The following is a 72089-nucleotide window of genomic DNA, read 5'->3' as shown; positions in this document are numbered from 1 at the left end:
TCTTAAAACGTGATTAATTTCTCATTGCTGCAGTTGATCTGACACTGCCAGCCATTTTGGCATGTCTTGTCTTCTTCTTTGCGCTTGGCCCCGGTATTGCTGCTTGCAGCTATATTTATTATTCATCTTCTTCTTCTTCTTCTTCTTCCGCCACGAAGTCTATGGCAGCCCATAGAACCGTATGGTAAAAAGTTGTGAAATTTGGCACACTCATAGAAGACAGTCTGACAAGTCACCATAGCAAATTTGGAGTCTCTAACTCAATCCCTCTAGCGCCACCATCAGTCCAAAATTTGACTCATGTTTATGCTAATAACTTTTTAACCATAAGGGCTAGAAACAAAATTCTTTTTTCCTCTGATTCCTTGGCTCAAGACGATTCGAATGCACCCTATGACGTCATTTTCCGTCATAAAAATTTTCCCGCCATTTTTAATTTTCCGAAAAACCTACTTTTACGAACTCGTCCTAGACGGTTCATCCGATTTGCACGAAAATTGAACCAGATCATCTTCAGACCATGCTAACAAAAAATCTTGCAAATCAAGTTGATTCGTCAAATCATTTGCGATAAACGCGCAAACAAATTTTACGTAGCGGTTGCAAAAACACTCTTAAGGCAATATCTCCGCAACGCTTTATCGTATTCAAACCAAACTTGGTACATGTCATCACAAGCATGACTTGAGGCAACATACAGCGTTTCGGCGCAGCACCACCTACTGGTCCGGAGATACGAAAAATTGCTATTTTTGCTTATAACTTCTGAACTGTTTGTCCAAAAATCATAAAAGTGGTCTCGTTACATTCAGGACGGCATGCCGAGTCGTCTGATATTCAATTTTACCATATCGGCCATTTTGGCTGTCGGCCATTTTGAATTTTGTCAAAAAATGCTATATTTTACAAATGCATTAGTATATTGTTACTAAACTCGGTATGTGACTTCCTTGCTATGCCCTGAAGGTACTCAAAAAGTTTTAGGGCAGTGCCACCTTGTGGTCAAAAGATATAACAAACTTGACAAAAATGCTAAAAACTTTTGATTAAATTAGCCTAGTATATTGAAACTGGTCATAATAGAGTCATTGGCTCATGCCGATTCAATTGCAACCTATGATGTCATTTTCGGTCATGATAATTTCCCCGCCATTTTTAATTTTCCAAAAAACCTACTTTTACGAACTCGTCCTAGACGGTTTGTCCGATTTGCACGAAAATTTAACCAGATCATCTTCAGACTATGCTGACAAAAAATCTTGCAAATCAAGTTGATTTGTCAAATCGTTTTCGATAAACGCGCACACAAATTTTGCGTAGCGGTTGCAAAAACACTCATAAGCCTATATCTCCACAACGCTTTATCGTATTCAAACCAATCTTGGTATATGTCATCACAAGCATGACCTGAAGCAACATGCAGCGTTTCGGCGCAGCGCCACCTACTGGTCCGGAGATACAAAAAATGGCTATTTTTGCTTATAACTTTTGAACTGTTTGTCCAAAAATCATGTCTTCCGCACCATGCTTTGAAGGTACTCAAAACGTTTTGGGGCAGTGCCACCTTGTGGTCAGAGGTTATAACAAAATTTACAAACATGCTAATAACTTTTGATTAAATTAGCCTAGTTTAATGAAACTGGTCATAATACAGTCATTGGCTCATGCCGAGAACAGAGATACTAATTTTTCCATATTTGGTCAAACATCCTGTCCTCAATGTTCTTATTTGATCAAAACCTACTTTTTCAAACTCATCCTAGATCGATTGTCCAATTTCCACCAAAATCGAATCGTATCATCTTCAGACTGTGTCAACAAAAAGTTAGGGATTTTGCATCAATAGATGAAACCGTTTTTGTAAACCGCAGCGACGAAGTTGAGCCATTATGCCAAAATTACTCTTGAGGCTGTATCTCTGCAATGCTTTGACATATTGGCATCAAACTTTGCATGTGTCATTGTTCCCTTATTCTGACCACACCACATCAATTTCGTAACTGTGCCACCTATTGGTCAAAAGTGATAAACCATTAACTTACATTATCAGTGACTCAATATATGATATTGCAGCCATTTTGCCTAATCTTCTTAAACTGTATAATTGTTAATTGTTGCAGTTGGTCTGACACTCTCAGACTACAATGCGTTTTCAGCCTTTTGCTTAAAATCATCTTAAAACGTGATTAATTGCTAATTGCTCCAGTTGATCTGACACTGCCAGCCATTTTGGCATGTCTTGTCTTCTTCTTTGCGCTTGGCCCCGGTATTGCTGCTTGCAGCTATATTTATTATTAGGGGCCAAGCACCGAAGGTGCGAAGGCACCTATTGAAACCGTTCCCGTTCTTATTATTAGGGGCCAAGCACCGAAGGTGCGAAGGCACCTATTGAAACCGTTCCCGTTCTTATTATTATTATTCATCTTCTTCTTCTTCTTCTTCCGCCACGAAGTCAATGGCAGCCCATAGAACCGTATGGTAAAAAGTTGTGAAATTTGGCACACTAATAGAGGACAGTCTGAAATGTCACCGTAGCAATTTTGGAGTCTCAAACTCAATCCCTCTAGCGCCACCATCAGTCCAAAATTTTACTCATGTTTATGCTAATAACTTTTGAACCATAAGGGCTAGAAACAAAATTCTTTTTTCCTCTGATTCCTTGGCTCAAGACGATTCCATTGCACCCTATGACGTCATTTTCCGTCATTAAAATTTTTCCGCCATTTTGAATTTTCCGAAAAACCTACTTTTACGAACTCGTCCTAGACGGTTCATCCGATTTGCACGAAAATTGAACCAGATCATCTTCAGACCATGCTGACAAAAAATCTTGCAAATCAAGTTGATTCGTCAAATCATTTGCGATAAACGCGCAAACAAATTTTACGTAGTGGTTGCAAAAACACTCTTAAGGCAATATCTCCGCAACGCTTTATCGTATTCAAACCAAACTTGGTACATGTCATCACAAGCATGACTTGAGGCAACATACAGCGTTTCGGCGCAGCGCCACCTACTGGTCCGGAGATACGAAAAATTGCTATTTTTGCTTATAACTTCTGAACTGTTTGTCCAAAAATCATAAAAGTGGTCTCGATACATTCAGGACGGCATGCCGAGTCGTCTGATATTCAATTTTACCATATCGGCCATTTTGGCTGTCGGCCATTTTGAATTTTGTCAAAAAATGCTATATTTTACAAATGCATTAGTATATTGTTACTAAACTCGGTATGTGACTTCCTTGCTATGCCCTGAAGGTACTCAAAAAGTTTTAGGGCAGTGCCACCTTGTGGTCAAAAGATATAACAAACTTGACAAAAATGCTAATAACTTTTGATTAAATTAGCCTAGTATATTGAAACTGGTCATAATAGAGTCATTGGCTCATGCCGATTTAATTGCAACCTATGATGTCATTTTTGGTCATGATAATTTTCCCGCCATTTTTAATTTTCCAAAAAACCTACTTTTACGAACTCGTCCTAGACGGTTTGTCCGATTTGCACGAAAATTGAACCAGATCATCTTCAGACCATGCTGACAAAAAATCTTGCAAATCAAGTTGATTTGTCAAATCGTTTTCGATAAACGCGCACACAAAATTTGCGTAGCGGTTGCAAAAACACTCATAAGCCTATATCTCCACAACGCTTTATCGTATTCAAACCAATCTTGGTATATGTCATCACAAGCATGACCTGAAGCAACATGCAGCGTTTCGGCGCAGCGCCACCTACTGGTCCGGAGATACAAAAAATGGCTATTTTTGCTTATAACTTTTGAACTGTTTGTCCAAAAATCATGTCTTCCGCACCATGCTTTGAAGGTACTCAAAACGTTTTGGGGCAGTGCCACCTTGTGGTCAGAGGTTATAACAAAATTTACAAACATGCTAATAACTTTTGATTAAATTAGCCTAGTTTAATGAAACTGGTCATAATACAGTCATTGGCTCATGCCGAGAACAGAGATACTAATTTTTCCATATTTGGTCAAACATCCTGTCCTCAATGTTCTTATTTGATCAAAACCTACTTTTTCAAACTCATCCTAGACCGTTTGTCCAATTTCCACCAAAATCGAATCGTATCATCTTCAGACTGTGTCAACAAAAAGTTATGGATTTTGCATCAATAGATGAAACCGTTTTTGTAAACCGCAGTGACGAAGTTGAGCCATTATGCCAAAATGACTCTTGAGGCTGTATCTCTGCAATGCTTTGACATATTGGCATCAAACTTTGCATGTGTCATTGTTCCCTTATTCTGACCACACCACATACATTTCGTAACTGGTCAAAGTATTGGTCAAAAGTGATAAACCATTAACTTACATTATCAGTGACTCAATATATGATATTTCAGCCATTTTGCCTAATCTTGTTAAACTGTATAATTGTTAATTGTTGCAGTTGGTCTGACACTCTCAGACTACAATGCATTTTCAGCCTTTTGCTTAAAATCATCTTAAAACGTGATTAATTGCTCATTGCTCCAGTTGATCTGACACTGCCAGCCATTTTGGCATGTCTTGTCTTCTTCTTTGCGCTTGGCCCCGGTATTGCTGCTTGCAGCTATATTTATTATTCATCTTCTTCTTCTTCTTCTTCTTCTTCTTCTTCTTCTTCTTCTTCTTCCGCCACGAAGTCTATGGCAGCCCATAGAACCGTATGGTAAAAAGTTGTGAAATTTGGCACACTAATAGAGGACAGTCTGAAATGTCACCGTAGCAAATTTGGAGTCTCAAACTCAATCCCTCTAGCGCCACCATCAGTCCAAAATTTGACTCATGTTTATGCTAATAACTTTTGAACCATAAGGGCTAGAAACAAAATTCTTTTTTCCTCTGATTCCTTGGCTCAAGACGATTCCATTGCACCATATGACGTCATTTTCCGTCATAAAAATTTTCCCGCCATTTTGAATTTTCCGAAAAACCTACTTTTACGAACTCGTCCTAGACGGTTCATCCGATTTGCACGAAAATTGAACCAGATCATCTTCAGACCATGCTGACAAAAAATCTTGCAAATCAAGTTGATTCGTCAAATCATTTGCGATAAACGCGCAAACAAATTTTACGTAGCGGTTATAAAAACACTCTTAAGGCAATATCTCCGCAACGCTTTATCGTATTCAAACCAAACTTGGTACATGTCATCACAAGCATGACTTGAGGCAACATACAGCGTTTCGGCGCAGCGCCACCTACTGGTCCGGAGATACGAAAAATTGCAATTTTTGCTTATAACTTCTGAACTGTTTGTCCAAAAATCATAAAAGTGGTCTCGTTACATTCAGGACGGCATGCCGAGTCGTCTGATATTCAATTTTACCATATCGGCCATTTTGGCTGTCGGCCATTTTGAATTTTGTCAAAAAATGCTATATTTTACAAATGCATTAGTATATTGTTACTAAACTCGGTATGTGACTTCCTTGCTATGCCCTGAAGGTACTCAAAAAGTTTTAGGGCAGTGCCACCTTGTGGTCAAAAGATATAACAAACTTGACAAAAATGCTAATAACTTTTGATTAAATTAGCCTAGTATATTGAAACTGGTCATAATAGAGTCATTGGCTCATGCCGATTCAATTGCAACCTATGATGTCATTTTCGGTCATGATAATTTCCCCGCCATTTTTAATTTTCCAAAAAACCTACTTTTACGAACTCGTCCTAGACGGTTTGTCCGATTTGCACGAAAATTGAACCAGATCATCTTCAGACCATGCTGACAAAAAATCTTGCAAATCAAGTTGATTTGTCAAATCGTTTTCGATAAACGCGCACACAAATTTTGCGTAGCGGTTGCAAAAACACTCATAAGCCTATATCTCCACAACGCTTTATCGTATTCAAACCAATCTTGGTATATGTCATCACAAGCATGACCTGAAGCAACATGCAGCGTTTCGGCGCAGCGCCACCTACTGGTCCGGAGATACAAAAAATGGCTATTTTTGCTTATAACTTTTGAACTGTTTGTCCAAAAATCATGTCTTCCGCACCATGCTTTGAAGGTACTCAAAACGTTTTGGGGCAGTGCCACCTTGTGGTCAAAGGTTATAACAAAATTTACAAACATGCTAATAACTTTTGATTAAATTAGCCTAGTTTAATGAAACTGGTCATAATACAGTCATTGGCTCATGCCGAGAACAGAGATACTAATTTTTCCATATTTGGTCAAACATCCTGTCCTCAATGTTCTTATTTGATCAAAACCTACTTTTTCAAACTCATCCTAGACCGTTTGTCCAATTTCCACCAAAATCGAATCGTATCATCTTCAGACTGTGTCAACAAAAAGTTAGGGATTTTGCATCAATAGATGAAACCGTTTTTGTAAACCGCAGCGACGAAGTTGAGCCATTATGCCAAAATTACTCTTGAGGCTGTATCTCTGCAATGCTTTGACATATTGGCATCAAACTTTGCATGTGTCATTGTTCCCTTATTCTGACCACACCACATCAATTTCGTATCTGTGCCACCTATTGGTCAAAAGTGATAAACCATTAACTTACATTATCAGTGACTGAATATATGATATTTCAGCCATTTTGCCTAATCTTCTTAAACTGTATAATTGTTAATTGTTGCAGTTGGTCTGACACTCTCAGACTACAATGCATTTTCAGCCTTTTGCTTAAAATCATCTTAAAACGTGATTAATTGCTCATTGCTCCAGTTGATCTGACACTGCCAGCCATTTTGGCATGTCTTGTCTTCTTCTTTGCGCTTGGCCCCGGTATTGCTGCTTGCAGCTATATTTATTATTAGGGGCCAAGCACCGAAGGTGCGAAGGCACCTATTAAAACCGTTCCCGTTCCTATTATTATTAGGGGCCAAGCACCGAAGGTGCGAAGGCACCTATTGAAACCGTTCCCGTTCCTATTATTAGGGGCCAAGCACCGAAGGTGCGAAGGCACCTATTGAAACCGTTCCCGTTCTTATTATTATTATTCATCTTCTTCTTCTTCTTCTTCTTCTTCCGCCACGAAGTCTTTGGCAGCCCATAGAACCGTATGGTAAAAAGTTGTAAAATTTGGCACACTTATAGAGGACAGTCTGAAAAGTCACCCTAGCAAATTTGGAGTCTCTAACTCAATCCCTCTAGCGCCACCATCAGTCCAAAATTTGACTCATGTTTATGCTAATAACTTTTGAACCATAAGGGCTAGAAACAAAATTCTTTTTTCCTCTGATTCCTTGGCTCAAGACGAATCGATTGCACCATATGACGTCATTTTCCGTCATAAAAATTTTCCCGCCATTTTGAATTTTCCGAAAAACCTACTTTTGCGAACTCGTCCTAGACGGTTCATCCGATTTGCACGAAAATTGAACCAGATCATCTTCAGACCATGTTGACAAAAAAACTTGCAAATCAAGTTGATTCGTCAAATCATTTTTGATAAACGTGCAAACAAATTTTACGTAGCGGTTGCAAAAACACACTTAAGGCAATATCTCCGCAGCGCTTTATCGTGTTCAAACCAAACTTGGTACATGTCATGACAAGCATGACATGAGGCAACATGCAGTGTTTCGGCGCAGCGCCACCTACTGGTCCGGAGATATGAAAAATGCCTATTTTTGCTTATAACTTTTGAACCGTTTGTCCAAAAATCAAAAAAGTGGTCTCGTTAGATTCAGGAAGGCATGCCAAGTCGTCTGATATTCAATTTTACCAAATCGGCCATTTTGGCTGTCGGCCATTTTGAATTATGTGCTAAAATACTATATTTTACAAACTCATTAGTCTATCGTTACGAAACTTGGTATGTGTCTTCCGCACCATGCTTTGAAGGTACTCAAAAAGTTTTAGGGCAGTGCCACCTTGTGGTCAAAAGATATAACAAACTTGACAAAAATGCTAATAACTTTTGATTAAATTAGCCTAGTATATTGAAACTGGTCATAATAGAGTCATTGGCTCATGCCGATTCAATTGCAACCTATGATGTCATTTTCGGTCATGATAATTTTCCCGCCATTTTTAATTTTCCAAAAAACCTACTTTTGCGAACTCGTCCTAGACGGTTTGTCCGATTTGCACAGAAATTAAACCATATCATCTTCAGACCATGCTGACAAAAAATCTTGCAAATCAAGTTGATTTGTCAAATCGTTTTCGAAAAACTCGCACACAAATTATGCGTAGCGGTTGCAAAAACACTCATAAGCCTATATCTCCACAACGCTTTATCGTATTCAAACCAATCTTGGTAGATGTCATCACAAGCATGACCTGAGGCAAAATGCAGCGTTTCGGCGCAGCGCCACCTACTGGTCCGGAGATAAAAAAAATGGCTATTTTTGCTTATAACTTTTGAACTGTTTGTCCAAAAATCATATCTTCCGCACCATGCTTTGAAGGTACTCAAAAAGTTTGGGGTAGTGCCACCTTGTGGTCAAAGGTTATAACAAAATTTACAAAAATGCTAATAACTTTTGATTAAATTAGCCTAGTTTAATGAAACTGGTCATAATACATTTATTGGCTCATGCCGAGAAAATAGATACTAATTTTGCCATATTTGGTCAAAAATCCTGTCCTCAATGTTCTTATTTGATCAAAATCTACTTTTTCAAACTCATCCTAGACCGTTTGTCCAATTTCCACCAAAATCGAATCGCATCATCTTCACACTATGGCAACAAAAAGTTAGGGATTTTGCATCAATAGATGAAACGTTTTTGTAAACCGCAGCGACGAAGTTGAGGCATGATGCCAAAATGACTCTTGAGGCTGTATCTCTGCAATGCTTTGACATATTGGCATCAAACTTTGCATGTGTCATTGTTCCCTTATTCTGACCACACCACATCAATTTCGTAACTGTGCCCCCTATTGGTCAAAAGTGATAAACCATTAGATTATATTATTAGTGACTCTATAAATTATATTTCAGCCATTTTGCCTAATCTTCTTAAACTGTATAATTGTTCATTGTTGCAGTTGGTCTGACACTCTCAGACTACAATGCATTTTTCAGCCTTTTGCCTAAAATCATCTTAAAACGTGATTAATTGCTCATTGCTCCAGTTGATCTGACACTGCCAGCCATTTTGGCATGTCTTTTCTTCTTCTTTGCGCTTGGCCCCGGTATTGCTGCTTGCAGCTATATTTATTAGGGGCCAAGCACCGAAGGTGCGAAGGCACCTATTGAAACCGTTCCCGTTCTTATTATTATTATTCATCTTCTTCTTCTTCTTCTTCTTCTTCCGCCACAAAGTCTATGGCAGCCCATAGATCCGTATGGTAAAAAGTTGTGAAATTTGGCACACTAATAGAGGACAGTCTGAAATGTCACCGTAGCAAATTTGGAGTCTCAAACTCAATCCCTCTAGCGCCACCATCAGTCCAAAATTTGACTCATGTTTATGCTAATAACTTTTGAACCATAAGGGTTAGAAACAAAATTCTTTTTTCCTCTGATTCCTTGGCTCAAGACGATTCGATTGCACCCTATGACGTCATTTTCCGTCATAAAAATTTTCCCGCCATTTTGAATTTTCCGAAAAACCTACTTTTACGAACTCGTCCTAGACGGTTCATCCGATTTGCACGAAAATTGAACCAGATCATCTTCAGACCATGCTGACAAAAAATCTTGCAAATCAAGTTGATTCGTCAAATCATTTGCGATAAACGCGCAAACAAATTTTACGTAGCGGTTGCAAAAACACACTTAAGGCAATATCTCCGCAACGCTTTATCGTATTCAAACCAAACTTGGTACATGTCATCACAAGCATGACTTGAGGCAACATACAGCGTTTCGGCGCAGCGCCACCTACTGGTCCGGAGATACGAAAAATTGCTATTTTTGCTTATAACTTCTGAACTGTTTGTCCAAAAATCATAAAAGGGGTCTCGTTACATTCAGGACGGCATGCCGAGTCGTCTGATATTCAATTTTACCATATCGGCCATTTTGGCTGTCGGCCATTTTGAATTTTGTCAAAAAATGCTATATTTTACAAATGCATTAGTATATTGTTACTAAACTCGGTATGTGACTTCCATGCTATGCCCTGAAGGTACTCAAAAAGTTTTAGGGCAGTGCCACCTTGTGGTCAAAAGATATAACAAACTTGACAAAAATGCTAATAACTTTTGATTAAATTAGCCTAGTATATTGAAACTGGTCATAATAGAGTCATTGGCTCATGCCGATTCAATTGCAACCTATGATGTCATTTTCGGTCATGATCATTTCCCCGACATTTTTAATTTTCCAAAAAACCTACTTTTGCGAACTCGTCCTAGACGGTTTGTCCGATTTGCACAGAAATTGAACTATATCATCTTCAGACCATGCTGACAAAAAATCTTGCAAATCAAGTTGATTTGTCAAATCGTTTTTGAAAAACGCGCACACAAATTTTGCGTAGCGGTTGCAAAAACACTCATAAGCCTATATCTCCACAACGCTTTATCGTATTCAAACCAATCTTGGTACATGTCATCACAAGCATGACCTGAGGCAACATGCAGCGTTTCGGCGCAGCGCCACCTACTGGTCCGGAGATACAAAAAATGGCTATTTTTGCTTATAACTTATGAACTGTTTATCCAAAATTCATGTCTTCCGCACCATGCTTTGAAGGTACTCAAAAAGTTTTGGGGCAGTGCCACCTTGTGGTCAGAGGTTATAACAAAATTTACAAACATGCTAATAACTTTTGATTAAATTAGCCTAGTTTAATGAAACTGGTCATAATACAGTCATTGGCTCATGCCGAGAACATAGATACTAATTTTGCCATATTTGGTCAAACATCCTGTCCTCAATGTTCTTATTTGATCAAAACCTACTTTTTCAAACTCATCCTAGACCGTTTATCCAATTTCCACCAAAATCGAATCGTATCATCTTCAGACTGTGTCAACAAAAAGTTAGGGATTTTGCATCAATAGATGAAACCGTTTTTGTAAACCGCAGTGACGAAGTTGAGCCATGATGCCAAAATGACTCTTGAGGCTGTATCTCTGCAATGCTTTGACATATTGGCATCAAACTTTGCATGTGTCATTGTTCCCTTATTCTGACTACACCACATCAATTTCGTAACTGTGCCACCTATTGGTCAAAAGTGATAAACCATTAACTTATATTATCAGTGACTCTATATATGATATTTCAGCCATTTTGCCTAATCTTCTTAAACTGTATAATTGTTAATTGTTGCAGTTGGTCTGACACTCTCAGACTACAATGCATTTTTCAGCCTTTTGCCTAAAATCATCTTAAAACGTGATTAATTTCTCATTGCTGCAGTTGATCTGACACTGCCAGCCATTTTGGCAGGTCTTGTCTTCTTCTTTGCGCTTGGCCCCGGTATTGCTGCTTGCAGCTATATTTTAGTATTTATTTCTTGTTTCCAGTATAAAATCTAAAAATTCTTAAATCAAGATGCCTTTACTAGATAAGTAAAATGACATTAGATATTTTTTCTTATTTTCTGGGGGGAAAAAATCAAAATGAAGTGAGTTTTTTGCTTAAAACAAGCAAAATTATCTGCCAATGGGGTGAGAAAAATAATCTTATTTCTGTTTGGGAAAGAAACAAGATTTCAATCAGGAACAAGATTATTTTTCTCACCCCATTGGCAGATCATTTTGCTTGTTATAAGCAAAAACTCACTTCATTTTGATTTTATTTTCAAGAAAACATATCTTATGTCATTTAACTTATCTAGTAAATGCATCTTGATTTAAGAATTTTTAGATATTTAGACTAGAAACAAGACACAAATACGAAGTAAGAAGAGCAGTGTATTCCTTATCTTCCCATCATCAGAGGGCTTCTGTCTTTTTTGACACTACAATTCGGCCATCCGTCATAAATGATCAGGCAACTTTCACTGAGTCTACACCTGGCGCGAGCGGCCAAGCACCCTAAAAAATAAAAGCAATCCTGTCTGCTTTGGATGCGGCGAAAGGCGGCGCGACACAACAATTTCCCCTAACGTTAAACTTATTGCACGTTATATTTCTGACGCACTTCAAGTAACTCGGCGGGGGGAGATTGATGCGGCGGACTGGGAAGAGGCGGGGGACGCTTTTTTTGCGCTTTATTTGGTAATATTTCAAATGTATATTAATAAAATATCGGTAATAGGCCTACATTTTGGCGCCCCTAAGGATGAGTGGCGCCCCTAGCATTTGCCTATTCCGCCTATGCCACGGGCCGGCCCTGAGTTTAGCTCTTGCGTTCTCTCTTTTAAATGCCTATTCCCTGAGTGACTACAATGACTGGCTGTTTTAAGATATAACTAATATCGAAACAAAACCCAGGCAGTATGTACAAGTTGTTTAGGCCTTCATACTGACAGCTGCGCTCCTAGCTTGCAGGTTTGCTTAGTGGCCTACCAGGTGCTGCAACAATATTTAACAATGTAGGCCTATATGTTTTTTTTTTATTATTCATTTGAATGGTTGAACCACCCGCCCGAATTTAAAATATTAAAATATAATTTTTCGTCACGTCATCCGCCCGATCCGCGGAGTCCGCGGCTGTAACCGCCCACCGCGCATCTCTAAAGGCCAATTTATACTTCTGCGCTGTTGTCTGCGTCAATGTGCAATTCCACATCCAGACGCTAGAAGGCAGTGTCCTCGGGCATGTTGGTGTAATCAAGACAACAGCCGAAGAAGAAGCAGCTTGATGTGTAGAATCTGTACATTCATGTCGGCATATCAGCAGCAGTGAGAGAGCGGCTTTTCTTGCAGCTTGAGTTGTTATATCTAATACAAATTAAGCATCTCTAGTTGATTAGTAAAGTTAAATAAGGCGATCTGGCGCTGGAATGCATTTGTGAAACCATGCGGAGCTCGTGGCCGCTGTTTTCAGCAGCGGTGGCTCAGCAAGCGATTGTTGTTGCGGAGACTTCATTCACGAAATATACCCTAATGTGTCCCTGTTCTTGATATACAATTACTGATTAACATCTTTGGTTTTAATGAGAAAATAAATAAACTATATTCAGCGGATCTATGTATTTATTTACTACCATAAAGAATCGCTGGACTGCAAAATAGTGTGTTATAGCAGACGTAAGGAACTATCATCCAATTTCTGGACACACACACACACACTCCTATCGCAGATTTTTTATTTATTTATTGACCTGAGGGAAGGGTTCTGGCAGACCAATCACAGCGCTTGCGGTCCGCGTAGAATTGACGCGTTGTTACATTTTTGGAGAGGTGCGAGTCTATGGCGCTCGGAATGTACCATTCGGCGACGAGACTGACTATGGCGTTCCGAAGGGTTCTTTCATATTATGGGGTGTGATCCGTGCCAAAACCTAACATCCGAACGACCGACCGACCGATCGAACGTCTATCCGAACGTCTATCCGAACGTCTTGTACTTTGAACGTCTTACTGAATGGGTGGACCCACGTGACGACATGACGTGACGTCAACGTCTTGAAATTATATATTTTTTTACCATGTAACTATCCAAGCTGATGTGTAAAGACTCTAAATGGACACTACAAGCACTAAATACAGATATTTTTACATAAAAGAATACTCAACCATTTCCTGCATCCTGCTGTACTTCCCTGAATAAGCCTTTAAAGATGTTGTAGCTATTCTAAGTGTTTCTGAGTGATGAACTGAAAAACCTATCATGACTTTCTCTGTATTCCATGACAGAAGGAGCTAATATTTCGAACACCACTCACCTATTTTAACTGTACATACAGTAGTAGGCTACTGTTCATTAATGTCTTTGTATTTTCCCATATTATTTTATTTATATGTAGGCTATATCAATTTTTATGTAATCGTTTGCTCTTTAAAAAAATATATTTGTATGTGGTCTGTTATTGTTTTAGAAGTAAGAGTTAAAAGTTTGAAGATAAAGAGTTTTAATTTCAAGGTCATGGGACCATGTCCATTGACTTTTCATGGTAGTAACACATTGAGATTATTCAATAAACACATTGTTATTTTCATTCAATAAACATATTGTCATATTGTTATTAGGGCCCAAGCCCTGAAAGGGCGCAGAGCCCTATTGTTCTTCCTCTGTTTCTTATTATTAGGGCCCAAGCCCTGAAAGGGCGCAGAGCCCTATTGTTCTTCCTCTGTTTCTTATTAGGGCCCAAGCCCAAAGGGCGCAGAGCCCTATTGTTCTTCCTCAGATTATTCTTTGTTTTTTTTAGGGCCCAAGCCCTGAAAGGGCGCAGAGCCCTATTGTTCTTCCTCTGTTTCTTATTAGGGCCCAAGCCCAAAGGGCGCAGAGCCCTATTGTTCTTCCTCAGATTATTCTTTTTTTTTTTTTTTTTTTTTTTTTCGACTTCTCGGGTACTTTTGGGGCACTTAACATGCTCGAAAACTCTTGAAACTTCGCACGGGCGTCGGAATGCGCGGCCATCAGAGCCGGGCTGAAGCTGGTACCCGGGCGTGGCAGGGGGGCTCGACAGCGCCCCCTAAAGTGGGGTCTGAAAACTTGGTCCATATATCAAACACACTTGCACGTACATGTATGAAACTCGGTACACATATAGACCTCATTGGGCCAAACAACTTTCGTGCTCTAAGTTATGCGTCAGCCCTACAGGAAGTGAGCTATAATGGGTTGTTCGGAAAACGCATGCTCTGGAATTTAATATACTCCTCCGAGGCCATTGTTTCGATCATTGCCAAACTCGGTCAGCATCAAGTGAACATATTCAGGATGCTAAATTGCGAGCGGATTTTTGATATCTCAAATGGTTTGGCCGTGGCGAAGCAACGAATTTATGGCGAGAAAAGGGAAACAGGAAGTGTGTTATAACTTGTGCAAACATTGACTGATTTGGATGAAACTTCAGCTGTGTGTTTGTTGTAAGAAGCCGATCACATGGATATGACTTTTGTGAGTCAAAGTTATAGCGCCACCAACTGGCAGCAGGAAGTGTGTCACTTTCAAAAATGCTTTAAATCACCATCTTATTTTGACCCGATTTATTTCAAACTTCATCAGTATAATGTGAAAACATGACAGATAGAGACTTATGAAATGGATTCCTGAAATTTCAAATACTGTTGCCATGGCAACGTGTCAAAGTTTAATAATCTTTTGGCTGTTCTGAGGCTCTTAGCATGCTTGAAATTGCTTGAAACTGCTTGAAACTCAACACACACATCAGAGATATCAGTCAGTACACAATGGCAAAGCCTCAGAAACGGGTGGGGATGAGGGGCTCTCTAGCGCCACCTTTTGACAAAAGTGAAGGGCTTCGTTTCATCTACAATCACCAAACTCAGTATATATATTGACCTCATCGAGCCGGACAACTTTCTAATTTACAGTCATTAGCTCCGACCAACAGGAAGTCAGATATTTTTGTTTGAAGGTGAATTTTTGATTAAATCGGGGTCTGAGTTTTTACGTTCTCCTCGTAGGCGATTTATTCAATCTCCACCAAACTCGGTCAACATAAAACAAAGATACTGAAGATGCTAAAATGTGAACGGATATTGGATATCTGAAACGGTGTTTCCATGGCAAGGAATTAAATAAGGACAAAAAAGGGGAACAGAAATTCTCTGTGTCTGCTGCTCTCCCCTCAATGAACACAAGATGGCAGCATTGTATTAGTTTTGAAGCAGGATAAAAAAAAAACTTGTTTCTCTCTCTCTCTCTCTCTCTCTCTCTCTCTCTCTCTCTTGTTTGTGATTTATGAGGACACAAATTTGTATAATGACATGGGTATTAAACTGGTATTACAACGTGTATGTGTGTGTGTTTAAAAACATACTAAAACAATGTTTTATTCAAATGTAATCAAATAGCTTTAAAATAATCATACTATTTTTCAGATCAATATATTTATTTTATTTAATATATTTCTTCTGAATATTTATTCTCTGTCTGCCCTCCCCTCACTAAAAGGTAGCAGTGTTGTTATTTTTGAAACTCTCTCTCTCCGTGTGTGTGTGTGTGTGTGTGTGTGTGTGTGTGTGTGTGTGTGTGTGTGTGTGTGTGTGTGTGTGTGTGCGCCTATGTGATTTACGAGGACATTTGACATGAATACACGCCACATTATGAGGACATTTTGAATTATGAGGACAGGGCCGATGTCCTCATAATTCGGGGAATGTAGAAGTGCTCCAGAAGCTAGGGGGAGCTAAAATCCAAAATTTCTCCACATGTCTTTATAATTCACATAGACCTGAATTTGTGTATGACGTGTGTATCGGAAGTGCGCCTCTGTAGGACGGACTTGGTACTGCGCCTCCTCATTAATTATTAATACGTGTGTATGAATCGCGGCTTCTGATTGGCTGACCGCTAGAAGTCCTCATAATGTTGGAATTTGTCAAACTCAAGCCCCTTTAACACAGGTCGACGACAACGACGGTATTGGAAAATATATCATTCTAAGTATAAAATAATAGCCACATGTTACATGGACTAAGTTATAAAAACACTGCACACTGAAGCCTTTTCTCCTGACCGAAGTCTTTTCTGACGATATCATCACTCATCGCAGTCGCACAGGTAAGATCAATGATCAGCACAGCTGCTATCTGTGTTAAAATCTGCTTTAGTTTATAACGATTTAAACTATGACTGTTATTAAGACAACTGTGAAATTAAAGAGCATGAACTTTTAATCAAGTTAGCTTTGGTGAAACATCCCTTACGAAAATAAACCATGGTTTTATTATAGTAAAAGTGTAACCATGTTTTGTTTGGCTTACAGATTACCATTTAAATAACCACAGTTTTACCCCAAACTTTAGTTTAACTATAATTACTGTCGTTTAAGATCACATTATTTAGCGAAATGTCGTAATGCTTCTCAGCTTCAGCTGTTACTGTAACACATTAATCTGAATCTGAATGATAACGGTACTGAAATAATTATTTGTGCATCCCTAAGAAATGCAACAGATTCTGTACCTGCATGATAACTTTAATGTTGTCATTTTACTTAGTCTGAGCTAATAGATCGCTATGAGTTATAAATAATGTGTCTTAAGGTTTCAGGTATGTTTCAGCTGTAACCCTGTCTGTCAAATCATTAAGTTCAGTATTATTCAGTATTCAAAATATCAAGGATATGTTTTCACAGAATGTTTCTTTCATTATGTAAGATGCTTTTATGTATAAAACAATAAATCACAAAAAAATGACTTGCTGGACCTTTGCAGAAAATTGCAGGAATAAGGCCCAGAAGAGGAGGCTGTATATTATGATCAATGTGTAAAAAGACAAGGATGGATTTGAAGCAAAATATATCACTTCATTCAAAGGTAAGTAACGCAGACCTATGTTTGAGTCAGGGATTTCCACCCCTGCTCTAAATCTTTATTTAAAACTTTTCTCTGATTAATCAGACTAATTCTTTTGTTAGGTCGGGAGTGTTCACCACTTCTCACTTTCAAAAAGGAGATGTTCTGATGGAATATCGAGGAGAGGTCATTAATAAAGAGGAATATGAAAGAAGACTCCAAACCTATGACAGTTCACTTGAAGTGTTTTTATTTGATTTCCGTTTTAATGGAAAACAATTATGGTATGTATATGGTTTTATTGGTTCTTATAAATATATTTGTAAGTTGTAAGTGAACCAGAAATGCAAACTGCATTTTCTGCAAGTAATAGCAATAGTAATAGTAAACTAGTGACTTTCATAACCCTTATTTCTTAAATGTTATTTTGCTCTAAACAATTATTCAAACATAAGCTTTAATCATGTTAAAGATTTATTTATAGTTTATTGTTAATCTACGCAGGTAACTTCGGAGACTGAAGAACCTGCCTCACTCGTCTGTGGAGATGGAAGTAAAGCATCGCAGATGGTAAGTGTTCATGAAAAGTGACTGCATTTTGGGTCTTCTCGTTTTATTCTATATATTCTCCTTCAAACATGCATGTCACACAGTCACGCACACAGTCAGGCACACAGTCACGCACACAGTCAAGCACACAGTCACGCACACAGTCAGGCACACAGTCAGGCACACAGTCACGCACACAGTCAAGCACACAGTCACGCACACAGTCAGGCACACAGTCAGGCACACAGTCAGGCACACTGTCACGCACACAGTCACGCACACTGTCACGCACACAGTCACGCACACAGTCACGCACACAGTCACGCACACAGTCACGCACACAGTCACGCACACAGTCAGGCACACAGTCAGGCACACAGTCACGCACACAGTCACGCACACAGTCAAGCACACAGTCACGCACACAGTCAGGCACACAGTCAGGCACACTGTCACGCACACAGTCACGCACACTGTCACGCACACAGTCACGCACACAGTCAGGCACACAGTTACGCACACAGTCACGCACACAGTCACGCACACAGTCACGCACACAGTCAGGCACACAGTCAGGCACACAGTCAGGCACACAGTCAGGCACACAGTCACGCACACAGTCACGCACACAGTCACGCACACAGTCACGCACACAGTCACGCACACAGTCAGGCACACTGTCAGGCACACAGTCACGCACACAGTCACGCACACAGTCACGCACACAGTCACGCACACAGTCACGCACACTGTCACGCACAGTGTCACGCACACAGTCACGCACACAGTCACGCACACAGTCACGCACACAGTCAGGCACACAATCAGGCACACAGTCACGCACACAGTCACGCACACAGTCAGGCACACAGTCAGGCACACAGTCAGGCACACAGTCAGGCACACAGTCAGGCACACAGTCAGGCACACAGTCAGGCACACAGTCACGCACACAGTCACGCACACAGTCACGCACACAGTGACGCACACAGTCACGCACAGTGTCACGCACACAGTCACGCACACAGTCACGCACACAGTCACGCACACAGTCAGGCACACAGTCACGCACACTGTCACGCACACTGTCACGCACACTGTCACGCACACAGTCAGGCACACAGTCAGGCACACAGTCAGGCACACTGTCAGGCACACAGTCACGCACACAGTCACGCACACAGTCACGCACACAGTCACGCACACAGTCACGCACAGTGTCACGCACACAGTCACGCACACAGTCACGCACACAGTCAGGCACACAGTCAGGCACACAGTCAGGCACACAGTCACGCACACAGTCACGCACACAGTCACGCACACAGTCACGCACACAGTCACGCACACAGTCACGCACACAGTCACGCACACAGTCAGGCACACTGTCAGGCACACAGTCACGCACACAGTCACGCACACAGTCACGCACACAGTCACGCACACAGTCACGCACACTGTCACGCACAGTGTCACGCACACAGTCACGCACACAGTCACGCACACAGTCACGCACACAGTCAGGCACACAGTCAGGCACACAGTCACGCACACAGTCACGCACACAGTCAGGCACACAGTCAGGCACACAGTCAGGCACACAGTCAGGCACACAGTCAGGCACACAGTCAGGCACACAGTCAGGCACACAGTCACGCACACAGTCACGCACACAGTCACGCACACAGTGACGCACACAGTCACGCACAGTGTCACGCACACAGTCACGCACACAGTCACGCACACAGTCACGCACACAGTCAGGCACACAGTCACGCACACTGTCACGCACACTGTCACGCACACTGTCACGCACACAGTCAGGCACACAGTCAGGCACACAGTCAGGCACACTGTCAGGCACACAGTCACGCACACAGTCACGCACACAGTCACGCACACAGTCACGCACACAGTCACGCACAGTGTCACGCACACAGTCACGCACACAGTCACGCACACAGTCAGGCACACAGTCAGGCACACAGTCACGCACACAGTCACGCACACAGTCACGCACACAGTCACGCACACAGTCACGCACACAGTCACGCACACAGTCACGCACACAGTCACGCACACAGTCACGCACACTGTCACGCACACTGTCACGCACACAGTCACGCACACAGTCACGAACACAGTCACAGTACATTTACACTCACAAGACCCATAAAAGGCACTAAACACGTTATTACAAAGTCCATCTCACTACAGTGGCTCTACAATAATTTTACAAAGTGACGACAATAGTTTTTGTGCGCAAAAAAAAAATCAAAATAACGACTTTATTCAACACAAACTTTGACCTCTGCCGTGAACTCATGAACCACCACGACGCATGTGCGAGAATATGACGCAGAACCGGCGTTCGGGAATCCATGAAATGCACACTTTAGTCCCATATTGAGCTCTACGACGAGACCTAAAGCAGGATCAATGTAGAATTCAACAGCTTAGATACGGCGCGTCTTCCTCTGCTTGTAAACACATCTCCTCACGTCTGGGTCACGTGTCCGAATGCCGGATCTGCGTCATATTCTCGCACATGCGTCGTGGTGCTTCGTGAGTTCACGGCAGAGGCCAAAGTTTGTGTTGAATAAAGTCGTTATTTAGATTTTTTTTTTTGCGCACAAAAACTATTGTCGTCGCTTTGTAAAATTATTGTAGAGCCACTGTAGTGAGATGGACTTTGTAACGGCGTCTTTAGTGCCTTTTATGGGTCTTGTGAGTGTAAATGTACTGAATGTCAATGGAGGCCTTTCTCAGCATCAGCTTTCAACAAAAATATCTTCATTTGTGTTCCGAAGATGAACGAATGTCTTACGGGTGTCGAACGACATGAGGGTGAGTAATTAATGACATAATTTTCATTTTTGGGTGAACTAACCCTTTAATAAGGGTAAAGGAATCCTGCTCCTAGAGAGCCAATGTCCTTCAGAGAGTTACACCCATTTCATACTGCACGTGTAAGCAATGCGTAAGCAACACATCTTTTTTTGGCACCTAAGAGCAAATCACAAAGCATTCATAAGCAGTGCAGCCATCATTAGGGCCCTATAAAATCTGTTTTATTTTTTCCCAAATTCCGTTTTATTTCCCCAAATTACATTTTTTTCCATTAAAATTTTTGGGAATTATATATTTTTTTATCCTTAACTGTTATTTTAGTCGTAAAAAGATTGTGCTTTTAATGTTAATATAATAGAACATAGGAATGACCTAAAATTGATTGAGGAAACAAACAAACATTTACTCTGTACTTCAAGACAAATACTGCATGATGCAACATAACACTGCACTCTAAGTACCTCAAGTCACAACAAAATATTAGTGCTGTGAATAGATCAATTCAAATTAATAAAAAAAAATCTGTAATTAATCATGATTAATTGCATTTAAAAAACATTGGAGTTTTTAATATTTTGATATTGTATTAATTTCAGTTACTCTCCAAATTAATGTAGATACAATTTTAAAGACAGCAGATTTTTATGAATGAAGGCCAGTATCACTGATACTAATGTCTCTTAGTAAAACATTAATGACGTTACATTACAGTATCACTGAAAGATACCAATTTAACATTTATTAGGCTTTAAAAAAACTTTTAAAACAATCTTTACATAAACCCATTATAATAAATGTTATATTTACCCATGGCCTAGCCCTGTTAGACATAGCCTAAATAGAAATTGAATAAAGTTATCAACACCTTTATTAACTGCATAAATAATCTAGATTATTCATCATTAAAGCTACATTTGTCTCTGTTCCTTTTGTTCTTTGATGAACATTAATGACAGACATCATCAGTGCTCCTGTCCCTTTAAAAACGGCCACTGACGAACATGACGCAGATCTGACGCTGTCCCGCGCATCTCATTTTCTCACAAGTTAATTTAAGAAATTTTCCATACAGTACATTAAAGTGAATTAAAAGCAAAGGAAAATACAGTAAGTACTCCCCGCGAGGGAACTGCTCGGTACCGAGGGCTTAGCGTTGAGTTTCTTAACTTTTTCACCAGCGAAAGCAGAGCCGTGGTGATCCGCTTCGCCATGCTTTCATTGTTTTGAAGGGGGGGCTGAAATGACGGGGGGGGGGGGGGGGGGGTTGTGCTTCCCCCGGTCTGCATTTTCCCCAGACATGCGTTCTTCTCCCACACAAAACAGCATTGCATTCCAAATATGTAAAATTCAGTGAAATTCCGTGTTAACACTAGATTCCGCGTTAATATGCCAATTCTGCGATTCCGTCTGCCCATCCGTGATCGCGGAATTTATAGGGCCCTACATAATTTCAGAGCCAAGTCTATTTTTACTGCGTTGCTCATGCTGACTGGGGTATATGCTTATGTGGCGATGACATATTTCCGCTAAAATCTCAGCCAGCTTTGTTCCATCAAGCGCATGTTGCTTTAATAGGGAGCAATGTCATGTGTTTAGTCATTCACACAGAAGCCATACATCAAGAACAGTAAAGGAGAAGGGCTTCAAACTACACATTTCATTCGCCATTCACAAATATGAAAAAAGGAAAAATGATTGCATCACAAATCACTCTCTCCTATAGTGAATAAACCCTTTATGCCCCCACATCATCAATATACTGCTTACATGTGCAGTGTAAAACAGGCGTTTCCCTTAATGGATCACGAATTGTGTATAATGTCCTCATATTTACTGTTGATGTCATGTTGTGGGGGTTGGGTGAAGATCCAGGTGAGGGTTCTACAGTCAGATAGGGATACGTGTTGTGTATAATGTCCTCATATTTACTGTTGATGTCATGTTGTGGGGGTTGAGTGAAGATCCAGGTGAGGGTTCTACAGTCAGATAGGGATACGTGTTGTGTATAATGTCCTCATATTTACTGTTGATGTCATGTTGTGGGGGTTGAGTGAAGATCCAGGTGAGGGTTCTACAGTCAGATAGGGACACGTGTTGTGTATAATGTCCTCATATTTACTGTTGATGTCATGTTGTGGGGGTTGAGTGAAGATCCAGGTAAGGGTTCTACAGTCAGATAGGCATACGTGTTGTGTATAATGTCCTCATATTTACTGTTGATGTCATGTTGTGGGGGTTGGGTGAAGATCCTGGTGAGGGTTCTACAGTCAGATAGGGATACGTGTTGTGTATAATGTCCTCATATTTACTGTTGATGTCATGTTGTGGGGGTTGAGTGAAGATCCTGGTGAGGGTTCTACAGTCAGATAGGGATACGTGTTGTGTATAATGTCCTCATATTTACTGTTGATGTCATGTTGTGGGGGTTGAGTGAAGATCCAGGTAAGGGTTCTACAGTCAGATAGGCATACGTGTTGTGTATAATGTCCTCATATTTACTGTTGATGTCATGTTGTGGGGGTTGGGTGAAGATCCAGGTGAGGGTTCCACAGTCAGATAGGGACACGTGTTGTGTATAATGTCCTCATATTTACTGTTGATGTCATGTTGTGGGGGTTGAGTGAAGATCCAGGTAAGGGTTCTACAGTCAGATAGGGATACGTGTTGTGTATAATGTCCTCATATTTACTGTTGATGTCATGTTGTGGGGGTTGGGTGAAGATCCAGGTGAGGGTTCTACAGTCAGATAGGGATACGTGTTGTGTATAATGTCCTCATATTTACTGTTGATGTCATGTTGTGGGGGTTGAGTGAAGATCCTGGTGAGGGTTCTACAGTCAGATAGGGATACGTGTTGTGTATAATGTCCTCATATTTTTGAGTGAAGATCCAGGTGAGGGTTCTACAGTCAGATAGGGATACGTGTTGTGTATAATGTCCTCATATTTACTGTTGATGTCATGTTGTGGGGGTTGAGTGAAGATCCAGGTGTGGGTTCTACAGTCAGATAGGGATACGTGTTGTGTATAATGTCCTCATATTTACTGTTGATGTCATGTTGTGGGGGTTGAGTGAAGATCCAGGTGAGGGTTCCACAGTCAGATAGGGATACGTGTTGTGTATAATGTCCTCATATTTACTGTTGATGTCATGTTGTGGGGGTTGGGTGAAGATCCAGGTGAGGGTTCTACAGTCAGATAGGGATACGTGTTGTGTATAATGTCCTCATATTTACTGTTGATGTCATGTTGTGGGGGTTGGGTGAAGATCCAGGTGAGGGTTCTACAGTCAGATAGGGATACGTGTTGTGTATAATGTCCTCATATTTACTGTTGATGTCATGTTGTGGGGGTTGGGTGAAGATCCAGGTGAGGGTTCTACAGTCAGATAGGGACACGTGTTGTGTATAATGTCCTCATATTTACTGTTGATGTCATGTTGTGGGGGTTGGGTGAAGATCCAGGTAAGGGTTCTACAGTCAGATAGGGACACGTGTTGTGTATAATGTCCTCATATTTACTGTTGATGTCATGTTGTGGGGGTTGAGTGAAGATCCAGGTGTGTGTTCTAGTCAGATAGGGATACGTGTTGTGTATAATGTCCTCATATTTACTGTTGATGTCATGTTGTGGGGGTTGAGTGAAGATCCAGGTGAGGGTTCTACAGTCAGATAGGGATACGTGTTGTGTATAATGTCCTCATATTTACTGTTGATGTCATGTTGTGGGGGTTGGGTGAAGATCCAGGTGAGGGTTCTACAGTCAGATAGGGACACGTGTTGTGTATAATTTCCTCATATTTACTGTTGATGTCATGTTGTGGGGGTTGGGTGAAGATCCAGGTAAGGGTTCTACAGTCAGATAGGGACACGTGTTGTGTATAATGTCCTCATATTTACTGTTGATGTCATGTTGTGGGGGTTGAGTGAAGATCCAGGTGTGTGTTCTAGTCAGATAGGGATACGTGTTGTGTATAATGTCCTCATATTTACTGTTGATGTCATGTTGTGGGGGTTGAGTGAAGATCCAGGTGAGGGTTCTACAGTCAGATAGGGATACGTGTTGTGTATAATGTCCTCATATTTACTGTTGATGTCATGTTGTGGGGGTTGGGTGAAGATCCAGGTGAGGGTTCTACAGTCAGATAGGGATACGTGTTGTGTATAATGTCCTCATATTTACTGTTGATGTCATGTTGTGGGGGTTGAGTGAAGATCCAGATGAGGGTTCTACAGTCAGATAGGGATACGTGTTGTGTATAATGTCCTCATATTTACTGTTGATGTCATGTTGTGGGGGTTGAGTGAAGATCCAGGTGAGGGTTCCACAGTCAGATAGGGATACGTGTTGTGTATAATGTCCTCATATTTACTGTTGATGTCATGTTGTGGGGGTTGAGTGAAGATCCAGGTGAGGGTTCCACAGTCAGATAGGGATACGTGTTGTGTATAATGTCCTCATATTTACTGTTGATGTCATGTTGTGGGGGTTGGGTGAAGATCCAGGTGAGGGTTCTACAGTCAGATAGGGATACGTGTTGTGTATAATGTCCTCATATTTACTGTTGATGTCATGTTGTGGAGGTTGGGTGAAGATCCAGGTGAGGGTTCCACAGTCAGATAGGGATATGTGTTGTGTATAATGTCCTCATATTTACTGTTGATGTCATGTTGTGGGGGCTGAGTGAAGATCCAGGTGAGGGTTCTACAGTCAGATAGGGATACGTGCTGTGTATAATGTCCTCATATTTACTGTTGATGTCATGTTGTGGGGGTTGAGTGAAGATCCAGGTGAGGGTTCCACAGTCAGATAGGGATACGTGTTGTGTATAATGTCCTCATATTTACTGTTGATGTCATGTTGTGGGGGTTGAGTGAAGATCCAGGTGAGGGTTCTACAGTCAGATAGGGATACGTGTTGTGTATAATGTCCTCATATTTACTGTTGATGTCATGTTGTGGGGGTTGGGTGAAGATCCAGGTGAGGGTTCCACAGTCAGATAGGGATACGTGTTGTGTATAATGTCCTCATATTTACTGTTGATGTCATGTTGTGGGGGTTGAGTGAAGATCCAGGTGAGGGTTCTACAGTCAGATAGGGATACGTGTTGTGTATAATGTCCTCATATTTACTGTTGATGTCATGTTGTGGGGGTTGAGTGAAGATCCAGGTGAGGGTTCCACAGTCAGATAGGGATACGTGTTGTGTATAATGTCCTCATATTTACTGTTGATGTCATGTTGTGGGGGTTGAGTGAAGATCCAGGTGAGGGTTCCACAGTCAGATAGGGATACGTGTTGTGTATAATGTCCTCATATTTACTGTTGATGTCATGTTGTGGAGGTTGGGTGAAGATCCAGGTGAGGGTTCCACAGCCAGATAGGGATACGTGTTGTGTATAATGTCCTCATATTTACTGTTGATGTCATGTTGTGGAGGTTGGGTGAAGATCCAGGTGAGGGTTCCACAGTCAGATAGGGATACGTGTTGTGTATAATGTCCTCATATTTACTGTTGATGTCATGTTGTGGGGGTTGGGTGAAGATCCAGGTGAGGGTTCTACAGTCAGATAGGGATACGTGTTGTGTATAATGTCCTCATATTTACTGTTGATGTCATGTTGTGGGGGTTGAGTGAAGATCCAGGTAAGGGTTCTACAGTCAGATAGGCATACGTGTTGTGTATAATGTCCTCATATTTACTGTTGATGTCATGTTGTGGGGGTTGAGTGAAGATCCAGGTGAGGGTTCTACAGTCAGATAGGGATACGTGTTGTGTATAATGTCCTCATATTTACTGTTGATGTCATGTTGTGGGGGTTGGGTGAAGATCCAGGTGAGGGTTCTACAGTCAGATAGGGATACGTGTTGTGTATAATGTCCTCATATTTACTGTTTATGTCATGTTGTGGGGGTTGAGTGAAGATCCAGGTGAGGGTTCTACAGTCAGATAGGGATACGTGTTGTGAATAATGTCCTCATATTTACTGTTGATGTCATGTTGTGGGGGTTGAGTGAAGATCCAGGTGAGGGTTCCACAGTCAGATAGGGATACGTGTTGTGTATAATGTCCTCATATTTACTGTTGATGTCATGTTGTGGGGGTTGAGTGAAGATCCAGGTGAGGGTTCCACAGTCAGATAGGGATACGTGTTGTGTATAATGTCCTCATATTTACTGTTGATGTCATGTTGTGGAGGTTGGGTGAAGATCCAGGTGAGGGTTCCACAGTCAGATAGGGATACGTGTTGTGTATAATGTCCTCATATTTACTGTTGATGTCATGTTGTGGGGGTTGGGTGAAGATCCAGGTGAGGGTTCTACAGTCAGATAGGGATACGTGTTGTGTATAATGTCCTCATATTTACTGTTGATGTCATGTTGTGGGGGTTGAGTGAAGATCCAGGTGAGGGTTCTACAGTCAGATAGGGATACGTGTTGTGTATAATGTCCTCATATTTACTGTTGATGTCATGTTGTGGGGGTTGAGTGAAGATCCAGGTGAGGGTTCTACAGTCAGATAGGGATACGTGTTGTGTATAATGTCCTCATATTTACTGTTGATGTCATGTTGTGGGGGTTGAGTGAAGATCCAGGTGAGGGTTCTACAGTCAGATAGGGATACGTGTTGTGTATAATGTCCTCATATTTACTGTGTAACCAACATAATATTAGAAGGGGGGTCTTAATGTTATACCTGATCGGTGTATATACAGGTTGGGAAAGCAATTAAACATTAATCTTAAAAGAATGGTAAAAAATTTTAATGGTACAAACCTGCTTCCCTATTACAAAACAAGCAGGCCAAAACAGCCCCTCAACACTTTAGTAAAGACTAGCAATCATTCAAACAAGCCTAGACCAAAGATAATTATTAGACTGGTTAAAAGAATAGTGAGATGAAATCTAGCCATCATGGTGTTTACTCTAGTTTATTCTTGTATATAAATAAACATGCGACACCAAAACCTTAATATTAAACTATATTATTCATACCACAGCACTGAAGCGAGTTAGGCGACCTGTCGAGGATCTTCCAGGCACCTCAGAAGGTATGGGCATTAATCTCATTTAACTAGCATGTTTAGCAAGGTTTGATTCAGTTCATGTAGACCAAGCAGTGCCTACTGTATATTACAGTATTATTTTATTCTTGGATTATTAGCCTTGGAAAGCCCTGACCTTGAATCTGCTGGTAAGACAAGATGGAAGTTTTTAACTACTAATCGATTTTAAAGATATATAAATGTTAGTCGAAGCTAAAAAATCAGTGGCATATCTAGAATTTGAGATTCTGGATCACTTTTTGCATTTGCTTGATTGATTTAAATTAGATGTGCACATGTTTCTGTTTTGTTTTTAAGCAGTTTACCAAAAATGTAAGAAGAAGAAGAAGAAGAAGAAGAAGAAGAAGAAGAAGAAGAAGAAGAAGCAGCACAGCAGTAGGGAAGAGCATGAACAAGCTAGTAAAAAACACCAACAAAAATGTACAATAAACACTTTATTAGATCTGTAGATCAAGCCGCCTTAGCATCTGTTTCTATGAGCCGCTATACGTAGGTAATTCACCATATTGGAACAGTCCAAGCGGTTGGGGATGCCAAGTCCATCCCCCTAAACTACACTACTTTTAAAGATGTGGTAAAACACATTCTTTCGAAGGCTTGATTGTGTTTGTGGGGTGGAATGTAACATGTGTTCATGCTTCGTTTAAAAAAAAAGCATTATTTTTCATATATTTGACCTTTATTCTACACTGCTCTGTCCCTCCTTGTAAAAACGGTCTGATGGTTTCCGGGTTGTATGAAGCCGGTTCCTCAAAAATACGCAATGGGCTCAGATTGGTTAGCTGGCCCAGTGTGTTGTGATTCGCTAACCGCCTAGTGCACGTATGTCGGAAACGCTACGCCCCTTCCCTTTACCGGTAGCCTCAGGCTACTAGCCTGTGCTTTGGGTAGTACAATGGCGTCTATAAAACCATACAAATTTGAGCAGTTTGTAACGTTAAGTGTTTGTCGGATAACGTTAAGTATGAATGAGCATTTAACGAACTGGTTTGCAGAGCCAAATGAGCGTTGTCATCTGTTTATTTCCTTGCTAACGTACAATTAACAATACAAACTATTACAGGAAAACACTGCGAAGAAAAATAAATCACACTTACAGGTTGTGGCCCGTAAACAGCTTCTGTTTTTAAATCCATCTTTCAGGACAAGCCGTTGTGCGAATCCTGCATTGAACTCATTGAACATGTGCAGCGGGAGCCGCGCACGCCCGTCTCATGTGGCGTTCACACCGGACGCGATTGACGCAAATAAATCGCGCTATTCGCGCGAAGGTGGACGCTTGAACATTTTGAGTTTACTCGCTTCATTCGCGGGTGAAATTCGCTTCATTCGCGTGTGACATTCACTGCACAACAGACGCAAATCCGTGTCATGGGCGGGGCTTCTGCCAGCGGCTCGTCTCGTTGAGAAATGGCTGACATGGGCTGCTACACATCTTTTTTTTGTTAAAATCTACTGTTAATGTGTGACAAAACGGAGTTTTAAGACTTTTTCAGTCGATAATGTAGTTGTTTAATAGCCTGGTTTTACCAGACTCTCGTACATTTCATTTGTACATAGAGTCTGGCCACTCTCCATTGACAAGCGTTTACTTCCTTGAAGGCGGGTCCTCTGTTGAAGTTTAAAACTATTGGATCTGCCAAGAGTCACTCTGAATCTGCCTAACCAATCGCTAACGTTTGGTCGTGACGTATGTCACGCGCCGTTCGCCTTTGATTCTCACGTTAACTGAGCACACCACCTCAGTATCAGTGATAAAACCTCGTGCATTCGGATTGTTATTTATTCACAGTGGAGGAGAGTTTTGTGATCGGAACGCGCTGCTCTCGTGGTGCATATATCATGCAATCATAACATGATTGTATGCTGTCAATAAAATGTCATATGCTTAGTATGATAAGAATAAATGCTGCCTTGAATAACAGCCCAATTCAAATGTTTACGTGCTTTTCTTTTATTTTTTGAGCGGTGGTGAAATATTTTGCTCTTGTAAACACTTGCCAGTATTTAAAGAAATACAAGTCTAGAAATGCAAATTACAGCTCACGCAACCGCGCAGTGCTCTGAAAGGGTCTATAAAGGATATAAACAGTGAGTTTTGAAGTGACATATTCTTGAAAACTCAGAGATGTGGATTCGGACAGCAATTACATTACCACACGACCTTGGTGTTTGTCAAAAGTCGATAATTCAGCCTGGGTTTTTCTCGCGGGTGGTGGGAGACGGACGGCTTCAGCAACTCCTTCACCACTAACGGAGCGAGCTGGAAAAGACTTTTCCCGGACCACAACATCAGCAGTACAGCAGTGATTGTTCTTGCTCCGTGTAACGGGAGTTCGTTTGTTCAGGGAAGAAGGAGGCGGGAACCGGCGAACGTTTAACAACTTTTAATCAAATAATAAACACAAAATGAAAGTAAAAGCGGCAGCCCCTCACGGACGACTGCCGCGCACAAACATAACAAAACCCAACTTAAAATCCCGGCCTGGTCCTCTCTCGTCCTTCACCGGTGTCGCTCGCCCTTATATGCCTCCGTGCTCCCTCATGAGAGGACTCGAGACCGGTGTGTCTCAATCACGCACACCGGTCTCGCTCGCTCGTCCACCTCGCCACTCTTTTAACTTCTGGACATTCGTCAGCGCTGCCACACACTCGCATCTTTCTCCGACGCCATTACTGAACTACAACTCAAACTAGCGCACGACATCAACGTCATCGCTCTCAGCCACTCCCTCTGTGCGCTGATTGGACCGGTAAAAAATTGTTCGGGGGAAAACCTAAGCATACACCGCAGTCCCAGACGTAGTACTGAAGGAAAATGAAAATTGAGCGGAAGTACGTAGGAGGGCGGAGCCAGGCTAGTTGTTTAAAGCTCAAATCTGTGGTTTATTTATATAAAGAGTGCCTATTTGTACATTTTATCTGGCGTTTTCGGAGTTGTGAGCTCCAGTGGATCAGCGGCGCTCACACTGGCAGTGTGTGTCCCGTGCAGCTGAACCGCGGCTCGTGGATTGCAAATACAGGCAAATATTGTCCATTCTGTCACATTTTCCAGTCTTCTCCTCCGACCCCTGTCTGTCTCGTGCTTTGATTTATGATGGGCAGCATATATCTGCTGCAGATGCGACCTATTCCCCTCTGTCTCATACACACATGCATATAACATGTTGAATGTTAAATGCACTGCAACCCCCCCGTCCCTAGGAAGGCTGAACAAAGTGGACCTGCAGTCTGGATGAAAATAACAGCGTTTCGTCGGCATTGGCAACAACATTCCAGCCTACTAACTATACCACAGCAACACTCCAGCCTACTAACTAGCCTACCACAACAACTATTCCCCGCGGCGATACAAAATGGCCTCGCCCACCCTTATTTAATATTCTTGGAGGAGGGGTTTATGCAAATATTGGGGCTGGTGATGTCAGAGACCCCTGAGGAATGTCTAGTAGTCCCTAGCGGCCGTTTGCTGTAGTCCTTAGAAATTGATTTCTTTAAAAGCCAATATCTCCCTTTGCTTTAAACTTTGAACGTTGTAACTTTCCAGATGTTGTTTATGCTCAAACAGCAACATTACACACTAGCTAAAGTTAGAAAAGTGAAATCGTGCTTGCTCTATTGCTCTAAACTATAGAATTAAACTATTATTCTTCCGCAGTTTAAAGGTTACATTTTTTTTTTTAGCCAGCTGTCTTAAGGTGCGTTCTGGTTTCACCGATATCTATGGTTTCTCCACGGGGTTTGCAGCTTTTCGATGACCGTTGGCGTCGGGTGGCGTCACTTCAAAGCGTTCCCATGGCAACAGGGGGAAATGGCGGCTCTTGTGTGAAGTAAACGAACATTTTTCAACTTTCTACTAATATATGTGACTTTATTGCAACGAAAATGCGGGGATTATGAAATCATGCTAGCCCCAAATATTTTGCACGCGGAAATAGGCAATTTACGCAGCGAAAGTGCGGCGTATTTGGAAAAAAATGCTGTCCCCGCATAAATATGCAGACTTTGGCTGATTATGCATTAACTCTTGCGATCGCCTAATCGCGTTTTTCTGGAGGGACTGTATTTTATTTAACAGAAGTTCCCTTTCAAAGCCTACAGCTAACTGCCGGTTTGGACTACATCCCTCTACTTCCTGCTTTAATTACGTCAGTAGAACAGACTAACCTCCGCCCACAAGAATACGCCAAAAAGGGGGCGTGGTCTTGTTGCTCTCCCACGTGGAGAAGAGGAAGTGTTGCGTGGAGAAGAGGAAGTGTTGCGTTTGAGTGTGTTTGTCGCCATGTCGTCGAGACGCTGTTATTTTCATCCCGGAGTCAAATCACCTTTGTTTGGCTTTCCCAGGGACGCTGTAGAGATTATTGAACGCATACATCTCCCCGTTACGGTAAGAGGCGTGACCTTTCCGTGCAACGTGCAACACAGGAACCGGGCAACGTGCGCTAAGCTGCTGTCCAATCACAACACAGGAACCGGGCAACGTGCGCTAAGCTGCGGTCGAATCACAATACAGGAACCGCTGGCACAATCAGAACTCGTCACGTATTTCTGAAGGAGGGACTTCATAGAACAAGGAACTCATCAGCCGTTTTTAGGACAGTGAGAACAGCGGTATACAGATGAGTAAATTGTGTGAAAAATACTGTGTTTTTTTACACGCGAAACATGAACACATGTTATATTGCACACTGTAAACACAATCAAAGCTTTAAAAAAAACACGAAAACGGGACCTTTAATGTTTTTGATGAAAGCATTTCTCCATATAATGGACTTCGATGGGCATCATTCTGTTCAAGGTCCAAATGAGTTTCAGTGTAAATCGTCTGGTGTCGTTTGGTATTATTTAAAGGTCCCGTTCTTCGTGATCCCATTGTTCAAACTTTAGTTAGTGTGTAATGTTGCTGTTAGAGCATAAATAATACCTGTAAAATTATAAAGCTCAAAGTTCAATGCCAAGCGAGATATTTTATTTAACAGAAGTTCCCTTTCAAAGCCTACAGCGAACGGCTGGCTTGGACTACATCCTGGTACAGCCTGCTTTAATTACGTCAGTAGAGCAGTAGAACAGACTAACCTCCGCCCACAAGAATACGCGAAAAAAGGGGGCGTGGTCTTGTTGCTGTTCCACGTGGAGAAGAGGAAGTGTCGCGTGGAGAAAAGGAAGTGTTGCGTTTGAGTGTGTTTGTCGCCATGTCGTCGAGACGCTGTTATTTTCATCCCGGAGTCAAATCACCTTTGTTTGGCTTTCCCAGGGACGCTGTAGAGATCATTAAGCGCATACATCTCCCGTTAAGAGGCGTGACCTTTCCACGTGCGCTAAGCTGCTGTTAAATCACAACACAGGAACCGCTGGCACAATCAGAACTCGTTACGTGTTTCTGAAGGAGGGACTTCATAGAATAAAGGAACTCATCAGCCGTTTTTAGGACAGTGAGAACAGCGGTGTACAGATGAGTAAATTGTGTTAAAAATACTGTGTTTTTTTTTACATGCGAAACATGAACACATGTTATATTGCACACTGTAAACACAATCAAAGCTTCAAAAAACACGAAGAACGGGACCTTTAAAGCCCTTTTGAAGCTGCACTGAAACTGTCATTTGGACCTTGAACAGAATGATGCCCATCGAAGTCCATTATATGGAGAAATGCTTTCATCAAAAACATTAATTTCTTTTCGACCGCAAAAAGAAAGACATGGACATCTTGGATGACATGGGGGTGAGGAAATTATCAGCAAAAGTTTATTTAAAAGTGAACTAATCCTTTAAGTTTATCAAAGGGAAATGATAAAGTGCTTTACCTCAATTCGCATTTTAGTTATTTTTTATTTTTGTATTTGAAAAAGCACACATTAAACTTTGCTTCTTGTTCCCGTACTTGGTGTACTGTTTTATGTTCCTATACACACACACACATATATATATATATATATATATAAAAATGGCCTAGTGGTTAGCATTAAACTTTTCGTGTTTGTGTTAAACCATTTGTCCTCATAGATCACTTTTGTCCTTATAATACACAATGTTTTCACATTTGTGTGTGTGTGTTAAACCGTTTGTCCTCCTAGATCACTTTTGTCCTTATAATACACAATGTTTTCACATTTGTGTGTGTGTGTTAAACCGTTTGTCCTCCTAGATCACCTTTGTCCTTATAATACACAATGTTTTCACGTTTGTGTGTGTGTGTTAAACCGTTTGTCCTCATAGATCACCTTTGTCCTTATAATACACAATGTTTTCACGTTTGTGTGTGTGTGTGTTAAACCGTTTGTCCTCATAGATCACTTTTGTCCTTATAATACACAATGTTTTCACGTTTGTGTGTGTGTGTGTGTTAAACCGTTTGTCCTCATAGATCACTTTTGTCCTTATAATACACAATGTTTTCACGTTTGTGTGTTTGTGTTAAACCGTTTGTCCTCCTAGATCACCTTTGTCCTTATAATACACAATGTTTTCACGCTTGTGTTTGCGTTTTTAAGTTTTCAATTAATGGTGTTCTAGGGGGTGCATATAAAAATATATGGCTTGGTTGTCCAAGGATAAGACAAAGCTCACACATTCACACTTAGTGTAAAAAGATGAACAGAAAAAGAATTACTCTTGATTCTGATTGAGCTAATTATTGTGGCATTATATTGTTTTTGCATTGAATTATGTGTATGCATGGTTAAAGAGATGAGTCTGTAGACTTAAACTGATCAAGTGTGTCTGAATTCAGAACGGGGCTGTGGAGGCTTTTAAAGTTTAGAAGTCAGAAAACTGTTTACTACCTTTTAAAGGATTTAGATATTCAGGGCATTATTAACAGACCAGAACTTTGTGACTATAAGGTTTGACTGACAGTAGTCTCATGAGGGTTCACAAATATATTGACGTGATAAGCCATTTGTCCTCAGGTCAGCGATGTCATTTCAATACTCAATGCATTGATTTTGTGTATGTTTAGATATGTCCTATTAATACATTTGTGTCCTTTTAATACACGATAATAACGTGTGTGTGTGTGTGTTATAGCTACTGTCCTTATAATAATGGTTTGTGTCATAGGCGGGGCTTGCATGTAATTATAATATGTCCTCATAATTGTGTATTTTGTCAGGTTGTTACATTATCACTTGTGTTGAGTGTAAACTAATTCTGAAGTGAAATCTGTGTTGTGTGGCTAAAACAAAATTTTTTGATATGCACCACAACTCTGTAGAGCAAGTGCAAAGGGGTGTCCCCCTAATACAGCAAAAAACTGGTTTGGGCTGAAGTGTCCTTGTAATACACATAAACCCGTATGTGTGTGTGTGTGTGTGTGTGTGTGTGTGTGTGTGGGCATGTTTTTGTTAAATATCAGGACACAAATGTGTATAATGACATGGGTATGACATAGGTATTACAAAAAGAGGGTGAAATATGAGGACGTTCCCCATGTCCTCACTTTTCAAAATGCTTATAAATCACAGAACAAGGTTTTTTTTCACTGAAAGTGAACTGCACAGTCTCCTGTGAGGGCTAGGTTTAGGGGCAGGGGCAGTGTGTGTGTGTGTGTGTGTGTGTGTGTGTGTGTGTGTGTGTGTGTGTGTGTGTGTGTGTGTGTGTGTGTGTGTGTGTGTGTGTGTGTGTGTGTGTGTGTGTGTGTGTGTGTGTGTGTGATGGGTAGGTTTAGGGGCAGGGGCAGTGTAAGGGGATAGAAAATACGGTTTGTACGGTATAAAAACCATTACGCCTATGGAATGTCCTCACATTTCACAAAAACAAACGTGTGTGTGTGTGTGTGTGTGTGTGTGTGTGTGTGTGTGTGTGTGTGTGTGTGTGTGTGTGTGTGTTTGTGTGTCCACCAACTGGCAGCAGGAAGTGTGTCACTTTCAAAAATGCTAAATCACTGTCTTGTTTTCACCCGATTTACTTCAAACTTCATCAGTATAATGACAAAACATGGCAGATGTAGACATACGAAAGGGTTCCTGATATTTTACATACTGTTGCCATGGCAGTGTGTCAAAGTTTAATCATCTTTTGGCTGTTTTTGAGGCTCTTAGCATGCTTGAAATTGCTTGAAACTCAACACACACATCAGAGATGTCAGTCAGTGGAAATGGGCAAAGCCTCAGAAATGGGTGTGTTGGAGGGGTGTTTATTACAACATAATCATGGTTTATGAAGACATTTCATGTGTCCCCGTAAATCAAAATAGCTTTAAAAGCATACTAAACAATGTTTTAATAAAAATGTAAAAATGCAGAATATTTTCTGTGATGGTAGGTTTAGGGGTTGTGTGTGTGTGTGTGTGTGTGTGTGTGTGTGTGTGTGTGTGTGTGTGTGTGTGCGATATGTAGGCTTAGGGGTAGTGTAGGGGGATAGAATTTACAGTTTGTACAGTATAAAAACCATTAAGTCTATGGAATGCCCTCTGCCTGTCTTTCCCCTTCCCCCTCTCTATCACTCTCTCTGTGTGTGTGTGTGTGTGTGTGTGTGTGTGTGTGTGTGTGTGTGGAGGGGGGGGGTCTCTCTCTCACCCTGTGAGTATGTGTGTGTGCCTTTCTCTCAGTCCTTCCCCTCCCCCCTCACTCTCCCTCTATCATTGTGTGTGTGTGTGTGTGTGTGTGTGTGTGTGTGTGTGTGTGTGTGTGTGTGTGTGTGTGTGTGTGTGTGTGTGTGTGTGTGTGTGTGTGTGTGTGTGTGTGTGTGTGTGTGTGTGTGTGTGTGTGTGACTTTCTATTTATTTTTTATATTGGACCACACATATTGATTTCAAATATATTCAACATATTTTTTTCAGAGAGTGAAATAAAAAAAACTTTCTCCCACCATTTAGATTTTATTTCTTTTTGTTGTTAAAATCTTGTGAACCTTGTTCAATGTGCAGAGTGCATCTCTCTCAGTCCTTCCCCTCCCCCCTCACTCTCAGGCTCACCCTGGGTGTGTGTGTGTGTGTGTGTGTTTGAGTGTGTGCGCGCACGTGTGGTGTGTGTGTGTGTGTGTGTGTGTGTGTGGGGGGTGTGTGTCTCTCTCACCCTGTGAGTTTGTGTGTGTGCCTTTCTCTCTCGGAATGATAATTTACCCCTTTCGTATCATAGACTATTACAAAAAACTATCACTTTAGTGTGAATTAGTAAAAAAGAACTACAAACACCTTGAATTAAATACTGGCCTTCTGGACTTACAAAATTTTGAGCAGGAAAAGATAACTTTTATCTATTTTATCCTATGACATTAAAATTAATCTAGATTTAAATTACATCATGGGTGTGGCTTGTGGTGATAGTGGCACCAGTTGCTGCGGTAAATGTGGCATATTCGAGCGATTCTAAAATATTCTCCTGTTTAAATGCATATTGCCTGCCGTGCACAGTTAAGCTGATGCCACCGGCGTGGTGGTGCCACCGGCTTGGGCCCGTCATCGCTGCTCGCAGCTTTATTCTTTTTTTTTTTTTTTTTTTTTTTTGACTTCTCGGGCACTTTTGGGGCACTTAACATGCTCGAAAACTCTTGAAACTTCGCACAGGCGTCGGAATGCGCGGCCATCAGAGCCGGGCTGAAGCTGGTACCCGGGCGTGGCAGGGGGGCTCGACAGCGCCCCCTAAAGTGGGGTCTGAAAACTTGGTCCATATATCAAACACACTTGCACGTACATGTATGAAACTCGGTACACATATAGACCTCATCGGGCCGAACAACTTTCGTGCTCATAGTTATGCGTCAGCCCAACAGGAAGTGAGCTATTATGGGTTGTTCGGAAAACGCATGCTCTGGAATTTAATATACTCCTCCGAGGCCATTGTTTCGATCATCGCCAAACTCGGTCAGCATGAAGAGAACATATCCAGGATGCTAAATTGCGAGCGGATTTTTGATATCTCAAATGGTTTGGCCGTGGCGAAGCAACGAATTTATGGCGAGAAAAGGGAAACAGGAAGTGTGTTATAACGTCAGCAAACATTGACTGATTTGGATGAAACTTCAGCTGTGTGTTCGTTGTAAGAGGCCGATCACATGGATATGACTTTTGTGAGTCAAAGTTATAGCGCCACCAACTGGCAGCAGGAAGTGTGTCACTTTCAAAAATGCTTTGAATCACCATCTTATTTTCACCCCATTTACTTCAAACTTCATCAGTATAATGTGAAAACATGACAGATAGAGACGTATGAAATGGATTCCTGAAATTTCAAATACTGTTGCCATGGCAACGTGTCAAAGTTTAATAATCTTTTGGCTGTTTTGAGGCTCTTAGCATGCTTGAAATTGCTTGAAACTGCTTGAAACTCAACACACACATCAGAGATGTCAGTCAGTACACATTGGCAAAGCATCAGAAACGGGCGGGGATGAGGGCCTCTCTAGCGCCACCTTTTGACAAAAGTGGGGGGGTTAGTTTTATCTTCAGTCACCAAACTCGGTACATATATTGTTCTCTTCGAGCCGGACAACTTTCTAATTTACAGTCATTAGCTCCGACCAACAGGAAGTCAGATATTTTGGTTTTAAGGTGAATATTTATGTAATTCAGGGTCTGAGTTTTTACGTTCTCCTCGTAGGCGATTTATTCAATCTCCACCAAACTCGGTCAACATGAAACAAAGATACGGAAGATGCTAAAATGCGAACGAATATTGGATATTTCAAATAATGTTGCCATGGTAACATGTCAAAGTTTAATAATGTTTTTGGCTGTGTGTGTGCCCTCCCCTCTATCACCAAAAGGGGGCAGTGTTGTATTATTTTTGAAACTCCCTTTCTCTCTCTCTCTGTGCTTATGTGATTTATGAGGACACAAATGTGTGTGATGACATGGGTATTACACTGGTATTACAACGTAGTGGTTAATGTGGACATGAACTATGACACTATATCACTACTAATACAGGACTAATTTTCTAAATGACATTTGAGTTATAATTCTTATCACCTGACAGCCGTGATTTCATGTACTCATTCAGACAGAACTCTTTTTTAAAACAGAGGAGTGTGAGTGTGTTTTCTATACATGTGCTTTACAGAAGGTCATGTGCTGTGTTTGCAAAGATCACTTTTGACACATTTGTCTTTAAATTCATTATTTACTGACATAGTTCAAATTTATTTTAAAACAAAATTCACATTATTTTCTACAAGTGTCTGTTTATAAGTGTCTTTTTTCACAGAAAGTTTTTGTTTGAACGTGAATATTTGTATAATTCAGGGTCTGAGTTTTTACGTTCTCCTCTTTATTCAATCTCCACCAAACTCGGTCAACGTGAAACGGAAGCTTAACGCATTAAAAATATTTAACGCAAATAACGCAGCGTCGTTTTTATATCCATTTTTGCTTAGCGTTACATGATCACGCTCCTATTCATGTAAATGCTTCCAAGCGCGACAAGACACAAGAGAGCGCGCTGTATGCCAGTGTCCTGTCTGTGTGTGTGGGTGTGTGTGTGTGTGTGTGTGTGTGTGTCAGTGTCCTGTCTGTGTGTGTGTGTGTGTCTGTGTGTGTGTGTGTGTGTGTGTGTGTGTCAGTGTCCTGTCTGTGTGTGTGTGTGTGTGTGTGTGTGTGTGTGTGTGTGTGTGTGTGTGTGTGTGTGTGTGTGTGTGTGTGTGTGTGTGTGTGTGTGTGTGTGTGTGTGTGTGTGTGTCAGTGTCCTGTCTGTGTGGATGCGTCTCATGTCAGCTAATCAAGGGACACTCACACACACACACACACACACACACACCAGGCCCGTCGCGACAAGGCAGGCAAACCAAGCAATTGCTTGGGGCCCCGAGCTGGCCTGGGGCCCCAAGACAGCGACAGGTTAAGAATAAAATGAAACGACAAACTGTGTGAGCGCCCCATTGATAGTCAATGCAGTAAGTGCAATGACACTGTTATCGGGATCCCCCTTAAGGGGCCCCTCTCAGTAGTCGCTGACAGCAGCCAGCCAACCACGCGATCTCTGCAGCCGGAAAAATACAAAACAACCTCGGATTTGAAGCGGAATTTTATGCTTCAGGAAGCCAGAAAAGAAAATAGAGAAAGGAAGAGGAGGATAAGAAAAAAACAAGATAGTGGTATGTGATAAATTACACTGGATAAAATAGCTCTACTTGTCTTGTACAATAATGGTGTAAGTTTGCAGCAGGTAGGCTAGCAAAAATATGTTTATCTTAGCTATCGTTACCTGCCTGACGGCAAATGCTGCTTGTAACGAACAGTTAGTGCAACTTTTTTTTTTCGAACAGACGGAATGACATGAGATTGCTATAGTTTTGTAATATGTTTTGATGAAAGTGGCATAGCATGCTATACTAACTATTATTTATGCTATGCTATGTTATTTATACATTTATGCTATGCATAAATAACCTGGAATAGTTAATATAGCATGCTATATTAACAATTATTATAAACATTATTTAACCAGAAAGAGGCAGAGGAACATTATTTTTTTCATAGCTTATCTTAGTGTGCTAGTGTCGGGATATATACGGTAGTGACAGTTTGCAAATATGACATTATTTTTATAAGTTACCAATGGATCTTGAACAATTACTTTATTCTGTGGCAATTTTTACACTGTTACATTTTGAAGTACAGTATCAGGACAACCCACATGTTTGACTGGTACTGTTTATTAACTATTTATCAAGGTATTATAGTCATCTGTTGCAACTTTATAATAACCATCTAGATAATGTTTATAGACAGTTTACAAACCAACTAGTAACCCTTAAGTATTCCCAAAGTGTTAGGAATATCTGGTCCGTCTATCTATGTAATGTTTATAGATGTTTTAAAAATGGTTAAAGGTTTACAAATTTTTTTTTAATGATACAGTGGTGTTTTTTGCAAATGTTTTCAAATTTTATGGACAGTATATGCAACAACAGTATTTGCACTGTCTCTATGTCCATTTTGCTTGGGGCCCCCAAATTTCTTCAAATGGCCCTGTGTGTGTGTGTGTGTGTGTGTGTGTGTGTGTGTGTGTGTGTGTGTGTGTGTGTGTGTGTGTGTGTGTGATATGTAGGTTTAGGGGTAGTGTAGGGGGATAGAATGTACAGTTTGTACAGTATAAAAACTAGGGGTGTAACGATTCATCTACTACATCGATGTATCGATTTATTTTCCTATGATCTAACTACATCGATCTGTGCTCGGCAAGTTGGCCTTCCGGACGACATATATCGATCTAACATCGTTTTAAAAGGTAATCAATCGATTGTATCGATCATAGGAAATAACGCATTGGATTTAAGCACGTCAGACTTTATATGGATGTTTTTTCTTAGCACTTTTAATGATAAAGGCGTTAAACGTTACTCGATTCAGTCTGCCTATCTGTGACATCATCGCAACGCACCAGCAGCAGCGCTCATTGAAATGAATGGGATCGTGTCGCTTTGTCGCTGCGTGTTGCTGGCGGTGTGAACGGGGCTTGAGAAAACAAAACATAGCATGGCGCATGGCAGAGGAGAAGCCAACGAGCGAGAAATTATCAAGCCACCAGGAGAAAGAGCTACCTGTACTTTCAACCCTTGCTTGTTACCTGTGCATTCCTGACACCAGTGTGATATTTTTGATATTAATATTGTATTTGTATTATTTTAATGTTGAAAAACAACAGCAAAAGTAGCAGGTAAACTTACTATTAATTAAACCTGAAGAGAAGTTAGTTGCACTTTATTTTTGATATTAATATTGTAATATTTTTATGTTGGAAAACAAAAGCAGAAGTAGCAGGTTAACCTACTGTTGAAATGTTGGTTGCACTTACTGTGCTTTTATTGAATATGTATTGAATATTGAAAATGAGAGCAGAAAAGGTTAACTTCCTGTTAATTCATCCTAAACTGTTGGTTGCACTTTATTCAAATAAAATTTTAATGCATTTGCCATTAATTGTTGTTTACTTGTTTGTTTATATCCATAATTAATTGATATACCGGATTCCCTTACAAGAAACAACAGGAATCTTGGAAATTTCACCTGCACTGACCAGTATCCAGATATTTATTTCAGTCACACAATTTTTGGCTAAAAAGTTACTGAATCGATTTCAAGTCACTGAATCGTTTTGGATCGTATCGTTCTAAATTAACCAATATCGTCCTTGAATCGTATCGACAACCTCAAATCGTGATACGAATCGTATCGTTGTTAAAACGAATCGTTACACCCCTAATAAAAACCATTAAGTCTATGGAATGCCCTCTGCCTGTCTTTCCCCTTCCCCCTCACTCTCACCCTGTGAGTTTGTGTGTGTGCCTTTCTCTCAGTCCTTCCCCTCCCCCTCTCCCTCACTCTCACTCTATCACTGTGTGTGTGTGTGTGTGTGTGTGTGTGTGTGTGTGTGTGTGTGTGTGTGTGTGTGTGTGTCTGTGTGTGTGTCTGTGTGTGTGTCTGTGTGTGTGTGTGTGTGTGTGTGTGTGTGTGTGTGTGTGTGTGTGTGACTTTCTCTCTTGATGATGATAATTTAACCCTTTTTATATAGGCTATCACAAATAACTTTCACTTGAAATAAAAACGTCATGTGATGTGTTTGCCAAGATCACGGATGATGCATATGTCTTTAAATTAATTATTTACTGATATAATATAAATGTATTAAAACATAAATTTCACATGATTTTATAAAAGTGGCTATTTATAATAAACTTCCATAAAATGTAGACACGCATCTTACTCTTACCTAACACTGATATTAAAATCATCTTTGCTGTTTCTGTGATTTGGTTCCATTTATTAATTTTGTCATTTATTTTTTATATTGGACCACACATATTGATTTCAAATATATTCAAAATAATTTTTTCAGAGAGTGAAATAAAAAAAACTTTCTCCCACCATTTAGATTTTATTTCTTTTTGTTGTTAAAATCTTGTGAATCTTGTTCAATGTGCAGATTGCCTCTCTCTCAGTCCTTCCCCTCCCCCCTCACTCTCAGGCTCACCCTGTGTGTGTGTTTGAGTGTGTGTGTGCGCACGTGTGTGTGTGTGGGGGGGGGGGGGGGGTGTCTCTCTCACCCTGTGAGTTTGTGTGTGTGCCTTTCTCTCTGGGAATGATAATTTAACCCTTTCGTATCATAGACTATCACAAAAAACTATCACTTTACAGGGTTTTTCCTGCATTGAAAATTTTTTGGCGGCCGCCAAGACAAATTTTTGGCCCGCCAAAGCCTTATTTGATGAGTTATTGTGATTTATGAGTGTAGAATAGATGACTGTTGCACGTGTGATATGGCAGTGTTAAATGAGTGACAGAGAACGAGCAGAGAGCTCCTCCCCCGCGCGACCGCTCTCTCTTTCTGTCGATGTCTTCTCATATTTCACATATTGGTTCATATTTCACATATTAATCAAAATCAAAAGGTCGGAAGACCGAATTCATGTTGCACGTGCCGCATTCGGATATTTTTTTTCCTTGAATTCCCGCTGAGTGTGAACTGCGCTCAAAAAACATTGACTTTTCTCTGACCAGCTGACATAAACATAAGTTTCAATAAACGGGAAAACATTATATTCTGTTATGAAGTGTATTCTGTATTGACAAATCTTTCGCGATGTTCTAACAGACGGGATTCGCACACAACGCGTCTGCTAATGTACGATTCGCGAACCAATGACTCCTTTGAATCGAATCATTTTAGCGACTGGTTAGAACAACTGATCCGTCCCACACTGAACGAACGAATCAGTTTATTCATTTACTCAGAACATCTGAAACGAGAACAAGTGTGCTTACCCCATTTAGCAAGAGTGGATAGTAGGAATTAGTTTAATCATCCACAGTCATTCAGCTTATTTATGTTGACAATGTGCAGTGAAATATAATTTAGTGTAGACTGGAGTTAGGTGAGACCAGAACAAAGTTGTTAGCTAGCTGATAATTTTACAAAATTGTATATGGTAGAAAATTAGGCTATTTGTAATTTTTTTAATGCTACTTTTTAATATTGATATGATTATACCAAAACAATTATCAGTAAAAAGTGTAAAAAATGAGGATCAAAAGAAACAAACATCAAGGTAGAGATCATACATAATATCAGATGTCAAAATAAGATAAGCAAAAATTACAAACGGTTTCTTTGCATTTATTTTAAATGTATTGTCAGTATTGCGCTCACAGATCACGTGGGTAGGGTACTTTTTTACTGTGTGTGTGGATGACCATGTCTGTCAGACACCACCGAAGACCATTTTTGACCCAGGAAAAACCCTGCTTTAGTGTGAATTAGTAAAAAAGAACTACAAACACCTTGAATTAAATACTGGCCTTCTGGACTTACAAAATTTTGAGCAGGAAAAGATAACTTTTATCTATTTTATCCTATGACATTAAAATTAATCTAGATTTAAATTACATCATGGGTGTGGCTTGTGGTGATAGTGGCACCAGTTGCTGCGGTAAATGTGGCATATTCGAGCGATTCTAAAATATTCTCCTGTTTAAATGCATATTGCCTGCCGTGCACAGTTAAGCTGATGCCACCGGCGTGGTGGTGCCACCGGCTTGGGCCTGTCATCGCTGCTCGCAGCTTTAATTAGGGCCCAAGCCCAAAGGGCGCAGAGCCCTATTGTTCTTCCTCTGTTTCTTATTATTATTATTATTATTATTTTATCGACTTCTCGGGCACTTTTGGGGCTCTTACCATGCTCAAAAACTCTTGAAACTTTGCACACACATCGGAATGCGCGGCCATCAGAGCCGGGCTGAAGCTGGTACCCGGGCGTGGCAGGGGGGCTTGACAGCGCCCCCTAAAGTGGGGTCTGAAAACTTGGTCTATATATCAAACACACTTGCACGTACATGTATGAAACTCGGTACACATATAGATCTCATCGGGCCAAACAACTTTCGTGCTCTAAGTTACGTGTCAGCCCAACAGGAAGTGAGCTAATATGGGTTGTTCTGAAAACACATGCTCTGGAATTTAATATACTCCTCCGAGGCCATTGTTTCAATCAGTGCCAAACTCGGTCAGCATGAAGTCAAGACACAGAGGATGCTAAATTGCGAACGGATTTTTGATATCTTAAACGGTTTGGCCGTGGCGAAGCAACGAATTTATGGCGAGAAAAGGTAAACAGGAAGTGTGTAATAACTTGTGCAAACATTGACTGATTTGGATGAAACTTCAGCTGTGTGTTCGTTGTAAGAGGCCGATCACATGGATATGACTTTTGTGAGTCAAAGTTATAGCGCCACCAACTGGCAGCAGGAAGTGTGTCACTTTCAAAAATGCTTTGAATCACCATCTTATTTTCACACGATTGACTTCAAACTTCATCAGTATAATGTGAAAACATGACAGATAGAGACATATGAATGAATTCCTGATATTTCAAATAATGCTGCCATGGCAACATGTCAAAGTTTAATAATGTTTTTGACTGTTTGTGTGCCCTCCCCTCTATCACCAAAAGGGGGCAGTGTTGTATTATTTTTGAAACTCCCTTTCTCTCTCTCTCTCTCTCTGTGCTTGCTTATGTGATTTATGAGGACACAAATGTGTATGATGACATGGCTATTGGTATTACAACGTAGTGGTTAATGTGGACATGAACTATGACACTATATCACTACAGAACTCATTTTCTAAATCACATTTGAGTTACAATTCTTATCATCTGACAGCCGTGATTTCATGTACTCATTCAGACAGAACTCTTTTTTTAAAACAGAGGAGTGTGAGTGTGTTTTCTATACATGTGCTTTACAGAAGGTCATGTGCTGTGTTTGCAAAGATCACTTTTGACACATTTGTCTTTAAATTCATTATTTACTGACATAGTTCAAATTTATTTTTAAAAAAAATTCACATTATTTTCTACAAGTGTCTGTTTATAAGTGTCTTTTTTTCACAGAAAGTTTTTGTTTGAACGTGAATATTTGTATAATTCAGGGTCTGAGTTTTTACGTTCTCCTCGTAGGTGATTTATTCAATCTCCACCAAACTCGGTCAACGTGAAACGGAAGCTTAACGCATTAAAAATATTTAACGCAAATAACACAGCATCCGTTTTTATATCCATTTTTGCTTAGCGTTACATGATCACGCTCCTATTCATGTAAATGCTTCCAAGCGCGACAAGACACAAGAGAGCGCGCTGTATGCCAGTGTCCTGTCTGTGTGTGTGTTAGTGTCCTGTCTGTGTGTGTGTGTGTGTGTGTGTCCTGTCTGTGTGTGTGTGTATGTGTATGTGTGTGTGTCAGTGTCCTGTCTGTGTGGATGCGTCTCATGTCAGCTATTCAAGGGACACTGACACACACACACACACACACACACACACACACACACACACACACACACTCGATGCATAGATAGACTCGCGTCAGTTTCCTGCTCACATCGAGTTCTCTTTTGCCTAGGGTTGCCAACTCTCACGCATTTGGCGTGACACTCACGCTTTCAGGCTCTGTCTCACGCTCTCACGCTGCCCAACTTAATCTCACGCCAAATTGCCAAACCTGCTTTTGATATTAAACAATGTCTAAGCTTTTACATTTTTTAAAGTTTTAATGCGAAATTCAAACAATAAATAGCGTTTTGGCGCTAATATGGCATAACAGTTAAAGCCAGAGTGTTGAAAAACCATACGGAGTTGCGACATGCTCTATCATCTCCCGGCGGCGCGCGCAGTCGTGCTTCACAGAAATCTCAATACTTCTAGCGCTGTGTCAATACATTTGAATGGCTTGATACACAACAGCTCCACTTTACAGGGGTTTGCAGCAAGTTTTGGTAAACAGTACAGCATAGTGTGCATTGATTATTACATCAACCATACAGGATCGTTTTATAATGGAGAGTAATGCAACAATGTTAACATTAATGTTAATGTTTTTTATTGTACTTAGCCTTCAGGTATTCCATACTAATTGGTCATACTCATACTAATTGATGGTCAAATGTGACCATACACCTTAACTATTTTTCAATTAAATAAATGTTCTATATTTTAGTTCAATAATATTTATTGAATATTTTGAGGAGATCTTTTGGTACTAAATACTAGTTGTGCAATATTTATTGTCAATAATGACCACTTAAAATATTTTTCTTCTAATATTTGTATTATTTATATTACAATTAGTATAGTAATAAGGTTAAATTAGAGAATTATTTTTCAAAGAGGCAAATTAGAGTCATTTTGTGGAGTCAGCCTGTCATTAATGTTCATCAAAGAACAACGGGAACAGAGAAAATTGTAGCTTTAATGATGATTCATCTATATTTCATTTATTATTTATACAGTTAAGGAAGGTTTGATAACTATTACATTTCTGTATAACAGGGAAGGCCATGGGTAAATATAACATTTATTATTTTCATTTATTATTTATTTATTCCATTTATTATCATTTATTATTACTATACTCTCCTTGAAGTTTACTTCCCGCTACTTTTTCCCTCTTCCTCCCAACCGCGGCTGCAACTGTCTTCTTCTTCTTCGATAGTAGCCTAAGCCAGTGTTTCCCAACCTTTTTTCAGTCATTTTATCATACGTTACGCTAGGGGTGTAACGGTACAGATTGCTCACGGTTCGGTTTGTATCACGGTTTAAGGTTCACCATTTCAGTACGGTTCAGTATTTGCTATGTTCAGGGAAAAAAGGACTACTGTCAAATAAAACAAAAGAAAATAATAAGAACAAATCATTTAAATACAAGCAGCAGCACAAATAAATACTATTGAGCAAAGATACTAATAAAATAAACTATGCTTTTCAGGTTTTTCAGGTACGTCTAACATTAGTTTTCAGGTACAGAAATTGATCAAATGTAAAATAACATTGCATATATGACTGTATAAATTAAAGATTAATCCTATTAAACTTACAAACGTTATTCAATCAAGAGCAGTGAGTGATGCCCTTGTCTTTTGTTTGACATTAAACAGACAGCAGTAAAGGCTACTGCCCCTTTAAGACCTCGGATATGCGTCGTCTTTTCTGGACTGTATAAAGCTTACTTAAGCCATATACAGACTATGTCTGCTAGAATACTCATCAATATGTTGACATACTTTTTGTGTGAGTTTGTCCATTCAAGAGCAAGACTTGAAAGAGAACTCAATATTTGCGCGCTGAGAGACGTGTGCGCGCTCTCGGATGAGTGCACGAAAAATTTTCTCACAGTGCGCGCGACTTCTCATTCGCGTCTTCTGGCACTAAACCAGATAGTTGCGTGTTCTGAGTTAACACAATCAGAACGTAAAAATACGGGATATTTTACGGGAAAATACTAAAACGGGAAGACAGCGGGAAAAGAGCTAAAATACGTGAGAAACCCGGAAAAAACGGGAGGGTTGACAGCTATGGTGTGTGTGTGTGTGTGTGTGTGTGTGTGCGTTATGTAGGCTTAGGGGTAGTGTAGGGGGATAGAATGTACAGTTTGTACAGTATACAAACCATTAAGTCTATGGAATGCCATCTGCCTGTCTTTCCCCTTCCCCCTCTCTATCTGTGTGTGTGTGTGTGTGTGTGTGTGGGGAGGGGGGTCTCTCTCTCACCCTGTGAGTTTGTGTGTGTGCCTTTCTCTCAGTCCTTCCCCTCCCCCTCACTCTCACTCTATCATTGTGTGTGTGTGTGTGTGTGTGTGTGTGTGTGTGTGTGTGTGTGTGTGTGTGTGTGTGTGTGTGTGTGTGTGTGTGTGACTTTCTCTCTTGATCATAATTTAACCCTTTCATATAGGCTATCACAAATAACTATCACTTGAAATAAAAACGTCATGTGATGTGTTTGCCAAGATCACGTATGATGCACATGTCTTTAAATTAATTATTTACTGATATAATATAAATGTATTAAAACATAAATTTCACATGATTTTATAAAAGTGGCTATTTATAATAAACTTCCATAAAATGTAGACACGCATCTTACTCTTACCTGACACTGATATTAAAATCATCTTTGCAGTTTCTGTGATTTGGCTCCATTTATACATTTTTTATTAAAAAAATTTTATTGGACCACCCATATTGAAATTAAAGCATGTTTTATGGTGCATAAGATTGGTGCACAAATGGTAGCTAAGGTAGCTCAAAAACACATGAAGAGAAGTGTTAGAATAAAACAACATCAGCATTCGAATGGTATTCTGAACTCATTCCAATTTGACCTTTGACATAATCTGACATGAAATTCATATAAATTTAATTGATCTCATAGATGTGGCTGTTGTGGTTTGTGGTCATAGCAGCACCAACAGCTGCAGTTAATGTGGTGAATTCAGATGACTTTGACATAGTCCTTTTATGTTTTCCCATTTTAAATGCCTATTGCCTGCCGTGCACAGTTAAACTGATGCCACCGGGGTGGCGGTGCCACCGGCTTGGGCCCGTCATCGCTGCTCGCAGCTTTAATTTTTTTTTGTTTTTTTTTGTTTTTTTTCGACTTCTCGGGTACTTTTGGGGCACTTAACATGCTCGAAAACTCTTGAAACTTCGCACAGGCGTCGGAATGCGCGGCCAACAGAGCCGGGCTGAAGCTGGTACCCGGGCGTGGCAGGGGGGCTCGACAGCGCCCCCTTAAGTGGGGTCTGAAAACTTGGTCCATATATCAAACACACTTGCACGTACATGTATGAAACTCGGTACACATATAGACCTCATCGGGCCAAACAACTTTCGTGCTCATAGTTATGCGTCAGCCCAACAGGAAGTGAGCTATAATCAGTTGTTCGGAAAACCCATGCTCTGGAATTTAATATACTCCTCCGAGGCCATTGTTTCGATCATCGCCAAACTCGGTCAGCATGAAGAGAACACATCCAGGATGCTAAATTGCGAGCGGATTTTTGATATCTCAAACGGTTTGGCCGTGGCGAAGCAACGAATTTATGGCGAGAAAAGGGAAACAGGAAGTGTGTTATAACTTGTGCAAACATTGACTGATTTGGATGAAACTTCAGCTGTGTGTTCGTTGTAAGAAGCCGATCACATGGATATGACTTTTGTGAGTCAAAGTTATAGCGCCACCAACTGGCAGCAGGAAGTGTGTCACTTTCAAAAATGCTTTAAATCACCATCTTATTTTGACCCGATTTATTTCAAACTTCATCAGTATAATGTGAAAACATGACAGATAGAGACTTATGAAATGGATTCCTGAAATTTCAAATACTGTTGCCATGGCAACGTGTCAAAGTTTAATAATCTTTTGGCTGTTCTGAGGCTCTTAGCATGCTTGAAATTGCTTGAAACTGCTTGAAACTCAACACACACATCAGAGATATCAGTCAGTACACAATGGCAAAGCCTCAGAAACGGGTGGGGATGAGGGGCTCTCTAGCGCCACCTTTTGACAAAAGTGAAGGGCTTCGTTTCATCTACAATCACCAAACTCAGTATATATATTGACCTCATCGAGCCGGACAACTTTCTAATTTACAGTCATTAGCTCCGACCAACAGGAAGTCAGATATTTTTGTTTGAAGGTGAATTTTTGATTAAATCGGGGTCTGAGTTTTTACGTTCTCCTCGTAGGCGATTTATTCAATCTCCACCAAACTCGGTCAACATGAAACAAAGATACTGAAGATGCTAAAATGTGAACGGATATTGGATATCTCAAACGGTGTTTCCATGGCAAGGAATTAAATAAGGACAAAAAAGGGGAACAGAAATTCTCTGTGTCTGCTGCTCTCCCCTCAATGAACACAAGATGGCAGCATTGTATTAGTTTTGAAGCAGGATAAAAAAAAAACTTGTTTCTCTCTCTCTCTCTCTCTCTCTCTCTTGTTTGTGATTTATGAGGACACAAATTTGTATAATGACATGGGTATTAAACTGGTATTACAACGTGTATGTGTGTGTGTTTAAAAACATACTAAAACAATGTTTTATTCAAATGTAATCAAATAGCTTTAAAATAATCATACTATTTTTCAGATCAATATATTTATTTTATTTAATATATTTCTTCTGAATATTTATTCTCTGTCTGCCCTCCCCTCACTAAAAGGTAGCAGTGTTGTTATTTTTGAAACTCTCTCTCTCCGTGTGTGTGTGTGTGTGTGTGTGTGTGTGTGTGTGTGTGTGTGTGTGTGTGTGTGTGTGGGCATGTTTTTGTTAAATATCAGGACACAAATGTGTATAATGACATGGGTATGACATAGGTATTACAAAAAGAGGGTGAAATATGAGGACGTTCCCCATGTCCTCACTTTTCAAAATGCTTATAAATCACAGAACAAGGTTTTTTTTTCACTGAAAGTGAACTGCACAGTCTCCTGTGAGGGCTAGGTTTAGGGGCAGGGGCAGTGTGTGTGTATGTGTGTGTGTGTGTGTGTGTGTGTGTGTGTGTGTGTGTGTGTGTGTGTGTGTGTGTGTGTGTGTGTGTGTGTGTGTGTGACTTTCTATTTATTTTTTATATTGGACCACACATATTGATTTCAAATATATTCAACATATTTTTTTCAGAGAGTGAAATAAAAAAAACTTTCTCCCACCATTTAGATTTTATTTCTTTTTGTTGTTAAAATCTTGTGAACCTTGTTCAATGTGCAGAGTGCCTCTCTCTCAGTCCTTCCCCTCCCCCCTCACTCTCAGGCTCACCCTGGGTGTGTGTGTGTGTGTGTGTTTGAGTGTGTGCGCGCACGTGTGGTGTGTGTGTGTGTGTGTGTGTGTGTGTGGGGGGGTGTGTCTCTCTCACCCTGTGAGTTTGTGTGTGTGCCTTTCTCTCTCGGAATGATAATTTACCCCTTTCGTATCATAGACTATTACAAAAAACTATCACTTTAGTGTGAATAAGTAAAAAAGAACTACAAACACCTTGAATTAAATACTGGCCTTCTGGACTTACAAAATTTTGAGCAGGAAAATATAACTTTTATTTATTTTATCCTATGACATTAAAATGAATCTAGATTTAAATTACATCATGGGTGTGGCTTGTGGTGATAGTGGCACCAGTTGCTGCGGTAAATGTGGCATATTCGAGCGATTCTAAAATATTCTCCTGTTTAAATGCATATTGCCTGCCGTGCACAGTTAAGCTGATGCCACCGGCGTGGCGGTGCCACCGGCTTGGGCCCGTCATCGCTGCTCGCAGCTTTAATTTTGTTTTGTTTTTTTTAAAAAAAAATTTCGACTTCTCGGGTACTTTTGGGGCACTTAACATGCTCGAAAACTCTTGAAACTTCGCACGGGCGTCGGAATGCGCGGCCATCAGAGCCGGGCTGAAGCTGGTACCCGGGCGTGGCAGGGGGGCTCGACAGCGCCCCCTAAAGTGGGGTCTGAAAACTTGGTCCATATATCAAACACACTTGCACGTACATGTATGAAACTCGGTACACATATAGACCTCATTGGGCCAAACAACTTTCGTGCTCATAGTTATGCGTCAGCCCAACAGGAAGTGAGCTATAATCGGTTGTTCGGAAAACCCATGCTCTGGAATTTAATATACTCCTCCGAGGCCATTGTTTCGATCATCGCCAAACTCGGTCAGCATGAAGAGAACATATCCAGGATGCTAAATTGCGAGCGGATTTTTGATATCTCAAACGGTTTGGCCGTGGCGAAGCAACGAATTTATGGCGAGAAAAGGGAAACAGGAAGTGTGTTATAACTTGTGCAAACATTGACTGATTTGGATGAAACTTCAGCTGTGTGTTCGTTGTAAGAGGCCGATCACATGGATATGACTTTTGTGAGTCAAAGTTATAGCGCCACCAACTGGCAGCAGGAAGTGTGTCACTTTCAAAAATGCTTTGAATCACCATCTTATTTTCACCCCATTTACTTCAAACTTCATCAGTATAATGTGAAAACATGACAGATAGAGACGTATGAAATGGATTCCTGAAATTTCAAATACTGTTGCCATGGCAACGTGTCAAAGTTTAATAATCTTTTGGCTGTTTTGAGGCTCTTAGCATGCTTGAAATTGCTTGAAACTGCTTGAAACTCAACACACACATCAGAGATGTCAGTCAGTACACATTGGCAAAGCATCAGAAATGGGCGGGGATGAGGGGCTCTCTAGCGCCACCTTTTGACAAAAGTGGGGGGGTTAGTTTTATCTTCAGTCACCAAACTCGGTACATATATTGTTCTCTTCGAGCCGGACAACTTTCTAATTTACAGTCAAGTCAAGTCAAGTCAAGTCAACTTTATTTATATAGCGCTTTTAACAATGTAGATTGTTTCAAAGCAGCTTTACAGTGTTAAACAGGAAAATAATGCAGCATAATTTTATTCAGCTGTATAGCCATTCTGGAAAAATTTCAAGTATCATACAGTGACAGTGTGGGCTTTAGATCAATAATTTGATCAGTAATTTAGTTTAAATGGTTAATTTAGTTTATTATTTAGATGTATTTCGATGTTTAGTTGAAAAATTTAGTGTCCCCAACTGAGCACGCCAAGCCAGAGGCAACAGTGGCAAGGAAACCAAAACCCCATTAGGTGACCTAATGGAGAAAAATAAACCTTGGGAGAAACCAGGCTCAGTCGGGGTGCCAGTTCTCCTCTGGTCAATTAACAAACAGCGTATTATTATTATTATTCAGGCAGTTTTACAGCTCGGAGGTCATAATAGATCAGAATATTCGAGGGACCGGGGGCAACATGCTGGAGACGGGTTTATTGAGGATGATGTTGATTAAATAATTATTAAAGTGCAATATTCGAATGATCGGAGGCAACACGCAGGAGACGGGTTTATTGAGATGCCGTGTCGATGAGGCAGTTTCAGGGGGAGTCTAATCACGGTCTCCCAGACACTTCGGGGTCCTGTGTTGGTCTTCTCTGGGCGCAGGTCCACCATCTGATCTGGATACGGCCCGGATCCGGCTGACTGCAGTAAACCTCGGGATAAAACAGAGAGACTAACATTAGCGTAGATGCCATTCTTCTGATGATGTAACGAGTACATCAGGTGTTATGGGAAGTGTTCCCGGTTCCGGCTGACCTAGTTAATGCAGCCTAACAATCATTTCATTGAAAAAGTGTTTTATGTGTATGCCACAGTAAAGAGATGTGTTTTTAGTCTAGATTTAAACTGACAGAGTGTGTCTGCTTCCCGAACAATGTTAGGAAGACTGTTCCAGAGTTTAGGTGCTAAATAGGAAAACGATCGACCGCCTGCAGTTGATTTGGATATTCTCGGTATGATCAACTGGCCAGAATTTTGAGACCGCAGTAGACGTGATGGAGTATAATATGTTAAGAGCTCGCTCAAGTATTGGGGAGCTAAACCATTTAGTGCTTTGTAAGTAATAAGTAAGATTTTAAAATTTATGCGATATTTAATAGGCAGCCAGTGCAGTGTTGACAGAACTGGGCTAATATGGTCATACTTCCTGGTTCTAGTAAGAACTCGAGCTGCTGCGTTTTGGACCAGCTGGAGTTTATTTATTAAGCGAGCAGGGCAACCACCCAGTAGAGCATTACAATAATCTAACCTTGAGGTCATGAACGCATGAACTAACTGTTCAGCATTTTGCATTGAGAGCATGTGCCGTAATTTAGATATATTTTTAAGATGGTAGAAAGCAGTTTTACAGATGCTAGAAACGTGGCTTTCAAACGAAAGATTGGTATCAAAGAGCACACCCAGGTTCCTCACTGACGACGAGGACTTGACAGAACAGCCATCAAGTGTTAGACAGTATTCTAGGTTACTACTTGTGGAGCTTTTTTGTCCAATAATTAAAAATTCAGTTTTTTCTGAATTGAGTTGCAGGAAATTACCATTCATCCAATGTTTTATATCAGCTATGCATTCCGTTAATCTTGTGAATTGGTAAGTTTCTTTAGGGCGTGAAGAAATATAGAGCTGAGTATCGTCAGCATAACAATGAAAACTAACGCCATGCTTCCTAATGATATCTCCCAGTGGTAGCATGTACAGGGTGAAGAGTAGCGGTCCTAGCACTGAGCCTTGCGGTACTCCATACTGAACTTGCGATCGGTGTGACATATCTTCATTTACTACTACAAACTGATAACGGTCGCATAGGTATGATTTAAACCATGATAATGCAATTCCACTAATACCTACATAATTTTCGAGTCTATTCAAAAGAATGTTGTGGTCGATAGTATCAAATGCAGCGCTAAGATCGAGTAACACTAATAGAGAGATACAGCCACGATCGGATGATAAGAGCAAATCATTTGTAACTCTGACGAGAGCAGTCTCAGTGCTATGATACGGTCTAAATCCTGACTGGAAATCCTCACAGATACCATTTCTTTCTAAAAAGGAACATAATTGTGAAGACACTGCCTTTTCAAGTATTTTTGACAGAAAGGGTAGATTTGAGATTGGTCTATAATTGATAATTGACTATAATTGAGCTAAAGTCATTAGCTCCGACCAACAGGAAGTCAGATATTTTGGTTTTAAGGTGAATTTTTGGTTAAATCGGGGTCTGAGTTTTTACGTTCTCCTCGTAGGCGATTTATTCAATCTCCACCAAACTCGGTCAACATGAAACAAAGATACGGAAGATGCTAAAATGTGAACAGATTTTGGATATCTCAAACGGTGTTGCCATGGCGAGGGATTAAATAAGGACAAAAAAGAGGAACAGAAATTGTCTCATATCTTGTAAAATCATATTTTGATTTCAATTAAATTAAGATTGTATGTTTGGCAATTGAACTTAGATTAATTTTAAATGACTATACTATTTTTCAGATGAATATATATATATATATATATTATAAATATTTATTTGTATAATGTATTGTGCCTGTGTGTGCCCTCCCCTCAATGAACACAAGATGGCAGCATTGTGTTAGTTTTGAAACAGGATAAAAAAAAAACATTCCATCTCTTCAGGGATTGTGTGTGTGTGTGTGTGTGTGTGTGTGTGTGTGTGTGTGTGTGTGTGTGTGTGTGTGTGTGTGTGTGTCAGTGTCCTGTCTGTGTGTGTGTGTGTGTGTGTGCGTGTGTGTGTGTGTGTGTGTGTGCCAGTGTCCTGTCTGTGTGTGTGTCAGTGTCCTGTCTGTGTGTGTGTGTGTGTGTGTGTGTGTGTGTGTGTGTGTGTGTGTGTGTGTGTGTGTGTGTGTGTGTGTGTGTGTGTGTGTGTGTGTGTGTGTGTGTGTGTGTGTCAGTGTCCTGTCTGTGTGGATGCGTCTCATGTCAGCTAATCAAGGAAGGGACACTGACACACACACACACACACACACACACACACACACGACGCATAGATAGACACGCGTTAGTTTCCTGCTCACATCGAGTTCTCTTTTGCTCTTGAACAACCAATAACACAGAGGATTTTGAGTATTCTCATATTAGAGTCTTAAATTAGTTAAATAACGTCTTAATTGAACTTAAAGAGTTGAGAGGAAATGAGATGCGCGGGACAGCGCGTGAGACCCGCGGCTGTTCTTAAAGTGACAGTAGCACTGATGATGCCTGTCATTAATGTTCATCAAAGAACAACGGGAACAGAGAAAATTGTAGCTTTAATGATGATTCATCTATATTTCATTTATTATTTATGCAGTTAAGGAACGTTTGATAACTATTACATTTCTGTATAACAGGGAAGGCCATGGGTAAATATAACATTTATTATTTTGGGTTTATGTAAAGATTGTTTTAAGTTCACTTAAATTAAAAGTTGTTTTTTAAAGCCTAATAAATGTTGAAATTGGGAGCTTTCAGTTATACTGTAATGTCATTAATGTTTCATAGAGAATTTAGTATCAGTGATACTGGCCTTCATTCATAAAAAATGACAACACAACACATATTTACAATATGCTGTCTTTAAATTGTTTCTAAATTAATTTGGAGAGTAACTGAAATTATTACAATATCAAAATATTACAAACTTAAAATATTAAAAACTGGGGGGGGGGGGGGGGGGGTCTCTCTCTCACCCTGTGAGTTTGTGTGTGTGCCTTTCTCTCAGTCCTTCCCCTCCCCCTCACTCTCACTCTATCATTGTGTGTGTGTGTGTGTGTGTGTGTGACTTTCTCTTTTGATCATAATTTAACCCTTTCATATAGGCTATCACAAATAACTATCACTTAAAATAAAAACGTCATGTGATGTGTTTGCCAAGATCACGTATGATGCACATGTCTTTAAATTAATTATTTACTGATATAATATAAATGTATTAAAACATAAATTTCACATGATTTTATAAAAGTGGCTATTTATAATAAACTTCCATAAAATGTAGACACGCATCTTACTCTTACCTGACACTGATATTAAAATCATCTTTGCAGTTTCTGTGATTTGGCTCCATTTATACATTTTTCATTAAAAAGAATTTATTGGACCACCCATATTGAAATGAAAAAAAAAGCATGTTTTATGGTGCATAAGATTGGTGCACAAACGGTAGCTAAGGTAGCTCAAAAACACATGAAGAGAAGTGTTAGAATAAAACAACATCAGCATTCGAATGGTATTCTGAACTCATTCCAATTTGACCTTTGACATAATCTGACATGAAATTCATATAAATTTAATTGATCTCATAGATGTGGCTGTTGTGGTTTGTGGTCATAGCAGCACCAACTGCTGCAGTTAATGTGGTGAATTCAGATGACTTTGACATAGTCCTTTTATGTTTTCCCATTTTAAATGCCTATTGCCTGCCGTGCACAGTTAAACTGATGCCACCGGGGTGGCGGTGCCACCGGCTTGGGCCCGTCATCGCTGCTCGCAGCTTTAATTAGGGCCCAAGCCCTGAAAGGGCGCAGAGCCCTATTGTTCTTCCTCAGATTATTCTTTGTTTTTTAGGGCTCAAGCCTGAAAGGGCGCAGAGCCCTATTGTTCTTCCTCAGATTATTCTTTTTAGGGCCCAAGCCCTGAAAGGGCGCAGAGCCCTATTGTTCTTCCTCAGATTATTCTTTGTTTTTTTTTGTTTTTTTTTTTTTATTTTTTTTTTCGACTTCTCGGGTACTTTTGGGGCACTTAACATGCTCGAAAACTCTTGAAACTTCGCACAGGCGTCGGAATGCGCGGCCATCAGAGCCGGGCTGAAGCTGGTACCCGGGCGTGGCAGGGGGGCTCGACAGCGCCCCCTTAAGTGGGGTCTGAAAACTTGGTCCATATATCAAACACACTTGCACGTACATGTATGAAACTCGGTACACATATAGACCTCATCGGGCCAAACAACTTTCGTGCTCATAGTTATGCGTCAGCCCAACAGGAAGTGAGCTATAATCGGTTGTTCGGAAAACCCATGCTCTGGAATTTAATATACTCCTCCGAGGCCATTGTTTCGATCATCGCCAAACTCGGTCAGCATGAAGAGAACATATCCAGGATGCTAAATTGCGAGCGGATTTTTGATATCTCAAATGGTTTGGCCGTGGCGAAGCAACGAATTTATGGCGAGAAAAGGGAAACAGGAAGTGTGTTATAACTTGTGCAAACATTGACTGATTTGGATGAAACTTCAGCTGTGTGTTTGTTGTAAGAGGCCGATCACATGGATATGACTTTTGTGAGTCAAAGTTATAGCGCCACCAACTGGCAGCAGGAAGTGTGTCACTTTCAAAAATGCTTTGAATCACCATCTTATTTTCACCCCATTTACTTCAAACTTCATCAGTATAATGTGAAAACATGAGAGATAGAGACGTATGAAATGGATTCCTGAAATTTCAAATACTGTTGCCATGGCAACGTGTCAAAGTTTAATAATCTTTTGGCTGTTCTGAGGCTCTTAGCATGCTTGAAATTGCTTGAAACTGCTTGAAACTCAACACACACATCAGAGATGTCAGTCAGTACACATGGACAAAGCCTCAGAAACGGGCGGGGATGAGGGGCTCTCTAGCGCCACCTTTTGACAAAAGTGAAGGGCTTCGTTTCATCTACAATCACCAAACTCAGTATATATATTGACCTCATCGAGCCGGACAACTTTCTAATTTACAGTCATTAGCTCCGACCAACAGGAAGTCAGATATTTTGGTTTGAAGGTAAATTTTTGGTTAAATCGGGGTCTGAGTTTTTACGTTCTCCTCGTAGGCGTTTTATTCAATCTCCACCAAACTCGGTCAACATGAAACAAAGATACTGAAGATGCTAAAATGTGAACGGATATTGGATATCTCAAACGGTGTTTCCATGGCGAGGGATTAAATAAGGACAAAAAAGGGGAACAGAAATTCTCTGTCTGCTGCTCTCCCCTCAATGAACACAAGATGGCAGCATTGTATTAGTTTTGAAGCAGGATAAAAAAAAAACTTGTTTCTCTCTCTCTCTCTCTCTCTCTCTCTCTCTCTCTCTCTTGTTTGTGATTTATGAGGACACAAATTTGTATAATGACATGGGTATTACACTGGTATTACAACGTGTATGTGTGTGTGTTTAAAAACATACTAAAACAATGTTTTATTAAAATGTAACCAAATAGCTTTAAAATAATCATACTATTTTTCAGATCAATATATTTATTTTATTTAATATATTTCTTCTGAATATTTATTCTCTGTCTGCCCTCCCCTCACTAAAGGGTGGCAGTGTTGTGTTATTTTTTAAACTCTCTTTCTGTGTGTGTGTGTGTGTGTGTGTGTGTGTGTGTGTGTGTGTGTGTGTGTGTGTGTGTGTGTGTGTGTGTGTGTGTGTGCAGGCCCGTCGCGACAAGGCAGGCAAACCAAGCAATTGCTTGGGGCCTCGAGCTGGCCTGGGGCCCCAAGACAGCGACAGGTTAAGAATAAAATGAAACGACAAACTGTGTGAGCGCCCCATTGATAGTCAATGCAGTAAAGTGCAATGACACTGCTATCGGGATCCCCCTTAAGGGGCCCCTCTCAGAAGTCGCTGACAGCAGCCAGCCAACCACGCGATCTCTGCAGCCGGAAAAATACAAAATCTTCGGATTTTAAGCGGAATTTTATGCTTCAGGAAGCCAGAAAAGAAAATAGAGAAAGGAAGAGGAGGATAAGAAAAAACAAGATAGTGGTATGTGATAAATTACACTGGATAAAATAGCTCTACTTGTCTTGTACAAAAAAAGTGTAAGTTTGCAGCAGGTAGGCTAGCAAAAATATGTTTATGTTAGCTATCGTTACCTGCCTGACGGCAAATGCTGCTTGTAACGAACAGTTAGTGCAACTTTTTTTTCGAACAGACGGAATGACATGAGATTGCTATAGCTTTGTAATATGTTTTGATGAAAGTGGCATAGCATGCTATACTAACTATTATTTATGCTATGCATAAATAACCTGGAATAGTTAATATAGCATGCTATATTAACAATTATTATAAACATTATTTAACCAGAAAGAGGCAGAGGAACATGATTTTTTTTCATAGCTTATCTTAATGTGCTAGTGGGATATACGGTAGTGACAGTTTATGCAAATATGACATTATTTTTATGAGTTAGCAATAGATCTTGAACAATTACTTTATTCTGTGGCAATTTTTACACTATTACATTTTGAAGTACAGTATCAGGACAACCCACATGTTTGACTGGTACTGTTTACATGTTTTACTGGTACTGCCCACGTTTTACTGGTACTGTTTATTAAACTATTTAACAAGGTATTATAGTCATCGGTTGCAACTTTACAATAACCATCCAGATAATGTTTATAGACAGTTTACAAAACAACTAGTAACCCTAAAGTATTCCCAAAGTGTTAGGAATATCTGGTCCGTCTATCTATGTAAATGTAATGTTTATAGATGTTTAAAAAATGGTTACTTAAAGGTTTAAAAAAAAATGTAATGATACAGTGGTGTTTTTTGCAAATGTTTTCAAATTTTATGCACAGTATTTGCAACAACAGTATTTGCACTGTAAACCTTTTTATTAATATATAGTGTGGGTGAACTTAAACTGTATGGCTATGCTGCGGTGTGTGTGTGTGTGTGTGTGTGTGTGTGTGTGTGTGTGTGTGTGTGTGTGTGTGTGTCTGTCAGTGTCCTATCTGTGTGGATGCGTCTCATGTCAGCTAATCAAGGGACACTGACACACACACACACACACACACACACACACACACACACACACTCGACGCATAGATAGACTCGCGTCAGTTTCCTGCTCACATCGAGTTCTCTTTTGCTCTTGAACAAACAATAACACAGAGGATTTTGAGTATTCTCATATTAGAGTCTTAAATTAGTTAAATAACGTCTTAAATGAACTTTAAAGAGTTGTGAGGAAATGAGATGCGCGGGACCGCGCGTGAGATCCGCGGTTGTTCTTAAAGTGACAGGAGCACTGATGATGCCTGTCATTAATGTTCATCAAAGAACAACGGGAATAGAGAAAATTGTAGCTTTAATGATGATTCATCTATATTTCATTTATTATTTATGCAGTTAAGGAAGGTTTGATAACTATTACATTTCTGTATAACAGGGAAGGCCATGGGTAAATATAACATTTATTATTTTGGGATATAATCATGGTATATATAACATAATATATATATAACATATATAGGTGGAGGGGTGTTTATTACAACATAATCATGGTTTATGAAGACATTTCATGTGTCCCCGTAAATCAAAATAGCTTTAACAGCATATTAAACAATTTTTTAATAAAAATGTAAAAATGCAGAATGTTTTCTGTGATGGTAGGTTTAGGGGTAGTGTGTGTGTGTGTGTGTGTGTGTGTGTGTGTATGTGTGTGTGTGTGTGCGATATGTAGGCTTAGGGGTAGTGTAGGGGGATAGAATGTACAGTTTGTACAGTATACAAACCATTAAGTCTATGGAATGCCATCTGCCTGTCTTTCCCCTTCCCCCTCTCTATCTGTGTGTGTGTGTGTGTGTGTGTGGGGGGGTCTCTCTCACCCTGTGAGTTTGTGTGTGTGCCTTTCTCTCAGTCCTTCCCCTCCCCCTCACTCTCACTCTATCATTGTGTGTGTGTGTGTGTGTGTGTGTGTGTGTGTGTGTGTGTGTGTGTGTGTGTGTGAGACTTTCTCTCTTGATCATAATTTAACCCTTTCATATAGGCTATCACAAATAACTATCACTTGAAATAAAAACGTCATGTGATGTGTTTGCCAAGATCACGTATGATGCACATGTCTTTAAATTAATTATTTACTGATATAATATAAATGTATTAAAACATAAATTTCACATGATTTTATAAAAGTGGCTATTTATAATAAACTTCCATAAAATGTAGACACGCATCTTACTCTTACCTGACACTGATATTAAAATCATCTTTGCAGTTTCTGTGATTTGGCTCCATTTATACATTTTTTATTAAAAAAAATTTATTGGACCACCCATATTGAAATTAAAGCATGTTTTATGGTGCATAAGATTGGTGCACAAATGGTAGCTAAGGTAGCTCAAAAACACATGAAGAGAAGTGTTAGAATAAAACAACATCAGCATTCGAATGGTATTCTGAACTCATTCCAATTTGACCTTTGACATAATCTGACATGAAATTCATATAAATTTAATTGATCTCATAGATGTGGCTGTTGTGGTTTGTGGTCATAGCAGCACCAACTGCTGCAGTTAATGTGGTGAATTCAGATGACTTTGACATAGTCCTTTTATGTTTTCCCATTTTAAATGCCTATTGCCTGCCGTGCACAGTTAAACTGATGCCACCGGGGTGGCGGTGCCACCGGCTTGGGCCCGTCATCGCTGCTCGCAGCTTTAATTCTTTTTATTTTCTTTTTTTTTATTTTTTTTTTCGACTTCTCGGGTACTTTTGGGGAACTTAACATGCTCGAAAACTCTTGAAACTTTGCACACACGTCGGAATGTGCGGCCATCAGAGCCGGGCTGAAGCTGGTACCCGGGCGTGGCAGGGGAACTCGACAGCGCCCCCTAGAACGCGTTCAGAAACTTGGTCCATATATCAAACACACTTGCACGTACATGTATGAAACTCGGTACACATATAGACCTTATCGGGCCGAACAACTTTCGTGCTCATAGTTATGCGTCAGCCCAACAGGAAGTGAGCTATTATGGGTTGTTCGGAAAACCCATGCTCTGGAATTTAATATACTCCTCCGAGGCCATTGTTTCGATCATTGCCAAACTCGGTCAGCATGAAGTGAACATATCCAGGATGCTAAATTGCGAGCGGATTTTTGATATCTCAAATGGTTTGGCCGTGGCGAAGCAACGAATTTATGGCGAGAAAAGGGAAACAGGAAGTGTGTTATAACGTCAGCAAACATTGACTGATTTGGATGAAACTTCAGCTGTGTGTTCGTTGTAAGAGGCCGATCACATGGATATGACTTTTGTGAGTCAAAGTTATAGCGCCACCAGCTGGCAGCAGGAAGTGTGTCACTTTCAAAAATGCTTTGAATCACCATCTTATTTTCACCCCATTTACTTCAAACTTCATCAGTATAATGTGAAAATATGACAGATAGAGACGTATGAAATGGATTCCTGAAATTTCAAATACTGTTGCCATGGCAACGTGTCAAAGTTTAATAATCTTTTGGCTGTTTTGAGGCTCTTAGCATGCTTGAAATTGCTTGAAACTGCTTGAAACTCAACACACACATCAGAGATGTCAGTCAGTACACATTGGCAAAGCATCAGAAATGGGCGGGGATGAGGGCCTCTCTAGCGCCACCTTTTGACAAAAGTGGGGGGGTTAGTTTTATCTTCAGTCACCAAACTCGGTACATATATTGTTCTCTTTGAGCCGGACAACTTTCTAATTTACAGTCATTAGCTCCGACCAACAGGAAGTCAGATATTTTGGTTTTAAGGTGAATTTTTGGTTAAATCGGGGTCTGAGTTTTTACGTTCTCCTCGTAGGCGATTTATTCAATCTCCACCAAACTCGGTCAACATGAAACAAAGATACGGAAGATGCTAAAATGTGAACGGATTTTGGATATCTCAAACGGTGTTGCCATGGCGAGGGATTAAATAAGGACAAAAAAGGGGAACAGAAATTGTCTCATATCTTGTAAAATCATATTTTGATTTCAATTAAATTAAGATTGTATGTTTGGCAATTGAACTTAGATTAATTTTAAATGACTATACTATTTTTCAGATGAATATATATATATATTTTATAAATATTTATTTGTATAATGTATTGTGCCTGTGTGTGCCCTCCCCTCAATGAACACAAGATGGCAGCATTGTGTTAGTTTTGAAACAGGATAAAAAAAAAACATTCCATCTCTTCAGGGATTTGTGTGTGTGTGTGTGTGTGTGTGTGTGTGTGTGTGTGTGTGTGTGTGTGTGTGTGTGTGTGTGTGTGTGTGTGTGTGTGTGTGTGTGTGTGTGTGTGTGTGTGTGTGTGTGTGTGTGTGTGTGTGTGTGTGTGGTAATCCCTGATGTTGGGTGCTGCCCCTTTAAGGACGTTGTTCCTTTGAGCGCAAGTGATGTGATCGTGCAGGAAGAAGTGCAGGGAAAAACAAACTGAACTTAGAGAACTGAGTGAGAAAGCCATGTTGATCTCAAATGAAGATTTGAACATTTAATAATTCCAGCTAAAACTATTATCTTACATTATATTCCCAGCGTGGTGAGTAGTGTTATGTTGTTTAAGTGTTGTGATGGTTTGTGTATCACTATGGAGATCGCTATTTGCGATTAGCGCCTAAACGCCTATATGTTATATATTTGTTTTGTTTTAGACATTTACAGTTTGTATTGCCTGTAAAATATGTTGCATTTAGTTAAACAAAGTTTAATGCTTAGTACACAAAGCTGATGTTACAATGTTTTAGAAACGTATTTGGTGATGTGAACATTACTAGATAATAATTGTGACTTGTTTTGTGTTTGCAGTTTGACCACACACGCACACACATGCATGTGCACAAATACTCAACTAAAGTACCACCAAACTCGGTCAACATGAAACGTAATGACTATACTATACTTTTTTAAGACATTCTCAAAATATTTAAAGACCTCATCGGCGATGAGAACTACTGTTGAGCAATAAAATAAAAATATATAATCATAAGCTATAACAAAAATATATATTAAATTAGGTGAGTGGATAGTTAAAAAAATTTGCAATTACAAAAAGTAATTCTTGAAAAAACATCTCTGGACTAATTTTATAAAATCTAAAAATGTTAATGAAAAGGTACAAATTACTTTGTGTTCTTATTAAATACATTTATAAAAAAAACAATTTATATTTAATTTATATATGAATGTAAATAATTATATGGGCCTACACAAATAATATAACATTTCAAGATTTATAGTTTATTGTAAACGTAATGTGCAGCTCTGTAAAGGGGCAACAAATATATGATAGATACGTGAGAACAAGATTTTTTTTAATCATCTTTAAGTGCACAAAACTATGAAAATATATGAAAGCGTGGCACAATGCGCTTATGCGCATCCCGGGTGCAGAATGATGCGCTTAAAGCAACATGGAGTCAGAGGGCGCAGTGCACCGCGAGTGCACATTAAAAAGTTCACGGCATAAAGAAACGATGAGCGTTGAGCGCACAAATCCTAGTCTACTATGTATATCGGTCGGTTTCTTCACAGTTTTAAATTCCGGTTATTGTGCGTGTGATGCCTTGTGTTGTCACCTGGGTAGGGAGCACAACATCGTTCAGAAACCGCTAGATAAACTCCAGGAAGATAAATTATTTTATCTGCATATCAAGTATTATAACGGGAATATATCATCTTGGAGTGAGCTTTACCGAGCAGCTGACTGACTGGAACCAAACACGACGCGCAGTTTGAATGCTGAACGGAGAATGATGGACAGCTACAGCGGAGGAAAGACATTCAGCTATGGAATGGCTTTAGATGACTTTGTACTAGCAAATCATAAAATACTAATAAAGATTGCTGAAAGATCATGTGACAATATATATTTCTGATGATTATTTAATTACCACGACATGCCTAATCTGAGCAAGTGACTGCCTGTCTTGAGTTTTGTCGACAGACGGAGGTGGCACGAAATGTGATGGAGGCGGCCGCTATGCAGGAAAAACCATAGAAAAACCCTGCGGTCATTGTTTAAACTCATCCTGCTCCAACCAGGAGTCCGCAAATTTACATTTCCCCATTTCGGAGTCTGTTTCGCAACGTGTGGAGGGCGACACATCACCTAACTGCGCATTTCGCAAAATACGTGACATCACCCATAGACGGTGTGCGCGCCCGAGCTGATCTCACTGACATATCACTATTCAGACAGGACTAGTTTTCTAAATTATATTTGAGTTACAATTCTCATCACCCAACATCTGTGATTTCAAATATATTCAAAATAATGTTTTCAGAGATTGAAGTAAAAAAAACTTTCTCCCACCATTTAGATTTTATTTCTTTTTGTTGTTAAAATCTTGTGAATCTTGTTCAATGTACAGATTGCCTCTCTCTCAGTCCTTCCCCTCCCCCCTCACTCTCAGGCTCACCCTGGGTGTGTGTGTGTGTGGGGTCTCTCTCTCACCCTGTGAGTTTGTGTGTGTGCCTTTCTCTCTTGATGATGATAATTTACCCCTTTCATATCATAGACTATCACAAATAACTATCACTTGTGAATAAGTAAAAAAAGAACTATACAAATACCTTGAATTAAATACTGGCCTTCTGGACTTATAACATTTTGAGCAGGAAAAGATAACTTTTCACATATTTGAAAGAGATCTATTTCATCCCATGACATTAAAAATCATCTACATTTAAATGACATCATGGGTGTGGCTTGTGGTGATAGTGGCACCAGCTGCTGCGGTAAATGTGACATATTCGAGCGATTTAAAAAAATTATCCTGTTTAAATGCATATTGCCTGCCGTGCACAGTTATGCTGATGCCACCGGCGTGGCGGTGCCACCGGCTTGGGCCCGTCATCGCTGCTCGCAGCTTTAATTTTTTTTTTTTTTTTTTTTTTTTTTTTGACTTCTCGGGTACTTTTGGGGCACTTAACATGCTCGAAAACTCTTGAAACTTCGCACAGGCGTCGGAATGCGCGGCCATCAGAGCCGGGCTGAAGCTGGTACCCGGGCGTGGCAGGGGGGCTCGACAGCGCCCCCTTAAGTGGGGTCTGAAAACTTGGTCCATATATCAAACACACTTGCACGTACATGTATGAAACTCGGTACACATATAGACCTCATCGGGCCAAACAACTTTCGTGCTCATAGTTATGTGTCAGCCCAACAGGAAGTGAGCTATTATGGGTTGTTCGGAAAACGCATGCTCTGGAATTTAATATACTCCTCCGAGGCCATTGTTTCGATCATTGCCAAACTCGGTCAGCATCAAGTGAACATATCCAGGATGCTAAATTGCGAGCGGATTTTTGATATCTCGAAAAGTCTGGCCGTGGCGATGCAACGAATTTATGGCGAGAAAAGGGAAACAGGAAGTGTGTTATAACTTGTGCAAACATTGACTGGTTTGGATGAAACTTCAGCTGTGTGTTTGTTATAAGAAGCCGATCACATGGATATGACTTTTGTGAGTCAAAGTTATAGCGCCACCAACTGGCAGCAGGAAGTGTGTCACTTTCAAAAATGCTTTGAATCACCATCTTATTTTCACCAGATTTATTTCAAACTTCATCAGTATAATGTGAAAACATGACAGATAGAGACGTATGAAATGGATTCCTGAAATTTCAAATACTGTTGCCATGGCAACGTGTCAAAGTTTAATAATCTTTTGGCTTTTCTGAGGCTCTTAGCATGCTTGAAATTGCTTGAAACTGCTTGAAACTCAACACACACATCAGAGATGTCAGTCAGTACACATGGGCAAAGCCTCAGAAACGGGCGGGGATGAGGGGCTCTCTAGCGCCACCTTTTGACAAAAGTGAAGGGCTTCGTTTCATCTACAATCACCAAACTCAGTATATATATTGACCTCATCGAGCCGGACAACTTTCTAATTTACAGTCATTAGCTCCGACCAACAGGAAGTCAGATATTTTGGTTTGAAGGTAAATTTTTGGTTAAATCGGGGTCTGAGTTTTTACGTTCTCCTCGTAGGCGTTTTATTCAATCTCCACCAAACTCGGTCAACATGAAACAAAGATACTGAAGATGCTAAAATTTGAACGGATATTGGATATCTCAAACGGTGTTTCCATGGCAAGGGATTAAATAAGGACAAAAAAGGGGAACAGAAATTCTCTGTGTCTGCTGCTCTCCCCTCAATGAACACAAGATGGCAGCATTGTATTAGTTTTGAAGCAGGATAAAAAAAAAAACTTGTTTCTCTCTCTCTCTCTCTCTCTCTCTCTCTCTCTTGTTTGTGATTTATGAGGACACAAATTTGTATAATGACATGGGTATTACACTGCCCAGATAGCAAACAATCATTGAAACTATGTTAATTCAACATTATGTTGTCAACATTAAGTCATTGAATCAACATTGAAATCTGATGTTGATTCAACATCATTTTGCACCCTTTTTTAATATTGAAACAATGTTGAAATCCTGTCCATAGATCAACGGAATTTCCATGGTTTTTCAATTATCAGGAATATTGAAACAATGTTGAAATTTCAACTGAACTAAGGATCAACGTGATTTCAACGGAATTTCAATCGTTATTAAGCCATAGAAAATGATTGCTAGGCATACGAAAATGTATTGCCATAAATTAAATTAAATGAATAGCCTGCTTTATATACAGTCAGGATGTTAAAAAAGTTATGGAACATTTGAAAGCTTTTATGCCTGTAGCCTAAAACACTGACCACACCACACGATTTAATGTAAAAACAAATTCATTTTATTTGTATTCTCATTTCATTATATATTTTCTTAAAGCTATTTACAGTTCGACGTCCTCTGACGTCTGAATGATTTGTCGTCCAGTCCCTCCTGCCCGGTCTGGCGCATAGCGCAGCCACTTTTGCACAGCCTGTGCAAAAGTAAACTGGGTGACGGCGGCTGTCCCCATCTGCTGTGTAAGAGCATCTAAAACAGAAAATACAAGCACAATGCAAAAAATTAGCCTTTAAGTTAAACAGATCATATTTGCACACTTGGAAACAAATTCATTTTTCAATAGGCTTTCAATTGGATAAGGCAATGTGTTCAGTGTCGTAGGCTAGCCTGTCATGTTTTCTCTACATACAAAGCACTTTTCAAAATTACCCACTATGTGCATGGGTTTATTCAAATCAAAGGGAGGCAAAAAGGATCAGCTTGCAGTGACACCTTTTATAAGAAAACATTTCCGAGGCAAAGTGAAAAAACTCATATTTTATATTGGTTCTGAACGAGGGGTGCGGGGATAATGTCACGGTGACGGCAATGTAGCCTAGACTAACAATCAGGGCCTGAAAATAACTTTTTTGCCACAGTGACTTTTTACCAGCCACTTTTTTTTTGTGATTTTATGAGATTATTTTAAATACGTTTGAATATACAATTAAGAAATGCTGTAAAGAATGTTTAAAAAACGAAACTTATCCCCCATAGGTGGCGGCAGGTCTTAATGAGCGAGTCATTGAGTCAAGATATGTTATGAACAGGATTCTAGAGTAGTGCCGCGAAAGTGGATCTGTAGTGGATCTGTATCGTAACGATACAGATCCACTTTCGCGGCACGACTGAAGCGTGGTGTTGTGACGCTTCACCTCTTGTGTATGTTGATGATGGGCGTGCGTTTGAGCCAGCGGGGAATGAAAAACAAAGGACCGGCGAGAGACTTCCCTCCGTCTCCATGTGCTCTACTTCTATTGGATAGTCGCGTCGCGTTCAACGGATTCATTTGCATAAAGTTGAGCGTCGGCCAGCTTTTTTGACGCGCGGGATTTGTTCAAATGCAGTGCCGCCTTTCCGGAATGCTTTGCGGGCGCGTTAAAGTCGCTTGACGTCACCCATAGGAATAAAGTGGAGTGCGGCGCGACAGAAGTGTTGCACGGACAAGTGGATCGATCAGCAAATTGACACTCGTAACAGCAACATACACGTGAGTTACCCCGGTTGTCTAAAGGTGCTGATCCACTTGTCTACGACAAGAACGACGTTGCCATGATACCGACAGCAGACCACACAGTTGATCCCGAACAGCTGACAGACAGCTTCACGGTTGAAACACATCTGGCTACCAACCAAAACCTGAGGTAAGTTACAGTCAATATATACAATTAATATTGCTTATACTTGGGCTGACCTAGCGCTGGGTGGTATATGCATTTAGGGTTGGGTACTGAACTCTGTAGCTACTTCAGGGCACCGACCGAATTACGTTAAATCAATCGGTACCAAATCTCGGTACCTTAGAAAGAATTTAGTGATATAGACTAGTGTCTGTAAAAAGACTTTAAATACGAATCCCGCATCTCTGCGAATAAATCGCGCAGATGCGCGGTTTAATTTACCTCTCTCTCTCTCTCTCTCTCTCTCTCTCTCTCTCTCTCTCTCTCTCTCTCTCTCTCTTACACTCTCACACACACACACACACACACACTAATTTACGTCTCTCTCTGTCACACACACACACACACACACATTCTCTCACACGCACTCAGAATCGCGCAGACGAAAGTCGATAAAGTAGGATAATTATAAATGCATGTGAAGGTGGCTATTCCAGCTAGTGATGTGAGCCGACTAGGAGAATTGTAGGGCTGTAATCTCCCAGTCGATACGTTCTGGCTCGACCAAAATTCTGATTGGTCGTTTTTTTGCCGCGTTCATTTAATGAGTTTTGCCGCGTTCATTTAATGAGTTTTGCCGCGTTCATTTCATTAGTTTGGCCGCGTTCATTTCATCAGGTGGAAAGCACTTTGCGTTTTCCTAGTCAGTCCTCTTCTACCATGTCAACAAAGACATCGGCAGTGTGGCAGCATTTTTTTTTAAATAGAAAATAGGAAAAAAGTCGCTTGCAAATTTTGCAAGCAACAGTTTGTATCACAGCTCGACGACAAACATGTCATATCACAAATACGGTAAGCTAACTTGTCTGCGTTAGTTTGCCCCGTCTGTTTTGAGTAGGCTATATATTTATTGGATTTGGGCACTTTATTGTTTTATTTGGAGCCTAATGCACGATGCGCTGTGCCCACTGTTTGTATTCGTTTTGAGCCTATGCTTTATTTTTCAGTCATGCACTTTATTTCGTTTCTGCTCTTGATCTGGATTGTTTAATAAATATTCCTGTTTTATTAAAGTGGATGTGCCTTTTGTGTTTAAGAGTAAACTCTTTAAGTTAATAGTCTATTCGTGTCTCAGGCGCAAAGCTGAGCTGATCCTATGTTCCCAGAGCTGCACAGAGCGGCTGAAATAGTGTCGGTCAGTTATTATAATACATATGACAAAACAATTGTCTAAATTATGATGCATATTCCTCAAAAGTTCTTGTGACGATATCACTAGTTGACAACATAGTAGGCCTACTATATTTTGGGAAATCATAGGCTGATATTGCGCAGGTGCACGTGATGCAGCGCTGTCAGAGCCGACAGTCTCGTGTGTCAGACTAATTTCAGTGTAAAATAAAAATGTCAAAAACGATTTAATATACTGCAAATAGCCTACTAGTTTTTAATGTTTATTTATAATTAATTTAGTTAGACAACAAGGCCACCAAGTACTGCGCACGTGCGCAACTAATTAATTTAGAGGGTTTTTTTTTCCTAACGTCATTTTTAGTCGATTTTTAGTCGAAAATTTCAAGATTTCAGTCGACCAAGATTTTCTTTGGTTGATTACAGCCCTAGAGAATTGATCATATACTTGTGGTTGAAAATGTAGCTGGACTTACCAAACATAGATTGGCAGAGTGCCAACTCTTTAAAGGGCCGTTTTTGTTTGGATGCCTTCTTTCCGGCCCAGTTCAGTCCTGAAGCCAGTTCATTTGTTAGGATGTGTGCCATCATACGGCGAACTCTCGCATCCAGGGTAGTCCCTCCAATAATGGCGAGACGGGCAGTCTGGCAAAATATAACAAAATTGCAGGGTTAACACACACAGACTGGAATCACATTTATTCATTCCAATTTGGTCTGTGGAGAATTATTTTTTTCAGTCTGAATATAACTACAGGAGTACTGAAATAACAGCAGTTTTAGGAGATATTGAAGTGTGAAATGTGGAATGACAATACAAATTACCTCATGTGTCTACTGTCATGTCAGGCAGTTTAAGGAAGTTGTGCATATCAGTAAAGTTTTATATCAGAAGAATGATGTAACTATTAAACAACTACCATTTTCTGGCGGTTTGTTCGGTTTTGCAGTGTCTCTTCCACATGGTCCAGGGCCTCCATGGTGTGGAGGGGCAGCTCCAAGGGCTCCGCCAGCGGCAGTCCCACAGAGTCGGACTGTCCACACCTGCAGGACTGGCGGGATTGCCTGAACTCCTCCCGCAGGTCCTTCACCTCCTTAGACAACTCCGTCACTGCAGTGAGCAGTTTCTGCATAGCCACATCTATTGAAAAAGAAAATTTTAACATTTGAATGCAAAAGCTGACACCCCTTTAACTTAATTTCAGAAGATGTTGAACAAAGAAATGTATCATCCAAACTACT

The sequence above is a fragment of the Gobio gobio genome, assembly GCF_949357685.1.
Source record: "Gobio gobio genome assembly, chromosome: 7".
In the NCBI taxonomy this organism is placed as follows: domain Eukaryota; kingdom Metazoa; phylum Chordata; class Actinopteri; order Cypriniformes; family Gobionidae; genus Gobio; species Gobio gobio.
This window is presented reverse-complemented; position numbering follows the sequence as displayed.